This window comes from Coregonus clupeaformis, chromosome 19 (genome assembly GCF_020615455.1).
Source record: "Coregonus clupeaformis isolate EN_2021a chromosome 19, ASM2061545v1, whole genome shotgun sequence".
Lineage (NCBI taxonomy): Eukaryota > Metazoa > Chordata > Actinopteri > Salmoniformes > Salmonidae > Coregonus > Coregonus clupeaformis.
The window spans coordinates 44,355,993-44,427,358 of NC_059210.1; the positions used below are offsets into that span (position 1 = coordinate 44,355,993).

At 44.8% G+C, this 71,366-nt stretch overlaps 4 protein-coding genes across 6 annotated transcripts in view; 2 read left to right on the forward strand and 2 right to left on the reverse strand.

Annotated features, from left to right (window-relative positions):
• Positions 1–2,313: 2,313 nt before the first annotated feature.
• LOC121531354 (proline-rich transmembrane protein 4-like) lies at positions 2,314–9,385 on the forward strand. Its single transcript, XM_041836590.2, has 3 exons — positions 2,314–2,506; positions 4,056–5,088; positions 7,221–9,385. The coding sequence occupies exons 2-3, from the start codon at positions 4,185–4,187 to the stop codon at positions 9,383–9,385; spliced, it is 3,069 nt and encodes a 1,022-aa protein (XP_041692524.2). The 5' UTR covers positions 2,314–2,506; positions 4,056–4,184.
• Positions 9,386–20,768: 11,383 nt separating this feature from the next.
• On the reverse strand, positions 20,769–32,684 carry LOC121531957 (inosine-5'-monophosphate dehydrogenase 1b). Of its 3 annotated transcripts, none has more exons than XM_041837551.1 (16): positions 31,568–32,684; positions 28,671–28,769; positions 25,771–25,819; positions 24,943–25,044; positions 24,620–24,694; positions 24,216–24,422; positions 23,965–24,052; positions 23,665–23,864; positions 23,472–23,562; positions 23,222–23,317; positions 22,910–23,053; positions 22,638–22,782; positions 22,354–22,497; positions 22,158–22,241; positions 21,607–21,623; positions 20,769–21,383 (listed from the first exon to the last, which is right to left on the reverse strand). In XM_041837551.1, exons 1-16 carry the CDS (start codon positions 31,819–31,821, stop codon positions 21,283–21,285), a joined length of 1,896 nt encoding a protein of 631 aa, XP_041693485.1. In that variant the 5' UTR covers positions 31,822–32,684; the 3' UTR covers positions 20,769–21,282. The 3 variants fall into 3 exon arrangements, with proteins under 3 accessions (XP_041693485.1, XP_041693487.1, XP_041693488.1); XM_041837553.1 differs by lacking the exon at positions 21,607–21,623 and adding an exon at positions 25,187–25,276 and having other exon boundaries at positions 21,280–21,383; XM_041837554.1 differs by lacking the exon at positions 21,607–21,623 and having other exon boundaries at positions 21,280–21,383.
• Positions 32,685–37,121: 4,437 nt separating this feature from the next.
• LOC121531355 (glycine cleavage system H protein, mitochondrial) lies at positions 37,122–42,283 on the forward strand. The gene is made up of 5 exons (XM_041836591.1): positions 37,122–37,313; positions 37,530–37,609; positions 38,230–38,293; positions 38,425–38,556; positions 41,065–42,283. Exons 1-5 carry the CDS (start codon positions 37,163–37,165, stop codon positions 41,160–41,162), a joined length of 525 nt encoding a protein of 174 aa, XP_041692525.1. The 5' UTR covers positions 37,122–37,162; the 3' UTR covers positions 41,163–42,283.
• Positions 42,284–59,029: 16,746 nt separating this feature from the next.
• LOC121531958 (zinc finger homeobox protein 4-like) overlaps positions 59,030–71,366 on the reverse strand; it is a 15,485-nt gene continuing 3,148 nt past the window's right edge. Inside the window, exons 2-7 of the mRNA XM_041837555.2 lie at positions 69,623–71,366; positions 68,899–69,476; positions 68,495–68,726; positions 67,327–67,574; positions 62,946–66,374; positions 59,030–62,842 (exon numbers count right to left, since the gene is read on the reverse strand). The exon at positions 69,623–71,366 is cut by the window's right edge and continues 90 nt beyond it. Coding sequence (XP_041693489.2) covers positions 62,012–62,842; positions 62,946–66,374; positions 67,327–67,574; positions 68,495–68,726; positions 68,899–69,476; positions 69,623–71,366 — 7,062 coding nt within the window. The 3' untranslated portion in view covers positions 59,030–62,011. The remainder of the gene's footprint in view (positions 62,843–62,945; positions 66,375–67,326; positions 67,575–68,494; positions 68,727–68,898; positions 69,477–69,622) is intronic.

The window sequence follows — 71,366 nt, forward strand, 5'->3', positions numbered from 1 at the left end:
ACACACACACACACACACACACACACACATTGACACACACACACATTGGGACACAGCCCCGCTGTTTGGACAAGTCATCCCCTGTCAAACCTAACTCAGCAGCCATACAGGCAGACGATGTGTCTGCGTGTGTGTGTGTGTGTGTGTGTATGTGCGTGCGTACGTGGTGTGTGTGTGTAGCTGTGTATGTGAGTGTGTTCCCGAGTGTCTGTGTTCCTGTGCAAGCCTGTGTGTGTATGTCCTCCTGTGTTTAAGTGTGTGTAGGGGGTTTGTATAGCCGGTGTGAGGCGGGGGGTGGTTTGGCCGTGCCCAATGCTGAGATCATGTGTTTGGTCAGTCATTGTTCCTCTCCGGACCCCTTTAGTTCTGGCTGGTTGGTGCCTTCCTGTGCGGTCATCACACTGGGTGTCAGTTGGCTCTGGTGTGGCTCTCCTAAGCCCCTAAAGCACGGTTGGCCACCTGTTGTCGGAAACCGGAAGACTTGTGTTGAGTCTCAGAGCTTAAGCTCAGTGGACTAACAGTTTTAAATGTGGTACAGAACACCCCTGGTTGAACGCCCGGTTAGTATTTTACCCCAGCTGACTATCCTGTACTCTGTGACCCTTCACCCCCAGGCTGACCCACTGTGAGCAGGTCCTGGTGACTGTTATTGGTCCATCATTGATCAATTATTGGTCCTCTCTCTGGTTATGGATCATTGATTCTGCTGATCCACAGGGACTGATAATGCTTCAACCCTGAGACCAAACTCTATCTCATTTTAAACTAGCCTTACAGAAAAACCACATGATTTCACATGTGGAAAATCACATGAAAATCACATGTGAAATCAGGTGAAAACGTGATCACGTTTTCACGTGTCGTTTCATGTTACCACATGTTGCTTTACATGTTGTCACATTAACTTCACATAAGATCACGTGATCACATGAAAACATGTGTTTTTGGAACACTTCACATGTGATCGCATGTGAAATTCATGTGTTTTTTCCATAAGGGGGATGTCTGTCTGCCTGTCTGCCTGTCTGCCTGTCTGCCTGTCTGCCTGTCTGCCTGTCTGCCTGTCTGCCTGTCTGCCTGTCTGCCTGTCTGCCTGTCTGCCTGTCTTATATTTCCCTGGGGTAAGTAGGGGAGGGACAGAGTGCTCTACTGTATCTAATACAGCCAGAGATAAATAAGAGCTTTATTTATCACAAACCTGCCTGACAGTCTGACCAACAGACAGAAGAGGGAGGAGATATTGATGCTGAAGACGATCCATTCATCATTGCTCTAAATCCAATGGATTTTTGGTCAGTACCAATGTATGTTCAAGATATTGGAATACTGTATACCAAAGCATCTTTGTTATTGCTCTATCTATGTATGATACTGAATAGACAGTGGCTAGATGTATTGGTTCATGCCATGTGAATGCACTGCTGTAATCAATTATGCTCACCCATAATCCAACCCTAGTCAGTCGAATACTAGCAGAGCTGATCTATAATATAGATACAGCACAATGGCCCATATGTGGAGTCCTATTCCACTCTGGGCAGTCAGAGTGCAGATTGAAGATGTACACAGATTAACAAGGTACAGTATGTGGATCAGTGTCTATTTTAAAGTATCCAGAGAGGAATGAAATGAGGACAGGAGCCTGGACTATACCCCGCAGGGAGATAAAGTACTATATCTATCAGAGTCTGATGACAACATGTTGAGTAGGAGAGAGATAATGAGAATTGAAGACAGAGCAAGAAGTGGGTATGTATATAAGAGATAGAGAATGAGATGGTGTGATAACAGAAGGAAGATGCCAAACTAACACTATTACAATACAAAATCACCAGTTGTGCATTCTCAGCTCACAAAGAAGTTCCAAATTCCTTGTGATGTTTGTTCTATAATTTGTGATGTACTGGCTTCACTCTCACACTGACTATTGCTTTTATGTTAATCATGACAGAGAGGGCTGGTTTCAACTCCAGCCGCAAATTACATCCAATACACTATATTGATCTGATAGTTAACTCTATGCACAGTACCACCCTCCTGTTAACGATTTGTTCTCACTGGCATATTTATCTGCTGTGTGTGTGTGTGCGCCAACCCTTTTTGTCCCCCTCTGGCTCCCATCCCATAATACGACCAGACCACACTGATTAATTATTTGCCCAGTGAGGTGTATCCACGGGAACCATGCATTCCTGACACACATCATAGAGAGAGAGAGAGAGAGAGAGCGAGAGAGAGAGAGAGACACACACACACACACACCCTTGAACGAGTGAGGGAGGGATAGAGAGAAGGAGCTTACTGAGTGTGTGAGTGATACTGAGAAGAGGAGTGAGGAGAGTGAACCTGTAACTCAGTCTAACACACACACAGACAGACGGAGGGAACTTTACAGCAGCAACGGAAGCAGCAGAAGCGTGGTGTGGGACAGAGGGAGATGTTGTCTGGCTGAGCTGGGACCTGTCCTCTCCTGTCTATCTGATGGAGAGCAGAGGGACGCAGCACAGTGAGTACTACAGCTGTGTGTGTGTGGTGTGTCTCCCCAGAAGCTATAGATTGAGGTAGGGGTTGTGAAGGGCTAAGGAAGAGAGACAATGATCAAGAGGAAGAGATCAAAGTGGTTGGTGTTGCTGTGTGCCCAGCTAGCACATAACGTTCTGAGAACCATATATTTCTTAGCGCTTGGTGAAGGCGGGGTTGTCCTATGGTTATTTTGCATACAACCTTCCCACAATGTTCTGGGAATGGTGCAGGATAGTTGCTTGGCTTTGGAACATTCTCAGGACATTTAAGGAACTTTACAAAATAACGTTATTTTCTTGGTATTTCATTACTTTAACAGAACATTTCCTAAAAGTTCAAACATGGTTACATTTAATAGATTTTTTGGTCATGTTCTAGGATCGTTCTCCTACTGGTTTGACAATGGGAATGTCCTCAAATAGTTCAGAGAACGTTAAAAAACAACGTTCTTCTGTTGGAATTTCAATACCTCAACATAACGTTTCCAACAGGTTTCCTAATGGTTTTATTTTAAGTCATGTTCTCAGATTTTTTCCATAACTTTAAGAAACCATGTTCTTCAGGTTTCCTCATGGTTCAATTTAAAGTCATGTTCTCAGAACATTAAGAAAACGTTCCATAAAAACGACAAGAAAACCTTAGTAACATTCAAATAACTTTTTAATTATTATATTGAAAAACCTATACATTCCGTCCTCTGCGTCAACAAAGCTCTCTCTATCCTATATCTTGTTAGGTGTGTTGGCCGCGCCCACTAATTGGCCACACCTGATCTTAATGAGTGCTTGTTTCCTTTGAAATGGGGTCTGTTTGAATAGACCAAAATGATCAGCTTTGTATGAGTAAAAAAAGACTTGGCATGCTAGCTCCATCTTGGTGGCGCAATGGACTAATTCCATGGATAGAGAACAGAAGATCATAGGTTCAAATCTCACTGACACCGTGCCACAATTAAAACTAAATGTGTTTGCATTATTAATGCCTAAGCAAATGTGTCCTATCTGTGCTTGGAGTTCAAAACAGTTAACCTAAGCTAGCAGTGTTATTAAAAGTCTTATTGAAACATTCAGTGAAAGTTTTAAGGAAGTTATTAAAAAAACTCAAAATAACCTATAATTTCTGTTCTCAGAACATTAACAAAACCTCCCAGGAAAACTTTCAGGAAACCATAGTAAAATGTTATCAGAACCTCCCGGCAACCTAAACATTTACTTTCCTAGAACATGTTTTAAAAACGTTCAGTTTTACCGGTCAGGAAACGTACGACTTCGTTCCCAAAACCAATGGGAAACCAAAGACGCAGGTTCCCACAACTTCCAAGGAACCAAATGTGCTAGCTGGGTGTTTAGGAATATCTATGGTGAGTGGTGTGCTACTTTCTGAGAACATTGGCAGAGAGAGGCATGGAAAAATCAAACGGAGGTATGCGTGCATACATTGAAGGGTATGTTTTTTCTAATGGAGGAGGAGAGGGACACTGCTCCAGTTTTTTGTATGCTGACTTTGAGGTGTGTGTTGTCTGTGTTCTGCAGGTGAGCTGATTCTTAGGTGTATGGGGTCGAGGTGAAAGAGGAGTTTGCTGGGAATCATGTGATTTGGACAGCGATGTTTACCTGCATCATGTGACTTCACAGAGAAGATTATACTATAGGGTCTCCATTATGGCAGTTGTGATGTGTATCTCTCTCTTCCTCTTCCTGCTCCTCCTCTTCCTCTCCCTCACTCCTCTCCTCCATCTGCATGCCTTCTCCCTGGCCACAGAGGGCGCCACAGAGGCACCACTTCACCCACACACAGACACACAGACAGATGTACAGGTTTCACACAGCCCTTTAGGGCCCTCCTGGGCTCCGGTAGGCCTCAACGCTGGAGCCAGAATGACCGACTCTCTCGGTTGGTTTCCAGGGCTGAGGGGCTCCACACTGGAACCTGAGGAAACTGAGAAACATTACTACACAGACGAGTTTCAAGGAATTATCGGTGAATACCCTGATTTGCTGGAAAGCCCTGAGCAGTCACCTAAAACTGTCCCCAAAGAAACAGGGCTGGAGACATTCAGATTCACAGAGGCAGACAGTGTCACTGCATGGATGGAAATCAAACCTCCAACTGGGACCTTATTTAGGGATGGACCACCAGACAGTATCCAGGATGGAGCTCCTGAAAACGAGCTAACAGAGAGCAACATCAGGGGGAAGGCTGGATCCCCACTAACTCCTTCACAGGATGGACGGACTACTCAGATACCTCTGTCACTCCCACAGAATGGAGATAGTATTGGTAGACCAACACCCATCCTTCTCTTTAGCTCCGACTATACAGAGACCTTAGGCTTTAATCCACTCACTACCTTACCAACCCCAGTGACCGCACAGCTAGGCTCCACTACTGACCCGGACCAAGACCAACCCATAGCCCTGGCCACAAACAAAGGGTTGCTAGCTCTGGACCAACCAGCCACCCCACAAAGAGACATGCTGGAGGGAGATACCGTGATGGAGACTGGAGACTTCTCAGAGTTGGAGGACTTCACAGAGAACCTCACAGATACAGGAACAGACACAGGTAAGACCAACTTCTCATATCCAACCCCCATCCCCCGATTCCCGTCTTACAGTTATATGTCCGCTTTTACAACACCCTCAGGATGTTAGTAAGAAGGAATAGGAAGTCTTGCCCTACTATTTATAGGATATTGGTCAGAAAGAATTGTCCTATTTTTCTATTTTGTAAAACACTGGTGGTGAATTAACTGATTTACTGTGGCAGTGTGATGAGTATCCCCTTATATATTTTCCCTTCATGATATCCTACCTCTGATATCAGGAAGTGTGTGGGTTTGGTGTTTGCATGCCCCTGTAGCATCCTACATCTGATATCAGGAAGTATGTATTTGGTGTATACATGCCCCTGTAGCAACCTACCTCTGATATCAGGAAATATGTATTTGGTGTATACATGCCCCTGTAGCATCCTACCTCTGATATCAGGAAGTGTGTATTTGGTGTTTACACGCCCCTATAGCAGTACATAGTAGTAGTAGTAGTAGTAGTAGTAGTAGTAGTATGTTTTCTGTTGAAGTGTGTGTTGGAAAGCGATGGGACTTGTCGGCTCTGTGTGTGTGTTTGTGTGTGTATTCTGCTAGCAAACACAGTTGTTTTATATTCACAGGGCAGTTTACTCCACGCCTCTCCATCTTCTGTCTCATTCTCCCATCTCCTCCTCCTTCTCTCCCACTCATTCAATCCCCCTTCTCTTCTTCCCTCTCTTAATCCCAACTTAATCTCCCATTCATATCTACCACCTCCCTCTCTCTCCTCTGTCACAGACACACTATCTCCCTCCCTTGCTGTCCTGTCTTCTTAAACAGCTAAACTGAGGGAGACTGTGAATGAATTACATGTGAATAACAGTAAATGAGATGTGAATGACAAAACATAGCTGGACTGGTGGTTGTATGTGGGACATTGTAGAAGCTGCTCCCCAGCCAGGGAGGGGTAGAGAGCATAGGTAGAGGGTAGTAAAACTGGGTTAGCTCTGTGTGTCTCACACCTCTCTCTCTCTCTCACACACACACACACACACACACACACACACACACACTAACCTTGCTGTTGAAGTATAGACACCTGAGTTGCCTAACCCATTCACAGGATTGGTTAACTCTTGAGGGTCTCTACCGAGCTAGGTAAATCTGCTTTTAGTTGTTTTAATGCACCGTATTGCTGGAACAAAATTCTAAATACATTTCATATTGATGTTATGGTGCCGTTCGGGCAATTTAAAGTATTGATTAGGCACTTATTTGTGGAGGAATGTAACTGTTTTTCTGGGTGATTTGTGACGTTTTATTTGTGCTTCCCATGACTGTGTTTTTGTATTTTAATGTGTATCTATCTATCTATCTATCTATCTATCTATCTATCTATCTATCTATCTATCTATCTATCTATCTATCTATCTATCTATCTATCTATCTATCTATCTATCTATATATATATATATATAGGTTGGGTATAATGTGTATATTTATGTTGTATTGTACAGGGTGCATTTGTAAAAGAGACCTAAGTCTCAATATGTCTTCCCTGTTAAAATAAAGATAATTTTTTTTAAACAAACAAACACACGTACACATGCATGTGAAGAGGAGGGACCAGAGGTCTTGTCGCAGAGCTCCTATCCCCTAAGATCAGTCATACTGTATTTCTCTATGCAGAGGCAGTAGGCAGGCACATAGTGAATAGAAGTGTCTACATTATTCAGATGTTATGTAATCATAGGGGACAGACATATGGAATGGGTATGTGCACCTACAATAGTATGTTATAAATGATGTAATGTGTGCCAGTTTCTGCGATTTATAAATAGTTACACAAATAAGAACAGCAATGGGGTCAATGCTACCTAATCTGCCCACACAGTCTCTCTCTCCCTCCCTTGCTCTTTCTACCTCCCTCCCCCCCTCCCCCTCACCCTCCCTCCCTCCCTCCCTCCCTCCCTCTCCCTCTCTCTCTCTCTCTCTCTCTCTCTCTCTGACCCAGTTAGAGATTCCCAGTTACAAGCATGTACTTTTGTAATGGATTACTCTCTCGCTCTCGCTGATGTTTCACCCTATGAAACCCCTCAGATCTGGGGATAGGGGCAAGGGGTTGATTAGGGCATCAGTTTCAACCATCTTTGTTTCTGTTTTACAGGTGTATCTCCAGAGGAGGTGTGGCCTAAGTCAGCCACCAATGAGACACCTATCCTCGACTGCAGCCTGGACACCAAGGCCACGCCCTGCAACACAAATCATTCCTGGAGCCCTGTTTACCCTGATGACATCATCTCAAATAAATCCCAGCGCCCCATTCTGTCTCTAACGCCTCCTCTCTTCGTGCCTCTGTATTCTGATTGGAACTCAGCTCTGGCCACCTGGGGCTTTGCCTGGGAGGTCCACATCTATGGTCTGGGATCTGTGTTCGCTGCATTAGGTCTGATATCTGTACTCTGCCTGTTAGGCCTGCCCCTGCGCTGCCCCCCGGGAAGCCCCTACTTCAGCCTGCTGCATCTGTTCCTCCTGGCCACTGGAGGCACTAGAGCATGCACTCTGCTGTATGATGCTTATAGTCACCAGGACCGCCTGTCTGCTCTGGGCTCTCTCCTACTTTCTGAGCTACCCTTACCCTGCCTCACCTCTGCCTTCTCCCTCTGCTTCCTCCTCCTCTCCCTCCGCTCTCGCATGCACCTCTCCCTCCCTTTTTCCCTCTCCAACTCGCTCCCTCTCTTGGCCCTGCCCCGGCCCTGTCTCTTGTTCTCCCTCTCGCTGTTGCACTTCGGGGCCTCCCTGGGCTCCATAGCTCTCTTCCATGTCTTCCCCAGCCTCCCTGTCCTCCTCCTACTCCCCCAGGGAGTGTTCATCCTCCTCTGCCTCCTTCTCCCCTGCTCCTTCCTCCTCTTCTACTGCTTTGTACGACAAGACACCAAGCATGTCCAACGGCTGAGTGATGGTGAAGGAGAGGTAACAGGTTCCCCGGTGTTGGTGAGGCGGCCGTCCCGGTGCCCATTCGCTGAGGCTGGGGAGTGGAGCAGGGCGGCAGGGGCTGGGGTGGGAGGGTCTCTGTGCCTGTTAGGCTGTGGGGGGCTCCAGATGTATGGGATGTTACATGCAATGGGGTTTGGAGGGGTGAGTGCTGGGGCGGGGTTTCAGCCCTGGCCTTGGTGGGGCTACCAGCTGGGCTGCAGGCTCTGTGAGGTGGGGGTGTGTCTGTCCCTCTCAATCATCGGCACTCATCCCCTCCTCTTCTGTTGCTCCAACTCTAACTCCTCCCCCTGGACTAAACCCAACTCCAACCCCCGTCCGGGGTCCTGGGCGCGGCTGCCCTGTGCCTCACCCTCAGGAGGGCCTAGCCACCCCCTTCCCCTCTCCACAGTCCTCCCCCCTCACTACCCCTGGTCACTGGGGCAGGAAGAGAAGCTGGTGGTGTGTGATGTCATTAGTAAGCGCCAGTCCGAAGCGTTCCCCCTTTACACACTAATGGACCCCCCCTCAAACGGACTGAACCTGCATCCTAACCCTAACACCCACCCTGGCCAGACCAGAACCTCCAGACACCCCCACCTCCCTGACCCTCCCAGCCCACCATGGATGCCTCAAGCTGGGGTTGCGTCCCAGGGCTCTTCCCAGGCTAGTCTAGTTCTGGACACTGACTCCACAATGTACCTGCGCCCCCCCTCTCCAATCGACCTGTCCCGGAGCATAGACCAGGCCCTGTACAGCGAAACCCTGTTCCCCCACAGTCTCTTTAGTCCCCCCAGGCTGCTCCATGCCTCCTCCAGCCTCTCCCTGAACTCCCCTGGCTCCCACCTCAGCCAGAGTGCCTCACAACCTGGACACAGCTCAGCCGACAGCTCCCTCTACCGGACCTCTTCCTGTGGAGATGTGGATATGTCTCCTACACGGCCTCCCCAGCCAGGGTGCATCCTCCCAGGCCACGGTGATCCCAGCTCCCCCCCTGAGCGCTGGTGGAGAGGTAGTAACCACAGCTGCCTGTGCCAGGAGTCCCTGAGTGGGTCTTCCCAGGGTCTGTTCTCCAGCCCGGGGGCAGGAGGGGCGCGTTCGCATCCCCACTCCACCAGAGGGCAGCTCCACTCCCAGAGCAGCCTGCCCAGGACGCTCCCCAACCTCTCCCACCACAGACGCTACCGCACCCTCAACTCCGCCTCGCAGGACAGCCAGGGGGAGGGGCAGCTGGAGGGCAGAGAGGACCTGAGTGAAAGCAGGTTGCTGGAACAGGATCTGGCCATACAAGCGGAGTTTGTCAACGTGTGCCGACAGATCGATGCTCTTAGCGTGTGCAGTGACACTATTGACCTGTAGGTACAGTTGAAGTCGGAAGTTTACATACACTTACGTTGGAGTCATTTAAACTAGTTTTTCAACCACTCCACAAATTTCTTATTAACAAATTATAGTTTTGGCAAGTCGGTTAGGACATCTACTTTGTGCATGACACAAGTTATTTTTCCAACAATTGTTTACAGACATTATTTCACTTATAATTCACTGTATCACAATTCCAGTGGGTCAGAAGTTTACATACACTAAGTTGACTGTGCCTTTAAACAGCTTGGGAAATTCTAGAAAATGATGTCATGGCTTTAGAAGCTTCTGATAGGCTAATTTGAGTCAATTGGAGGTGTACCTGTGGAAGTATTTCAAGGCCTACCTTCAAACTCAGTGCCTCTTTGCTTGACATCAAGGGAAAATCAAAAGCAATCAGCCAAGACCTCAGAAAAATAATTGTAGACCTCCACAAGTCTGGTTCATCCTTGGGAGCAATTTCCAAACGCTTGAAGGTACCATGTTCATCTGTACAAACAATAGTACGCAAGTATAAACACCATGGGACCACGCAGCCATCATACCGCTCAGGAAGGAGACGCGTTCTGTCTCCTAGAGATGAACGTACTTTGGTGCGAAAAGTGCAAATCAATCCCAGAACAACAGCAAAGGACCTTGTGAAGATGCTGGAGGAAACAGGTACAAAAGTATCTATATCCACAGTAAAACGAGTCCTATATCGACATAACCTGAAAGGCCACTCAGCAAGGAAGAAGCCACTGCTCCAAAACCGCAATAAAAAATCCAGACTACGGTTTACAACTGCACATGGGGACAAGATCGTACTTTGTGGAGAAATGTCCTCTGGTCTGATGTAACAAAAATAGAACTGTTTGGCCATAATGACCATCGTTATGTTTGGAGGAAAAAGGGGGTTCTTGCAAGTCGAAGAACACCATCCCAACTGTGAAGCACAGAGGTGGCAGCATCATGCTGTGGGGGTGCTTTGCTGCAGGAGGGACTGGTGCACTTCACAAAATAGAGGGCATCATGAGGAAGGAAAATTATGTGGATATATTGAAGCAACATCTCAAGACATCAGTCAGGAAGTTAAAGCTTGGTCGCAAATGGGTCTTCCAAATGGACAATGACCCCAAGCATACTTCTACAGTTGTGGCAAAATGGCTTAAGGACAACAAAGTCAAGGTATTGGAGTGGCCATCACAAATCCCTGACCTCAATCCTATAGAAAATGTGTGGGCAGAACTGAAAAAGCGTGTGCGAGCAAGGAGGCCTACAAACCTGACTAAGTTACACCAACTCTGTCAGGAGGAATGGGCCAAAATTCACCCAACTTATTGTGGGAAGCTTGTGGAAGGCTACCCAAAACGTTTGACCAAAGTTAAACAATTTAAAGGCAATGCTACCAAATGCTAATTGAGTGTATGTAAACTTCTGACCCACTGGGATGAAATAAATAAAAGCTTAAATAAATCATTCTCTCTACTATTATTCTGACATTTCACATTCTTAAAATAAAGTGGTGATCCTAACCGACCTAAGACAGGGAATTTTTACTAGGATTAAATGTCAGGAATTGTGAAAAACTGAGTTTAAATGTATTTGGCTAAGGTGTATGTAAACTTCCGACTTCAACTGTAGATACTACTGGGTTTGAACCATGAGTCATCTATGCACCACAAGACACTGTTAGTCCGCCGAGCTAAACCAAGATATTTATCCGTTATGTAAGGACATAAGGATATGACATGTATAATGCACAGAGGTTATATATTGACCTCTAGGGAGATCTAAGGACTTAACTGATAAGCTACAAATAGTGTTCGAACATTCAGATCAAGCAGCTTTTTCACTGCTACATCAGACGTGTTTTCCGGGATTCTACATGTAGAAAATAGATATAAATGAGACTTATATAGAACTAAATAAAGAGATAGTTATGTTTGATTAGTTATAAACTGTATATACAGTGGCTTGCGAAAGTAAGCCATACAACCTGGAATTAAAATAGATTTTTGGGGGGTTTGTATCATTTGATTTACACAACATGCCTACCACTTTGAAGATGCAAAATATTTTTTATTATGAAACAAACAAGAAATAAGACTAAAAAAACAGAACCCCCCCCACCTTTTGCAGCAATTACAGCTGCAAGTCTCTTGGGGTATGTCTCTATAAACTTGGCACATCTAGCCACTGGGATTTTTTCCCATTCTTCAAGGCAAAACTGCTCCAGCTCCTTCAAGTTGGATGGGTTCCACTGGTGTACAGCAATCTTTAAGTCATACCACAGATTCTTAATTGGATTGAGGTCTGGGCTTTGACTAGGCCATTCCAAGACATTTAAATGTTTCCCCTTAAACCATGCGAGTGTTGCTTTAGCAGTATGCTTAGGGTCATTGTCCTGCTGGAAGGTGAACCTCCGTCCCAGTCTCAAATCTCTGGAAGACTGAAACAGGTTTCCCTCAAGAATTTCCCTGTATTTAGTGCCATCCATCATTCCTTCAATTCTGAGCAGTTTCCCAGTCCCTGCCGATGAAAAACATCCCCACAGCATGATGCTGCCACCACCATGCTTCACGATGGGGATGTTGTTCTCAGGGTGATGAGAGGTGTTGGGTTTGTGCCAGACATAGCGTTTTCCTTGATGGCCAAAAAGCTCAATTTTTGTCTCATCTGACCAGAGTACCTTCTTCCATATGTTTGGGGAGTCTCCCACATGCATTTTGGCGAACACCAAACGTGTTTGCTTATTTTTTTCTTTAAGCAATGGCTTTTTTCTGGCCACTCTTCCGTAAAGCCCAGCTCTGTGGAGTGTACGGCTTAAAGTGGTCCTATGGACAGATAGTCCAATCTATTTGCACCAGATCTTATTTAGGAGATTCATAGCAAAGGGTTGAATACATATACACGCACCACTTTACCATTATTTATTTTTTTGAATCTTTTGAAACAAGTTTTTTTTTTTTTTCACCAATTTGGACTATTTTGTTTATGTCCATTAAAAATCCACTTAAATTACAGGTTGTAATGCAACAAAATAGGGAAAACGCCAAGGGGGATGAATATTTTTCAGTTCAGTTATAGAGTTACAATATGTGCTAAATGAAACAACTTTCTGAACCAACCACTGTAGAATAGATTAGAAGACCTTTGAACACTAATGTCAGTGTAGTGTTGATGATAACCATAGAAATATGCAAGATCACTTCATGCTTTAGTGCCACTTACTGGGGGAGAGTGAACATAGTGTAACAGACACTGTCATACTGTAAATTATAGCTGTTTTATTTAAATAAAACATTTGTTCTTATAAAGCATTTATAACAGAAGCGTATCTGTTTTAAGTCACAACAGCAATATTGTTATGATGTTAGGGCATAGTATTGTGAGGACCGAGGAAGAGTTACGAGATAATTGGTTTGGGGCCATGAAGTCTACATTCCTTATGTCAAGGGAGATTAGTGATGTTTATGGTAGTATGATTGATGGACAGGATATAATGACCTGGGGCAAAGGGTAATAACAACAGAGAAAGGGAGTGCCTATGATGGTTGCCAGATGTATGTGAAAGGAAGGATAACCAAGAGTATAAAAGCTGTGAGATTTGTGTGTGTGGGCAGTTCAACTGACAAAGGGCAGAGCTATGTCCGTTTGTTAGATGAACCCACGAGCTCGTGATCCAATAAATACTTGGTATAAAATCTCCACAGAATGTCTAAGTAAATTCTTGTATCTTGAACTTCTCAATACCAGAAACTCATCATAACAAATATAAACAGGAGTTGTGCTAGAGTGTCCAAGTGCCAAATGTAGCTATCTGTCACGCCCTGACTCAAGGGACTCGTATTTGTTGAGTCAGGGTGTGTATTTTCTGTGTTGTGTTTGGCTATGTTGATTGTCTATGTTAGATCTAGTATGTGTAGATCTATGTTGGCCGGGGTGGTTCCCAATCAGAGGCAGCTGTAGCTCGTTGTCTCTGATTGGGGACAATACTTAGGCAGCCTATTGGCACGAGTTAGTTGTGGGATCTTGTTCCGTGTTTTGGTATGTTAGTGTGCTACCTTGGACTTCACGTTTCGTTTGCTGTTTTTGTCGTGTGATAATTCGTTTAATAAACATGTATGCTTATCACGCTGCGCCTTGGTCTGTCCAGTCTGTTAACGAACATGACACTATCAAATCAATCAGAGAGATCTAAGAACGTTTTTCAGACAGGAATTAATTTAACCTCTACGGGATCGGTGTCCCGTATACGGGACGGTTGAGCTAACGTGCGCTAATGTGATTAGCTTGACTGTTGTAAGTAACAGCAAACTTTCCAGGACATAGACATGTCTTATATGGGCAGAAAGCTTAAATGATTGTTAATCTAACTGCACTGTCCAATTTACAGTAGCTATTACAGTCAAAAAATACCATGCTATTGTTTGAGGAGAGTGCACAACAACAAATAACTTAGCACGGCAACTGGTTTGATACATTCACCTCTGAAGGTAAATAATGTACTTACATTCAGTAATCTTGCTCTGATTTGTCATCCTAAGGGTCCCAGAGATAAAATGTAGCATAGTTTTGTTTGATAAAATCCATTTTTACATTCAAATGTAGAAACTGGGTTCCACAGTTTGAACCCCTGCTGTCTCTGGCTCCACACCGATCCTGCCCGGCCATCTAGATGTGTGAAAGTTAGTGTATAAGCTAACGATCCATCATGTATGACATTCCTGGGAGTGTGTAAACTTACATTTTGTATTACCATATCATTTTTGTATGTTCTCTAGTTATGTACTTGAAAATGTATCAATTGACTAATTCGGCACATTTGGGCAGACTTGAACAAAATAGTCCAGTATTGTGGTCCTCTGTAGCTCAGCTGGTAGAGCAAGGCGCTTGTAACGCCAAGGTAGTGGATTCGATCCCCGGGACCACCCATACACAAAAATGTATGCACGCATGACTGTAAGTCGCTTTGGATAAAAGCGTCTGCTAAATGGCATATTATTATTATTATTATTATTGCAATGCTTCACTGGATCAATCTGAAACTTTGCACACAAACTGCTGCCATCTAGTGGCCTAAATCTAAATTGCACCTAAACTGCAATATTATATTGTGGCCTTTCTCTTGCAATTCAAAGATGATAAAAAATAAAATTAAAACCGCTGTTTTTTGTTTGTATTATCTTTTACCAGATCTAATGTGTTATATTCTCCTACATTAATTTCACATTTCCACAAACTTCAAAGTGTTTCCTTTCAAATGTTATCAAGAATATGCATATTCTTGCTTCAGGTCCTGAGCTACAGGCATTTAGATTTGGGTATGTCATTTTAGGTGAAAATTGAAAAAAAGGGTCTGATCCTTAAGAGGTTAATTGAAAACCAGCTCATCCTCTGATATTCACACTGACTTCAAAACCTTTTTCTACAAAGAGTATATGTCATACTGTACATACATCATTAAAGGCTGTGTAAAATGTTTTATTGTAAATACAATCTACATGGAAAACAGTTCTACTGTATGGCATGTATAATAATAATAATAATAATATGCCATTTAGCAGACGCTTTTATCCAAAGCGACTTACAGTCATGCGTGCATACATTTTTTGTGTATGGGTGGTCCCGGGGATCGAACCCACTACCTTGGCGTTACAAGCGCCGTGCTCTACCAGCTGAGCTACAGAGGACCACATGTATCATAGACAAGGTATGATAAACAACAAATAAAGTTTGATATTTGAAAAAAGAAGTCATTCATTCTAGTGTATGAACACACAGATGCACTATAAGTAATACTGTATACCTTTACGGCTTCTCCGACTCTATACATTGTCATGAGCTACAGGCCCGATCACATGGAGTTGTTTCAGTTGAACTTAGGTGTTGAACGTTCAACATAGTTTTCAGTAGTAAGCAGCAATAGCTGAAAATAGTAATGAATGAAATGTCTGTTCATCTAGCTAGCCACAGATGTAAATCTGTAGTGTAAGCCTTGAGTGTGGTTTATGTTGCTATTAAACAGCTTAGGCTTGGGATAAGACTTTCACATGGAGTGAGAAGAAAAGGGGTGAAATAAGGAGAAAGAAAAAGGGAGCAAGGGGGAAAAGGAACGAGCGAGGGAGCAAGCAAGCAAAACAAAGACCAAATTGTCCTCTATTGGTGTGGGAAAAATATACTATCGCAATGTTAGTGATAATGTTATGGGCAGCAACTGATGTAATGATGTCATGTAATGTCAATCAGCTCATTAATCATGATAATCCTACTCAACATACCATTTTAAGAGTGCAACCACAACATACATACACCAAATAAGGAGAACAGTAGATATGAGTGAACTTCTTCTTTATTCTGGTATATGCACCAGCATGGTACAGCATGAGTGAATTAAAAGCCTGAGATTGAGATCACCAGGAAATAACAAAATAAACAACACTAATAAAACATCTGATCAGCTTTTGTGCAACTTTCAGCACCCAAGGTTCACTTCACACAAAGGTTAACACAACAGACGGAGTGGTTCTGTCATTGCTGGTGGTTCACTAACTCAACTGATAGTGATCTACTGTTATAAACTAGCTGCAGGTCTTCTACAGGAAGAAAATTAAGGAAATGGAAGATGGATAAACATATTTCTTCACTCACTGCCACCAGGTACAGATGTAGGATCTTCATTTGAGCCAGTTTGCTACAGCAGGAATATAATCCTGCAGCAACAGACATTTTGAATTATTAAGTGGATCACTGGAGGTTGGTGGCACCTTAATTGGGGAGAACGGGCTTGTGGTAATGGCTGGAGCGGAATAGGTGTGGAATGGTATCAAATACATCAAACATGGTTTCCATGTGTTTGATGCCATTCCTCCCCTCAGCAGCCTCCACTGATGTGGATTATAATTAATGGACATTTATGTAGGGGTTGATAGATTTTTGGTTGGGGCAAATCAAGTCTGAAATGTTCAACTGGAAATTACAAACTTTAGAAACCTTTTTAAAACTCAAATACAATACAAGTTTGCATTTCCTGCTGTGTAGGAAAATACTCAGCAACAAAAATAGTGATCAAATTAAGATCCTACATCTGTAGTAGCAGTACATTCAGCCTGGTAAACAAGATAATTACATTTACATTTTAGTCATTTAGCAGACGCTCTTATCCAGAGCAACTTACTTTTTTTTTCTTCCATACTGGTCCCCCGTGGGAAACGAACCCACAACCCTGGCGTTGCAAACGCCATGCTCTACCAACTGAGCTACATGGGACTTCTAGAAAGACATCCATTGGTGGTTTCCAGGACACACATTCTCCATTGAGCATGCTTTTAAGTCCATGACTAGGCTTAATCTGTATTCAAGAATCCAGCCCTCAGTATATTACACAGTATTCACAGTATTATATTGTGGCCTACATATATATTCCTTTTCTCAAATACACTCAAGTACTACAGTATATATTTACAAATACATCATATTATTAACAGTCTACAGAATGAAATTATAAACTAAAGACTAGGCCAAAGTCACTGTACAATCATCCTGTCATCAGAAAACACATCACAAAACTTTACACAAAGACAAAACAGGATGTGGTTATCTACTGTTTTGTTTGATTCCAAACTGATGAGAATCCAGTGAGAGCCTGATTACAGCAATATCCACAGTATAGACCAGTGATGTAGTCAAGACACTAAACCTTGAGTCAGAGTCGAGTCCCAAGTGTTCATGTCCTACTACTTTATATTCGAGTCAAGAGTCCCTTGGTAGTGCTAAAAGCTGCGGTCCAACCATTTAAAAATCTAAATTCTGTTACATTGTAAGGATATCTACATAATACAGCACTCTAACATTTGCTGTTGTAGCTAGTATGTTAAATTATGCAACAAAGAGATGTTCTGACAACAAAGTCACTACTGATCGAGTCCAAGTCCGAGTCCAAGTCCGAGTCCCCACTGGTCGAGTCGGAGTCGAGTCATAAGTCATGAAAATCGTGACTTGGGTCCTAGTCAAGTACGAGTCCTGGGGCCTCATTTATCAATATTGTGTAGAAACTATTCTAAAATACTACTTACGAAGGGATTTCAGAATGTTCGTATGGATAGAAAAGTGTGATTTTTCAAACAATCCTACGAGCGTCAAATGCACACCGGTAGGAGATAACCATTGATAAATACCAATTGTTCTCAGCCTCAGTGCTCGTGCACGACCTTGGCTATTTGCATTTAGAAACGTCCCTAATTAACCATATATGTGACCCGTTTCGTATGTCGCACGTCACTACTTTTTTTTTATCAAAATGCGTTTTTTGGCAGAAATGCCTTCTGGAACATGTGAACTTTCATGTGCCTTATTAACAAACTTGTATTCCATTTGTAAATATGAATACATCATTTAAATTACGAGCCTAGTTGGTTTAGCCACAGAAAAAGACAGAAACCTTCGTGCTAGCCATGATTGGCTGAGACAATGGATGGGCTGGACATGCCGAGAGATGAGTTCGGATTGGTCTGCCATGTAGCACGCTTCTGTCTATAACATGAGCTGCTCACTATGTGTAGATAATCCTTGCTAATGCGGCTTTTTTGAAATGTTAGCCATAGAGATCTGTAAAAGTGTTGCTACTGCTCTCAACAACATTGCTGCCCAGAATTTAGCAGGCGCTATCGACAAAGATCAGTGGGAAAAGGTTATGATGGACTACTTTTCTGCACAAGGTCAATGTGAACCGCAGTGACTTGACACAACAACGGGCCAAACGAGCTGTAGCTAGCTACAAACCAAACGGAAAAGACACGCTGCCGTAAAGTGTTCATCCATGTATACGGGTAAGACTCTAGCTACATTTTCAGATATTATACGTTTCTAATTAGTCAGAAAGTCGTTTTCATTGCAAGTTAAAGCGTACTGTTAGCTAGCTGAATTACGTGTATGATCTGTGTAGTAATATTATTAGGATCTCAGAAATCCATTTGCATTGCTAGTTATAGCCTAATGTTAGCTAGCTAGCTAGCATTGAACCTAGTTGGTTAGCTTTAGCTACCTGCAGATTCATACTCTAGCATTTCATGCATAGTGGCAAGCTATGACAATCTGTTTGTACTGTAGCTATGGGTTGGGATTATGGTTAATTGTTTAGCTAGGTAGCTACATGTCTAAACAAAATACTCCACTTCGCAAGAGAATGATTACATGACCCATCAAGTTAGCCAGGTGTGTCTGGGGTTGATTATGGCCATATATTGTATTTCATGAACATGTGTACATGTCTAGACAATAGTGACCCATCCACTTAGCTAGATGTGGTTGGGGGGTGGTTATAGCATTTCTTTCACATGAACCATCAATGTAGACAAGTGTCTGGGTAAGCATCATCTAATAATTATAAAATATTTGTATCTGGACACTTTCAAAGTCAGATTAGGATATAGGCCAAAGACTAGATAAAGTGTATTTTTACCTTTAGGTTTTCCTTATTGTAAAGATGTGGGTGGGGCTAAGGCTTAAGAGGGTGAGAACGATGCGGAACAGGTGTAGACAAAGAGCTCTCCAGTAGGTGTATCATGTACCAAAACATTCAAGGGTAATTTTCTCAAAAGTGGGGTTACAAGTTTATCAACTTTCAAAGCAGAATTACTTTCCCATTGTTCCTCAACTGCAGTGTATGGCTGATATACCATTTTGTAGCTCTGAGTCTCTACTTTAATCCAATGTAAAAAAATAAATAATCAAATGTTTCTACTAAAACCGAATCAAGGTGGTGGGTCACATATGGTCCAAATAATCCCTTTTATGCCTGTGGGGAATATACAACTCTGTACCATGAAATATAGCCTACAACGGGCAAACAAAAAAAGCTACGAAAATAAAATATTTTTCCGAGACTGAAATAGAGTTGCCTTGTGTCAGAGATTGAGTACAATCAAAATGTTTTACTTGACTCGCTCAGCTGTGGTTTTACCTGTAAAAATGTAAACATAGCTACAAAGAGTACCATTAGTACAGTTGAAGTTGCTTTAGCAATGGCAAATATACTTAAAATGAGTAGCTACTCACCAATATGCCATCCATCCTCAACAGCTCCCTCCTGTAGGCGTATAGGCCATTGCTGTTCTGCAGAATGAATGAGTCGTGCTTTCCACATGGCCACCTTGCCACCACATTCAGCAACTTATTTTGCGCATCACTTAACCTATCACCTGCAGATGAGTGGAAGCCTTTTCTGTTCACATGCTGGCTGAGGCTGCATAGTTGAACTCGTTTTGGGATGGTGCTTTTATGGGGATGTGGGTGCCATCTGTTGCTCCGTTCATATTTGGGAACGCTGATGGCAAAGAAACCCCTATTGACTTCAACCTGATGTGTGATGGTGTATGGACTGGTCGTTTAGCTGATGATTGCATCCAAAACATAGGCTCATTGAGGGCTGTGAGATTCCAATCGGCAAGCTCCCACTGAAAAGTTCCCGTTGCCAAAAACACGAGGGTGGATAGCACTTGCATGTGCACCGGAATGGCATGTGTTTGCTTTTCTAAAGTAGGTCTTAAATGAAAATCCAATAAGATTGGTTTTGGGAAACGATATCTGATGAGCCAATCTGTACTTTCTGCAAAAAAGTCCCAACTGTCTCTAAAAACGCACTCTCTACGAAACGCAGCTTGTGCCAAAAGAGCAAGCTCAGCTATCTCTCGTTCGATTTCCCATAATCTCTGACTTTTATAGTATTTCACCCGCGCCTCTAATTTAACAAATTACTGTAGCGTACTTTATATGGATTATTATCATAACAAATGTACTGATATGGTCAAATTATATATAGCCTGTCAATATTTGTTGCATGAATTCACAATGGAAATACAATTAAATCGAAAAATGATTTAATTATTTCTCTCACAATTTCACACATTTTCAACATACAGTATATTTTCCCCATTCTATGCTTGACAAGCAGTTCCCTTATTCCGCCACTTTGCACTGTGCCTATGCATGGTCATGGCTGTGCATAAATGTATGCATACTCTCAAGCAAACGCTCATATTGCTAAATCTCACACTTTGCGTGGAAATGATCCCACACATGGTTTACCCACAGATTTGATAAATGAGGCCCCTGGACTCTAGTACTACAACACTGGTATAGCCTCCATGTGCAGTCTTAAGGCGCTGTGGTTATCCCTGATTTAAAGCTAACGCTTACCTTATAGCTTATCCTAGCTTTGGTCCGCTCTACAGTAGAGCCACACTGACAGACCTCTAGGCTATTGCACACAGTCAAAAACACTACTGTACCTCCAAACCAGTGGAGGCTGCTGAGGGGAGGACTGCTCATAATAATGGCTGGAACAGAGCGAATGGAATGGCATAAAACACATGGATGTGTTTGATGTATTTGATACCATTCCACTCATTCAGCTCCAGCCATTACCACCAGCCCGTCCTCCCCAATTAAGGTGCCAGCAACCTCCTGTGCTCCAAACACATCTGAGACCTAGGACCATGATCAACCAGAACTGGTATAAAGAGTTCCAGGGTACATAAAAAAACAAAATGATTATTATGTTCAAACAGTCTCTCCCAGTACACAGTAGTCACAGTTCTACATGAGCTACGTACCTTATACAGCCCGATGGCTCTGTGCCGTGACCCAGTACATCTGACCATTGAATCTTAGTCCCTAGTCCCTGTGGTTTATGTCATAACATCAATCAAGTCATAGGTCAGAGGTGACTCTTAGGTCTCTCAAAAGCATCTTACACAACACAGAGAAAGAGTAGGTGGGGGAGACGAGTGGAGAGGACTCAGCGGTCTTCCCTTGTATAGCCAAAAGGTTATGTAATGGTTGAATTGAGTAGTAGTTGTAGTTAGGACAGATGTGATAACTTGGGTGGAGGTTGAGTAGTGGTTGTAGGTAGGTCACATGTATCCGTTGTGCCTGGTGGCTGCTGGTGTGGGTACACTGGGTGCTGCTCGTGAGCTCACTCTCCCTCCTCCCTCAGTATAGCCGCTTCTCATAACTACAGGAAGACAACACACAGAGACAACAGTCAGGAATATAAGTCAAGCTTAATTGAAACTCATTTTACACTACATATACTAGATTGAGGGTTTTAAGAAATTGGTAGGGCTTTAAAAAGTGGCCTAGACTTCTGGGTCTTCCTGAAAACCAAAAGGTAACAAACAGAGGAAATTGCAGTAGGAAAAGAGTTGGAGTTGTGAGCACAGGGAGAATGTACTTACATGGCACAAAAGAATATCTATGATGAGAGCATGAGTCAGAGAAAGAGAGAGAAGACAGACATTGTGACGTTTAACTTGCTTCAGTGCTACTATTTTACTCAGGGGTAGGCAATTCTATCCACAAATGGCCAGAGTGGGTGCAGGATTCTGCCCCAGCTAAAGCAGTAACACATCCAAAACAATAAATCAACCAATCATAGTCTTAAGTCAAACCTTAATTACTTGCATCTGCTGTTACTGCTTTGGCTGGAACGAAAGCCTGCCCCCACAATGGACCTTGTATGGTATGCCTGCCAATCCCGGATTAAAGTAGCAACTCCTAAACAACCTATAGTAAAGGAGATACGAACGCCACTGGTGAGAACAAACACACACTCACTCACACACTACCACCCAGTCCAGAGATAAAGGACACTTCAGCCACAGGCACAGAACATGGGACACAACAGGACAGGTTAGTCGATCACAGAGGAGAGGAGCACAGGATCTACAACAAATACCAGAGGACAGGATGTGTAAACGATGCCAGAGCCAGGCAGGGGCAGACTTACGAATGGAGCCCGTGTACTCCCCCCTCAACCTGAGCTGACATGGTCCTCTTCTCAAACTTTAGCTCCCCGGAGTACATCATGGACCTGAAATAACATACAACAGTACAACAATATATCACAACAATGGAACAAAGACACACAGATCATATCAAAGTCGAATACAATATCACAGTCTAACATCTATTCATAGACTTACCGCAGTATGCAGAGGCTCTTGGCTCCGATGTCTTGGCAGCCATGTTGTATGCCAGCGATGAGGTAGGGGGCAAATTTATGGATGGAGCCTTTATCCTGAACCGACCCTGACACACCCTGAGCCACCTTCACCTTGTCCCCCTCACTGTCAAGATAACCACACAATCATAATATCCCTATCACTGCAAATAGACAACACACACACACACACCCTCTCCCCCTCACACCTCTGTCCTTAGCCCTATTACTGCAAATACACAAGACACACCGTCTCTCTCTCTCTACCTGAAGTAGCGTTTCTGGCTGCTGCTGTTCTTCTCCATGGCGTCCAGGGAGCCCATCCCCCGGTACTTCTTCAGCCGCACGCCGTCTGAGAAGAAATACTCCCCCGGGGCCTCCGTGGTTGCCGCGAGCAATGACCCCATCATCACTGAGGGCACAGAGGTCAGAGGTGAAAGGAGGTAAAAGTCAGACCATCAATAGTATGGTGTAGATTTTCCTGTTTGTGGGAAAAGGCTAATAATAATGCTTGGTGGGTTCAACACACAAATACACACCTGTGGATGCCCCAAGAGCGAGAGCTTTTACCACGTGTCCAACGGTCTGGATGCCTCCGTCTGCGATGACGGGCACACCGAAGCGCCTGGCGTACTCTGCCACCTTGTACACTGATGTGCCCTGGGGACGCCCACACGCCATCACTGGCACACAACACAAACATAACACAAAGCAACATGTCAGCAACGTGTCAGCAATTTGCCAACAAATAGTTGTTTTTAACTAAACATTAAGCAAACTCTACACTCTCCTCCGTCCTCATCCTCTCCTCCCCTCTCCTCATTTGCTGTTCCTCCCCTGTCTGTCATTACCTTCCTGGGTGATGCAGATGGAGCCGCAGCCCATCCCCACCCTCAGAGCGTCCACACCCGCATCGATCAGATTCTTAGCCTGGGCTGCAGTCACCACTACAGAGAGAGAGTGAGAGAGATTGTAAATCGAGAATGGGAAAGAAAGAAAGAAAGACAAAGAAAAAGAAAGAAAGACAAAGAAAAAGAAAGTGAAAATGTAAGAGAGATTAACGGGAAAGAGGCATTGCTAGAGAAGGTAGAGGAGACTCACCGTTTCCTCCCACCACCTGTAGTTCAGGATATTTCTGTTTGATGTAGTTGATCATATTGATCTGATAGACAGAGTTCCCTTGGGACGAGTCCTACAGCAGTAAACAGACAGGGTTTAGAGAGGAGCGGAACCCAAAGATAGGACAAGTAACCAAAAATACAATATAACAACCCAACCCCTTCCCCAGACCCACCAGCACCACCACGTCAACCCCAGCCTGCATCAGCAGGTCCAGTCTGTATTTGTCCTCCTCTCTGGTTCCGATGGCCGCTCCACACAGCAGCTGTTTCCTGGAGTCTTTAGAGGCCAGTGGGTAGTCTCGGTTCTTCTTCAGGTCTGTCCTGGCGATGATGGCCACTAGCTCATCACTGTCATTCACTATGGGCAGTTTACCTGAGAGAGACAGAAGTTCCAAACAAAGATTGATCTTTTGTAATGTCCTCTCTGACTAAAGTGTCTCTACAGGAAATGTTGTGTCACTACCATATGGTACCTTTCTTGCTGCGCTGCAGGATGTCGTTGGCCTCTTTCAGTGTGACGCCAGCTGGTGCTACCACTAAATCGTCCCTCTTTGTCATAGCCTGCAAGAATCAGCCATTCAAGTAAACCTCACAGGAATAGTATTCAATACTACAAGAAATAGACTCATCCAGTTTACAATATATGTGTTGACAATATATTGTAAATATATTGGACGTGTACAAACAAACATGTCATCCACACACACCCCACATACACACACACCTCTTCCAGGGGTCTGTCATGGTCTTTCTCTGAAAGGAAGTCGATGTCTCGGGAGGTGACGATGCCCACCAGCTTGCTGCCCATCTTGCCTGTCTCGGTGACGGGGATGCCAGAGAAGCCGTGGCGGACCTTGGCTTCGAACACGTCTCCCACCGTGTGGTGAGGACTCATCACCACTGGGTCTGTGATGAAACCCTGCTCAAATTTCTGACCACAAATAAATAAACAAGAAACATCATTCAGCAAATGTACTTTTGTCTTTATTAAACCAGCAAGTTGAAGTGTATTCATGTACTGTTACATTGTCACAACATCATTTGACATGAGACTATATACTGTTGATGTAACGGTATATCAATATACTGCATATCATCATGTCGTCCAACCGCTAGCCACCATCTTACCTTAACCAAGCGGACCTCGTTGGCCTGGAACTCTGGAGTACAGTTATGGTGCATGATCCCGATCCCGCCCATGAGCTATAACACACAGAGCACTGACCAATCAGGGTTAGCCGAACAAGACATTTGTCCAATCAGACTTCAATATGCATCAACCTGAGTCCATGTATTACAATACATATATTTTCTTTGTATTTATGGCAATACAAAAAAACTCATTACCACAACCAAAAATACCACTAGTAAATTAAGTTTGGTGACAGATTTGTGGTATTGTCTTATTGGTGTTGGCTGGCTGAGTAGGTGAGGAGTGGCTCTATACTCACAGCCATAGCAATGGCCATGGAGGACTCAGTGACTGTATCCATGGGAGATGAGATGATAGGAGTCTTCAGGGTGATCTTCCTGGTCAGAGCTGAGGTCAGGTCCTAGAAACAGGAAGTAGAGGAGGAAATAGACAATTATCACATCACAGTGATTCGAGAAGAAAAACATAATTACATAAATAATGGCACCCTGTCAAACAAATATCTGTGACTGTAAGGCAAGACCAATCAGAACATGCAATACCTCCTCATTGCCATTAGGTGGCACCATGGACGTCAGCTGTCCCTGCTCAGTCCTGTATGTACAGTCATGTACCACAGGAGACATACCCTTCTGCCAGCAGAGAACAAACAAGCTAAAAACACCAGCACCTGTAGCCTACTAAAGCAATTACACAGGGCATGACTCTGACTCTCAGCCATGAGGGACTGGTGTTGCTATTCTCATCAGTGTTGTTGTGGAGTGAAGTGGTCTGGCTGGCTGTGTTACCAGCTGAGTGTGTGTGTGTGTGTGTGTGTGTGTGTGTGTGTGTGTGTGTGTGTGTGTGTGTGTGTGTGTGTGTGTGTGTGTGTGTGTGTGTGTGTGTGTGTGTGTGTGTGTGTGTACACACGTTATTCAACTGAGATAAACATAAAACGCGATGGAGACAGAGAGGACCACAGAAGAGGAGTAGCTGCACACACACACAGGGCTATACTGGGATGGGTATGACATAATATGCCAGACAACAGCAATGGAGTTGACTAAAGCAGTAGCATGGCTATGATACTGTAACTTCTGTTGTTTATTAGCAATGAAAATGTTAACCAAACACACTGGATACTCACCACTTCATCTGAAATAAAGTCTATGAAACCAGGCAGAATCAGGAAATCACTGTAGAGAGAGGGGAAGGAGAGAGGAGAAGAGAGCGAGAGAGAGACAAAAATAAAAATAGAACAGAGAGAGAACATTGTGAGGTCCACTATTACTGACATACAGTGGGGCAAAAAAGTATTTAGTCAGCCACCAATTGTGCAAATTCTCCCACTTAAAAAGATGAGAGAGGCCTGTAATTTTCATCATAGGTACACGTCAACTATGAAAGACAAAATGAGAAAAAAAATCCTGAAAATCACATAGGATTTTTAATGAATTTATTTGCAAATTATGGTGGAAAATAAGTATTTGGTCAATAACAAAAGTTTTGTCAATACTTTGTTGTATACCCTTTGTTGGCAATGACACAGGTCAAACGTTTTCTGTAAGTCTTCACAAGGTTTTCACACACTGTTGCTGGTATTTTGGCCCATTCCTCCATGCAGATCTCCTCTAGAGCAGTGATGTTTTGGGGCTGTCGCTGGGCAACACGGACTTTCAACTCCCTCCAAAGATTTTCTATGGGGTTGAGATCTGGAGACTGGCTAGGTCACTCCAAGACCTTGAAATGCTTCTTACGAAGCCACTCCTTCGTTGCCCGGGCGGTGTGTTTGGGATCATTGTCATGCTGAAAGACCCAGCCACGTTTCATCTTCAATGCCCTTGCTGATGGAAGGAGGTTTTCACTCAAAATCTCACGATACATGGCCCCATTCATTCTTTCCTTTACACGGATCAGTCGTCCTGGTCCCTTTGCAAAAAAACAGCCCCAAAGCATGATGTTTCCACCCCCCATGCTTCACAGTAGGTATGGTGTTCTTTGGATGCAACTCAGCATTCTTTGTCCTCCAAACACGACGAATTGAGTTTTTACCAAAAAGTTATATTTTGGTTTCATCTGACCATATGACATTCTCCCAATCCTCTTCTGGATCATCCAAATGCACTCTAGCAAACTTCAGACGGGCCTGGACATGTACTGGCTTAAGCAGGGGACACGTCTTGCACTGCAGGATTTGAGTCCCTGGCAGCGTAGTGTGTTACTGATGGTAGGCTTTGTTACTTTGGTCCCAGCTCTCTGCAGGTCATTCACTAGGTCCCCCCCGTGTGGTTCTGGGATTTTTGCTCACCGTTCTTGTGATCAATTTGACCCCCACGGGGGTGAGATCTTGCGTGGAGCCCCAGATCGAGGGAGATTATCAGTGGTCTTGTATGTCTTCCATTTCCTAATAATTGCTCCCACAGTTGATTTCTTCAAACCAAGCTGCTTACCTATTGCAGATTCAGTCTTCCCAGCCTGGTGCAGGTCTACAATTGTGTTTCTGGTGTCCTTTGACAGCTCTTTGGTCTTGGCCATAGTGGAGTTTGGAGTGTGACTGTTTGAGGTTGTGGACAGGTGTCTTTTATACTGATAACAAGTTCAAACAAGTGCCATTAATACAGGTAACGAGTGGAGGACAGAGGAGCCTCTTAAAGAAGAAGTTACAGGTCTGTGAGAGCCAGAAATCTTGCTTGTTTGTAGGTGACCAAATACTTATTTTCCACCATAATTTGCAAATAAATTCATTAAAAATCCTACAATGTGATTTTCTGGGATTTTTTTTCTCAATTTGTCTGTCATAGTTGACGTGTACCTATGATGAAAATTACAGGCCTCTCTCATCTTTTTAAGTGGGAGAACTTGCACAATTGGTTTCTGACTAAATACTTTTTTCCCCACTGTATCATGTTGTCTTGAAAGGGTCGATTCTCGGATACACATCATTCTGCCAAACAGTGAGGGAACTGATGTGTGAACACTTCCCACCGCTTGCCTCCCAGCACCAGTCCCCTGACCCCTGGCCAGCACAGAGTCACATCCCTACACCCACAACCACTATGCATATCACACAACCTCACACAGACTGGAAATAAAGCCTCTTTCTAATCCTCCCGCTGTACTGGATGTGAGGATATGATGTACTCTCTGTGTAAACCTCCATTAGGACTGATAACACAAGCCTAATATACTCATTCTAATTTAAAAATAAACAAATTCCTCTTATGTAAGGATGCATAATGATGATTATTCTACTGGTCTGGTTTCACCATATCATCACAGCAGTCAGTGAGTGTTTTTACTCTGTCAGTATCACACTAACACTTATAAGATCTTACTGACTGAAAGGTCACAGTGGGTCTCTGCTGAGAGAGGATTTGTTATATCTATGATACATTAGTGTAGTCATAAAGATAATACACCAGCCATAGCCCCTCATATTCAGCCATCTTTGAGATGTTTCATATTTAGGTGGAGGAGCACCTGTCTGCTAGTATCAGAACTAGGCCTACTAGCTAATACTGACCATCATCGGTTGAATGGAATGCTCAGGGCAACAACATGGCGCCTGGCTCTGAAGTTGGCCAAACTCGATGGTAATAATTCCAGTATCTCAACCACAACAGTCAACCTGGGGGCACGGTCTTATTCCTGCATTTCTGAGCTTTCTGAGTTATCGGGAACTGTGAACAAATCCCGATTGGAAAACTCCTCTAATGGGCGCATAAACAATTCAGCACCATGGGCAGCGCCGCGAGCAGCGCTCACCACCAAGACTGATCGCGGTTTCAGGACCACGGCCGTAGACAGCGCTGCCATAGATAGTGTCATGTACCTATTGCTGGTGTGGCTGCAGGCAGAAGGTGTAACATATCATATCATACTAATTTGAGTGTCGCGGATGTACTGTATGTTTACTATGTTACTTCTATGAGACCAGGCTGAGTGACTCTCTCTGTCATAAACTTTAAATTGCAAAATTATTGGAATTTCAATCAAGATCATTGGAAATGCTGCTCTCTAACTAGAATGTATAAAAAAAAATCTTACTTGTATGTGAGTCCATCCCCGATAGAGAAGAGCTGCTGAGCCGTCAGTCCATCTTCAGGCACGTACCCCGTCCCTCCACTGATCAGGTAGTCAGCCATGCTGGAACACACACACACACACACACACACACACACATATATATATACAGTATAAATACATACATGCATACATACATACATACATACATACAGTTGAAGTTGGAAGTTTACATTCACTTAGGTTGGAGTCATTAAAACTCGTTTTTCAACCACTCCACAAATTTCTTGTTAACAAACTATAGTTTTGGCAAGTCGGTTAGGACATCTACTTTGTGCATGACACAAGTAATTTTTCCAACAATTGTTTACAGACATTATTTCACTTATAATTCACTGTATCACAATTCCAGTGGGTCAGAAGTTGACTGTGCCTTTAAACAGCTTGGAAAATTCCAGAAAATTATGTCCTGGCTTTAGAAGCTTCTGATAGGATAATTTACATCATTTGAGTCAATTGGAGGTGTATCTGCGGATGTATTTCAAGGCCTACCTTCAAACTCAGTGCCTCTTTCCTTGACATCTTGGGAAAATCTAAAGAAATCAGCCAAGACCTCAGAAAAATAATTGTAGACCTCCACAAGTCTGGTTCATCCTTGGGAGCAATTTCCAAATGCCTGAAGGTACCATGTTCATCTGTACAAACAATAGTATGCAAGTATAAACACCATGGGACCACGCAGCTGTCATACCACTCAGGAAGGAGACGCATTCTGTCTCCTAGAGATGAATGTACTTTAGTGCGAAAAGTGCAAATCAATCCCAGAACAACAGCAAAGGAACTTGTGAAGATGCTGGAGGAAACAGGTACAAAAGTATCTATATCCACAGTAAAACATGTCCTATATCGACATAACCTGAAAGGCCGCTCAGCAAGAAAGAAGCCACTGCTCCAAAACCGCCATAAAAAAGCCAGACTACGGTTTGCAACTGCACATGAGGACAAATATCGTACTTTTTGGAGAAATGTCCTCTGGTCTGATGAAACAAAAATAGAACTATTTGGCCATAATGACCATCGTTAAGTTTGGAGGAAAAGGGGGGTCGCTTGCAAGCCGAAGAACACCATCCCAACCGTGAAGCACAAGGGTTGGCAGCATCATGCTGTGGGGGTGCTTTGCTGCAGGAGGGACTGGTGCACTTCACAAAATAGATGGCATCATGAGGAAGGAAAATTATGTGGATATATTGAAGCAACATCACAAAACATCAGTCAGGAAGTTAAAGCTTGGTCGCAATGGGTCTTCCAAATGGACAATGACCCCAAGCATACTTCCAAAGTTGTGGCAAAACAGCTTAAGGACAATAAAGTCAAGGTATTGGAGTGGCCATCACAAAGCCTGACCTCAATCCTATAGAAAATGTGTGGGCAGAACTGAAAAAGCGTGTGCGAGCAAGGAGGCCTACAAACCTGACTCAGTTACACCAGCTCTGTCAGGAGGAATGGGCCAAAATTCACCCAACTTATTGTGGGAAGCTTGTGGAAGGCTAACTGAAATGTTTGACCCAAGTTAAACAATTTAAATGCAAAGCTACCAAATACTAATTGAGTGTATGTAAACTTCTGACCCACTGGGAATGTGATGAAAGAAATAAAAGCTGAAATAAATAATTCTCTCTACTATTATTCTGACATTTCACATTCTTAAAATAAAGTGGTGATCCTAACTGACCTAAGACAGGGAATTTTTACTAGGATTAAATGTCAGAAATTGTGAAAAACTGAGTTTAAATGTATTTGGCTAAGGTGTATGTAAACTATTTCTGACTTCAACTGTAGACAGAACCCAGCTGACCATATATAGGGACGAAGCGCTTCTAGACTCTATTGCAGGATTTGTAGTTTTAACCGTGCAGATTAAGGTGCACTATGCAGAAATCGCTCCGCCATTTCCTGTTTTCTAAAATTCTAAGTTTGCCTAATTTCAGTTTATGTGAAAAAAACAAGCAAGTGTCAAGAGTCATTGTACTATATAAACCGCTGTGAAATATATTTTCCATAACCAAAAATATTGTATTTTCAGCTGTTTGAAGATGGTGTACTAAACTGAAAGTAAAAGATGCAAAATAGAAACTTAACGGGAAGCATAGAAATAGCACACATAGAACAAATATACCACTAATTAGACTTGCTTTCAAAGCTAATGACAGATTTATAACTAACATTTCTATGTGAATTTGGTCGGGTCACCCAAAAGTTACAGATTGCAGCTTGAAATATATAGACAGATTTAATTATGCATAATACTGTATCTCCATGTTTCACCTGCAAGGCTGTCAGTGAAAATTCTAAGACCTCCTGGGTAGAATACATGCTCCTAAGACCATGTTATCCAGAGAGAACGTATTGCTGTAAGCTACAGTTTGTTGTTTTGACGTGATATAAGGGAATATACTGTACGTAGTTGTCTTTCTACAGCACCTAATGATGTAAATGATTTTACCTTCAGTGTGGTTTTTTACCTTTCCATTAGATAAATACCTTGGCTCTGTAGTGTGGAAATGTTGATGAACCTACAGACTCTATAACCCTGTCAATGGAAAGTATTTCAGTCTGTGTGACGGTCAAGCGGCAGGTAAGAGGCTTTAGTTACATCACTGTCTCCCGGTAGCAGCTAACTGGGATTTATAAAGCTCACTGACAACGTCAATGAAAACACCTTGACTGGCAGATGGATGTTTGGTAGTTTGTTCATGTAGATGAAAGCCAGTAATTCACTAGGCCAGCGGGGTCTGGGACCTGGGATTGAGCTAGGGCCTAGTTGTTGACTGATTGTTAGAGCAATTGGAGTTTAGATGATGACAAATGGTATAGGCTGACTAGTTTTGTTTGTCACCTGTGTGTGTGTGTGTCTGGCTCACCTCTCAGGTTCGTATCCAGCTTGGATGCGTGTGGCACTGTATCTCTGCGCAGCCGTCTCGTGCCCATGGCCGTGAGGGTTGGTGTGTGTGTAGGCTCCACGGGGGTTGGAGTTGGGGTGTGTGTGTTCCCCTTCGCGGGGCGAGAGGTGCGGCCTGGCGGGCTCAGTGTCACCAACTATACGGCGGTAGTCGATCTGGTAGGTGTCTCGCTCAAGTTCACCTTCACCAAACCGGTCGTAGCCTTGACCCTCCATCTCTGAGAAATCCAGGGCTAAGGCCTCCACGGCCGTCGTCTCACACACAGACCTGACTGACCCCTTTCACACACACACACACAGACCTGACTGACCCCTTTCACACACACACACACAGACCTGACTGACCCCTTTCACAAACACGCATACAGACCTGACGGACCTCTCTCACACACACACAACCGATGCCTCTGACACACTTGAGGCCTCTATCAAGTCTCACATGCACATTCAATGCCTTACAATTACAATGCCTCACTCACTAACACCTGGCATATCACGGACACCTGCACACCCAACTAGAACAGACTTCCCCAGAGTGTGTAATTTCTCTAACACACTGCTGACACGAGTGGTCTGTGTCCATTCACTGCCACACTCGTTATCAGAAATACACACAGACACGCTGTCTCACAACTGTGTGTCAATTAAATAGCCCTCCTCTAAATCCTCCGGTCTCTGTCTTTGGGGTGTTCTCCTGTCTCTCTGCAGATACAGTCTATGGGAGATAAGGCCTAAGGGTGGGAGCTCCGGTGTTCCTGAGATAGAAGTACAGAAAGATGGAGAACTACCTCTCTCTTCGTTAGACAGAAGTAGGGAGGGTGGGTCACGCTGCAGGCTCAGGAGTCCTCTGAGGAGGATACAGTTGCAGTGAGCTGAAGTCCTAGGTCCTGGGTGAAGCTGAGTGAGTGTCCCCTGGATGTCTCCCGGTCTCAGGCAGGGTGGTGAGTCCCAAAAGGGAGAGGGAGCTGGGAGTGTAGAGCAGCCCCCCTGAGGCCTGGAGAGCTTTGGGAGCTGAGCTAGTGGAAATGTGAGAGATAGAGAGCAGTTTGTTCCTGAGACTACCACCCTATTTTCCCTCCTCTCTCCTCTCCTGGCTTAGCTCTGTTTGTGACAGTAGCAGACGTCAGTCCTACAAAGAGGATTGGAGGAATTAAAGCAGGAGGGGGCAACTGGCTGGAGGGAGAGGTGAGAGAGGGAGTGAGAGTTGAGTGATAGAGAAGGGGCGGAGGGAAGGGTTGGGGGTGGAGAGATGATCCTGTAAAACACACTTTCCCCTCCCAGTATCTCCATGGTGAGGGGTGTGTGTTATCAGTCTCAGACTGCTTTGTGTAGGCAGGTTACCTAAATGTAACTCTGTGCTGTACTGAAACCATTGACTGAGGGGAGGGTGACTGGGTTGCTAGGGACGCTTTCAGGAAAATAATCTGCAGATGACTACTGCTTGTGACAGTTACTGAGGGATTGGACCAGCAAAGCCTCTTTAATACTCACTTACAGTCTCTTTCTCTCCCATTTTCTTTCTTTCTCCAGTATACTCCCCCTCTCTCTCTCTCTCTCTCTCTCTCTCTCTCTGCCCTCTAATGGTAGCCCCTGAAGCCTCTCTCCTCTAAATCAACAAAAAAAAAATTTTTTTTTTTTTTTTTCTCGGGGGATGGATCAGCTTAATATTGCAGATAGATTGTATCTTCTATCAATGTAATTGTCTGCATCACTTCCAATCCCCCATGTTTATTTTTATTTTTTATATATATATTCCCCTTTATTACTTTTCAACCCCACCATCCTTTCCCTACTTGGAGTAAATGAGTGAACAACAACGCCCAGGCCTCTACTTCCGGTCTATACTTACTATCTACACCTTATGGACAGAGTTAATTTTACAATAATTCTATATCTATATATATATATATATATTTTTTTTTTTTTGCTCCTGAACTTCTTCTACTCTCAACCTCTCCGATCATTTTCATGATGTCCATCCGGTTTGCTTCTAAATGCCATATCTTTCTAACTGTGCTCATTCCCAAAAGCTCCCAACATACAACCTATATACTTATTATGGACACAGTATGCTTACATTATTAACTATCTTTGTTATTATTTGTTGTTATTTGTTATTAGTCCCATCCTTCAACTCTATTCAATACCTCCCATCTATCTCTTAACACCATCCATATAGGATTTCTATTTGCCATATATATTTCAACCATACTGTGATGTTTTACAAAAGTTCTGAACCTTTCTATTCTCATTGCTTCTACAGATTGTGAATTAAAAATAAACATTTTTGCTAAAAGTATTATTATATTATTGATTGATTGACTATGACTTTTCAGATCACCCAGTAATGCTATCTGCAAGGTTAGTTCCAGGTAAATATTGCAATCCTTTAGCCATTCCTGGACCTGTGTCCAAAAACAAGCTACAAATGGACAGAACCAAAACAAATGATCTAATGATTCTATCTCTTCACAGCAAAATCTGCAGAGCTGGGAAGATTGTATCCCCATATAAATAACATTCTATTGGTAGCAAGAATTTTATATAATAATTTAAATTGAAAGATTCTAATTTTTGAATCCGGTGTCGTTTTGCGTGTCAGTTCATAAACACTATGCCATGGGATCGTGCGTCAAAGATCTCTTCCCAACTATTTTGCAATCTATATGGGACTGCTGTCAATCCTTTGGTCCTTAAGTGAAACTGATATACTTTTTTATTTATCACAGTTTTCCTTAACCAATTATGTTCTTTAATGCAAGGCCGACAGACACAGACAAGTTCCTTACTTTCTCCCCCTTCAACTTTCCTCTTCCACTTTTGCGGTAAGGCTGCAATTATTTGGTTGTAATTTTGGGTAGAGCAGACATTTCCATATGTTTTTGTTAGCTGCATGTGCGACATAACTCCACCAGTCCTACCGATGATATCATTTACGAAGATTATACCTTTTTTAAACATTCTGTCAAAAAATAAAGGTTTTTTGTCAATTAGTATATTTGAATTTAACCACAATATTTGTTGCATTATTTGTTCTGTCGTTTCTGGAGGATTAAATTGAAATTGCAACCAACTTTCTATGGCTTGTTTTAGAAATAGTGACATTTGGGAGATTATTTCCTTTTCAAATAACTGAAAGTGAGAGGTTGTAATCTGAATAAAGGGAAAAAGGCCTTTCTTGAACAGTGGGTGAGACAATCTTACTAATTTGCTTGAGAACCAGTTCGGATTTAAGTATAACTTTTGGATGACTGAAGATTTTAGTGATAGGTCTAATGCTTTAATATTTAATAATTTCTGTCCTCCGAATTCATATTCATTATATAAATATGCTCTTTTAATTTTGTCTGGCTTGCCGTTCCAAATAAAATTGAATATTTTTTTCTCATATAATTTAAAAAACTGTTTGCTAGGCGTAGGCAAGACCATAAGCAAATAGGTAAACTGGGATAATACTAAAGAGTTAATCAGGGTGATTTTTCCACAAATTGACAGGTATTTTCCTTTCCATGGTAGTAAGATCTTATCTATTTTTGCTAACTTTCTATTAAAATTTATTGAAGTGAGATCATTTATTTCATTTGGGATATGTATTCCGAGTATATCCACATCACCATCAGACCATTTTATTGGTAAACTACATCGTAATGTAACATTTTTATTTTTAAATCAACAACTTGGTTGTTTTTTCTATTTCCATTGACCATATCGAAAAAAGTATTCACATGTTACTCTGTGGATATAGGCCTATCTGTATTCTACACTACCGGTCAAACGTTTTAGAACACCTACTCATTCAAGGGTTTTTCTTTATTTTTACTATTTTCTACAATGTAGAATAATAGTGAAGACATCAAAACTATGAAATAACACATATGGAATCATGTAGTAACCAAAAAAAGTGTTAAACAAATCAAAATATATGTTATATTTGAGATTCTTCAAATAGCCACCCTTTGCCTTGATGACAGCTTTGCACACTCTTGGCATTCTCTCAACCAGCTTCACCTGGAATGCTTTACCAACAGTCTTGAAGGAGTTCCCAGATATACTGAGCACTTGTTGGCTGCTTTTCCTTAACTCTGCGGTCCAACTCATCCCAAACCATCTAAATTTGGTTGAGGTCGGGGGATTGTGGAGGCCAGGTAATCTGATGCAGCACTCCATCACTCTCCTTCTTGGTAAAATAGCCCTTACACAGCTTGGAGGTGTGTTGGGTCATTGTCCTGTTGAAAAACAAATGATAGTCCCACTAAGCCCAAACCAGATGGGATGGCGTATTGCTGCAGAATGCTGTGGTAGCCATGCTGGTTAAGTGTGCCTTGAATTCTAAATAAATCACAGACAGTGTCACCAGCAAAGCACCCCCACACCATAACACCTCCTCCTCCATACTTTACGGTAGGAAATACACATGCAGAGATCATCCGTTCACCCACACCGCATCTCACAAAGACACAGCGGTTGGAACCAAATATCTCCAATTTGGACTCCAGACCAAAGGACACATTTCCACCCGTCTAATGTACATTGCTTGTGTTTCTTGGCCCAAGCAAGTCTCTTCTTTTTGGTGTCCTTTAGTAGTGATTTCTTTGAAGCAATTCGACCATGAAGGCCTGATTCACACGGTCTCCTCTGAACAGTTGATGTTGAGATGTGTCTGTTACTTGAACTCTGTGAAGCATTTATTTGGGTTGCAATTTCTGAGGCTGGTAACTCTAATGAACTTATCCTCTGCAGCAGAGGTAACTCTGGGTCTTCCAGTCCTGTGGCGGTCCTCATGAGAGCCAGTTTCATCATAGCGCTTGATGGTTTTTGCGACTGCACTTGAAGAAACTTTCAAAGTTCTTGAAATGTTCCTTATTGACTGACCTTCATGTCTTAAAATAATGATGGACAGCATTTCTCTTTGCTTATTTGAGCTGTTCTTGCCATAATATGGACTTGGTCTTTTACCAAATAGGGCTGTCTTCTGCATACCCCCCTTACCTTGTCACAACACAACTGATTGGCTCAAACGCACTAAGAAGGAAATAAATGAACTTTTAAGAAGGCACACCTGTTAATTGAAATGCATTCCAGATGACTACCTCATGAAGCTGGTTGAGAGAATGCCAAGAGTGTGCAAAGCTGTCATCAAAGCAAAGGGTGGCTATTTGAATAATTCAAACATAAAATATATTTTGATTTGTTTGCAAAGGGTGGCTATTTGAAGAATTCAAATATAAAATATATTTTGATTTGTTTAACACTTTTTGGTTACTACATGATTCCATGTGTTATTTCATAGTTTTGATTTCTTCACTATTATTCTACAATGTAGAAAATAGAAAATTAAAGAAAAACCCTTGAATGAGTAGGTGTTCTAAAACTTTTGACCGGTAGTGTACATGTAAAAAATGCATGTTTGTATTACATAACACAATGGCATGCCACAAGTATATTTGTATTCGAAGTTCCACAACGTTGTGCCCTGCTGAACGCGCCCCAAGTGGCATCCGTGATGATGACGTCTAAAAAACGTGACAGTCAATGCAGTCGTAAAGACGCGACGAAAATGGCTACATGTGTAATGCTACGTTGCTTGTCTTCCAACTTTACCTCTGCCCTGCCCTTGCTCTACAGTTCGGCACAGCTAACTCCCTCTCGGCTGGTATCCAGGGCATATGTACTACGGACTCTGTCCACTACCACCCGACTCTCATCAGGTAACGTTACTTGTCTTGTGGAGCTCGCAAAACAGGTGGCTAGCTAACACGCTAGCTAGTTCATAACAAGGACGTTCTTGTTTTGCATAACGTATCTAACAGCAGTTAGCTAGCTAAGCGTGTAGATTAGAAGTAGACTGATAACAGTTTTTTAGGTTTGTGTCAACGTCTGTGTAGCTACTCGAACTAATTGCAATTTTCTCCTGAATTCCACAGCTCTTAAATTCACAGACAAACACGAATGGATACGAGTAGAGGGAGAGGTAGGGACGGTTGGCATCAGCAAATTTGCTCAGGTGAGTTGTTCAAGAGGCATGCTACCACTGGTTCTTAAAGACATGCTCTGGTACTTAAGCGACTAAGAAATTATTATTTAAACCTGCTTTGGGCTGAATGTGTAGTTCATGCATGCAAAATTACTGTCTTACCTCAATTAGCCATGAAAGCAACTGTTTTCTTGAAGCTGTGCCATGCCATTTTCACTACATTCCCCTGCACATTGGCCAGCCCCCTAGCAATTAGAGTTCTAGCCAATGAGCTTCAGCCCCTCACATTTGAGTGACAACTAACAAGAGGCCTGCTCAGCGTTATCCAATGAGGTTGCAGGGCGGGCCCAACGGCACAGTGGACACAGCAGCGAGAGGGAGCAATGATGTGGTGCACGTATGTGACCTAGTATGCAATTTTCGTGGACCACATTTGGCTCGTGAGTGCTACTTTCAGAACTACTGGCGAAAAAGTATACAAAGGTACCGGAGAATCTCTTTAAGAGCCCCATTGGGACTTGTGGTCTTCTTACCAACCCGCTGTTAGTTTGTTGTGGCGCTTCCAACACATCATGGATCATTAGTGTTGTTGGGACTGACACTTCTCATTTAATTGGGAAAATCATAATCTAAATCTGTGTGTTCTGCAGGAGGCTCTAGGAGATGTGGTGTACTGTGGACTACCAGAAGTTGGCACACAGCTGGCACAGACTGGTAAGCAGCAGTTACTACCCTACAGACTTGTGTGGACGGTAACACAACGCAGGTCCTCTTGGGTTATACTAGTAACTGTAGCCTTCCTCAAGACCTGTTCATGACCTGACCTATCGCTGTCCTCTTTTTAGATGAATTTGGAGCGTTGGAGAGTGTGAAGGCAGCCAGTGAGCTGTACTCTCCTCTAACCGGGGAAGTCACAGAGGTCAACACACTCCTGGCAGACAACCCTGGCCTCGTCAACAAGTCCTGCTACAAAGACGGTGAGCACACATACACACACACCCGCAGACATACAGTGAGCTCCAGAAGTATTATGACAGTGACACATTTGTTTTGGCTCTGTACTCCAGCACTTTGGATTTGAAATGATACAATGACTGAGGTTAGAGTGCAGACTGTCAGCTTTAATTTGAGGGTATTTTCATCCATATCGGGTGAACCATTTAGAAATTACAGCATTTGTTACAGATGCAGAAATATAGAAGATATTTGTGCGTCTGTAGCTTTCTCATTCATCATTATTCACGATTCATTCAGGATTATCCTTAATCATGGTAGCATCCACATTAATGTAGAAGTGTTTAGTAACATTCTATTCTTATTTACAATAAGAGTGACTCCAAAATGACACTATGTTATTTACCATTCATTTCTATTGACGCTGACAGTCTGCACTTTAAAATCAAATCAAATTGTATTTGCCACATGCGCCGAATACAACAGGTGTAGACATTACCGTGAAATGCGTACTTACAGCCCTTAACCAACAATGCATTAATTTTTTTATAAAAAAGTACAATAAAACAACAACAACCAAGTTTTGAGAAAAAAATATCAGAAGTAAAATAAAATTACAGTAGGGAGGCTATATACAGGGTGGGTACCGGTGCAGAGTCAATGTGCGGGGGCACCGGCTAGTTGAGGTAATATGTACATGTGGGTAGAGCTAAAGTGACTATGCATAAATAATGAACAGAGTAGCAGCAGCGTAAAAAGATGGGGTGGGGGTGGGGGGGCAGTGCAAGTAGTCCGGGTAGCCATGATTAGCTGTTCAGGAGTCTTATGGCTTGGGGGTAGAAGCTGTTGAGAAGCCTTTTGGACCTAGACTTGGCGCTCCTGTACCGCTTGCTGGGTGGCTGGAGTCTTTGACAATTTTGAGGGCCTTCCTCTGACACCGCCTGGTATAGAGGTCCTGGATGGCAGGAAGCTTGGCCCCAGTGATGTACTGGGCCGTACGCACTACCCTCTGTAGTGCCTTGCGGTCGGAGGCCGAGCAGTTGCCTTACCAGGCGGTGATTCAACCAGTCAGGATGCTCTCGATGGTGCAGCTGTAGAACTTTTTGAGGATCTGAGGACCCATGCCAAATCTTTTCAGTCTCCTGAGGGGGAATAGGCTTTGTCGTGCCTTCTTCACGACTGTCTTGGTGTGTTTGGACCATGATAGTTTGTTGGTGATGTGGACACCAAGGAACTTGAAGCTCTCAACCTGTTCCACTACAGCCCCTTCGATGAGAATGGGGGCGTGCTCAGTCCTCTTTTTTTTTTTTCCTGTAGTCCACAATCATCTCCTTTGTCTTGGTCACGTTGAGGGAGAGGTTGTTATCCTGGCACCACACGGCCAGGTCTCTGACCACCTCTCTATAGTGTCTCATCGTTGTCGGTGATCAGGCCTACCACTGTTGTGTCGTCGGCAAACTTAATGATGGTGTTGGAGTCGTGCCTGGCCATGCAGTCATGGGTGAACAGAGAGTACAGGAGGGGACTGAGCACGCACCCCTGAGGGGCCCCTGTGTTGAGGATCAGCGTGGCAGATGTTGTTACCTACCCTTACCACCTGGGGGCAGCCCGTCAGGAAGTCCAGGATCCAGTTGCAGAGGGAGGTGTTTAGTCCCAGGATCCTTAGCTTAGTAATGAGCATTGAGGGCACTATGGTGTTGAACGCTGAGCTGTAGTCAATTAATAGCATTCTCACGTAGGTGTTCCTCTTGTCCAGGTGGGAAAGAGCAGTGTGGAGTGCAATAGAGATTGCATCATCTGTGGATCTGTTGGGGCGGTATGCAAATTGGAGTGGGTCTAGGGTTTCTGGGATAATGGTGTTGATGTGAGCCATGACCAGCCTTTCAAAGCACTTCATGGCTACAGACGTCAGTGCTACGGGTCGGTAGTCATTTAGGCAGGTTATCTTAGAGTCCTTGGGCACGGGGACTATGGTGGTCTGCTTGAAACATGTTGGTATTACAGACTCAGTCAGGGACATGTTGAAAATGTCAGTGAAGACACTTGTCAGTTGGTCAGCACATGCTCGGAGTACACGTCCTGGTAATCCGTCTGGCCCTGCGGCTTTGTGAATGTTGACCTGCTTAAAAGTCTTACTCACATCGGCTACGGAGAGCGTGGTCACATAGTCATCCGGAACAGCTGGTGCTCTCATGCATGCTTCAGTGTTGCTTGCATGGAAGCGAGCATAGAAGTGGTTTATCTCGTCTGGTAGGCTTGTGTCACTGGGCAGCTCGTGGCTGTGCTTCCCTTTGTATTCTGTAATAGTTTAAAAAGCCCTGCCACATCCGACGAGCGTCAGAGCCTCATAGTTATTGTACAGAGCCAAAACAACAACAAAATTGTCAACGTCCCAATACTTTTGGAGCTCACTGTACATGCATACTGTAGTCTACACGCACACAAACGCATGTATCAGCGATTATTTTAGAAATAATATTCAAACAAGGCCTGTGACTAGGCTAACCTCTGACTAACCCCTGCTGGGACAGGTTGGCTGATGAAGATGACCATTGCCAACCCTAAGGAGCTGGATGCTCTGATGGATGAGAAGGCTTATGAGAGATACATCAGATCCATAGAAGACTAGCACCGCTTAGCCGCAACCCTTAGCACCCCCACCCCCTCGCCTGCCTATCAATCGCTACTAGAGAGAAAGTGCACCAGTTGTGCCGGGAGTCAGATGTGACACTACACCGTGAAACCACCAGAAACGCCAGAGGAGCAGCCGAGCGCATCGATATTGATTTACCAGTGTTATTGTGGTCTGAATGTTAGGAGCCTTTAGTGTACTGGTAATGAATGTGACCTAATGGGGATGCTGGGGGCAAATGTCTTACACACGTAGCATGACTGATATGGCTGATGTGGAGTGATACTGTACGAGTCCTGATGCAGTCTCTGGATGAATCTCAAGTCTTACCCTTGAGTCCTTGTGTCCTCTCTCCGCCTCCTTAAAACATTAGAGGGTTTTGTTCTGATGTTTTGAGGAGTTGAGGACACAAATAATTGAGGAAAAGGCTTAAGATTCATCCTCAATCTTCCACTCAAAGCCTGCCCCAAGCACAGGGGATGAGGAACTTATGCTGCATTCATAATTAAGTGGGAAGGTGTTAATTATACCAGTTGTGAAATAATGAATACCAGTTGGATGTATTCACATGCTTTTAACTCGTTGAGAAGTGCTGGTTGGCTAATGGCCAACAAGCTGTGTCAAACAAACTAAAAGACAAGCTATCATGCTTGTAAACAAATGAGTGTTCAAAAACATATTAATAGATTTGCTTTTTATAAATTAATGTTTTGTTACATTTAATTGCCGAAAATGCTGTTTGAGGTCATTTCCTTAGTGGGTGACTCCAGAGGTCAGCAGAAGTCGGAGCTCAGGGATGATAGACGAGTTTCCCACTAGTAATTACGAGTTGTAGGGGGGTTCAAGTGGATTTTTCCCAGTCGTACGTGGTAAATACCACCTTCCCACTTGGTTATGAATGTAGCATCAAGACTGAACACTACTGGGAAAAATTGTCCTCAGAATGTCACTCTATCAAATACAGCTGTCAGGATCAGTCCATCTGGAGGGGAAGGGACTAACAATAAAGCACTTTGGATCTGGAGCAGGCTGGTTTCTACTATATGTTGTGCCTCTGTATGCACATCATGTACTGGCACTATGGAGATGAGACATAGAAATAAAACTCTTGACTTGCACTTCCTTGTGTGTGTTTACTCTGTCCTGTCCACTTCATCCCCCCTGAGTACTTTCACTGAGATGTCTTTGTAGTCTGATACTAGTTTGGAAAGACAGCACTTATATTTTATACAATATCTTCGAGGAAAATCTAAATCTTTCATTAATATTTATTATATTTGCATGAGTTCATTGGTACAAATATTGCACTTTTTAACACAATGACACCTAGGAGCAGTGCTTGCGGTTGATTCTGCCTGAATGATCTTATTATAAATGGCTTTGGTAAAGGACTGAAATGTAAACCAATTAATGTAAACAGCAGTTTGTCCTTGTTACACAGACTAACCCTTAACCTCTATCCCATTATGTGGTACCCAGTTTTGTAACAGTTCTACCAGTGTAGTCTTTCGCTGACCTTTAACCCCTGCCCTCTTGGTCATCTGTGAGATGTAGCCACTCCCCAGGCACAGAGGAGAACCTGGCCTTGGCAGCAGAGACCTCCTAACCCTTCCCCGGGCCACATGGGGGCGTGGCAGTCTATCCTCCTCCGCTCCCTCGTTCATCACGCTGGCCATGAAGTCTGTCTGGTTCAGGAAGGCGATGGTCTCATCCCACCTGCGGCTCACATAACTCTTCAGAACAGTGTTGTAGGGGTTAGAGGCAGCGTCCGCGTTTGGATCGTCTAATTGGTGTTGAACTCCATGCGGGTGATGACAGGCAGGAGGAACAGCCTATCTATGTTGACCAGACCTCCCTGACAGAGAGAAAGAGAGAGAAGTTATGTCACTCACTTAATTTAGCAAAATTCACAGTGTGACATTTGTACATAAAATACACCACTAGAAAATGGCTCAAGGCATTAAAAAAGAAATGAAACAGGAAAAACGGTACTGAGGACCACTCATGAGACACGATACAGTAGAAGCATTGCGTTGACGTACACCCAGGGCCTCCGAGACCAGGCGGGAGGGGCAGGGGGACCAGGTCCACGTACTCCCCAAAACGCCTCCTCATCAACGCAACGTCCTGCAGAGACTGGCTTCTCCTTTCCTCTAGATCTGTCACCACACGCTCTGGGTAAGACTGGCATAGGACTACACCTAGAGGGAGAGGCTGAGCTTTAGCTAAAGTGTAGAGTAATAAGGGAAGTGTAACACTCACAATTCTATACAGAGAAACACATGAGAGTTGGGTTAACTTAGGGGCAAGGCTATAGTATGGTAGGGTTATGGTAACTACAGTAAGGTTAGGTTAAGGCTATGGTAAGGTTATTACAATGAGGTTAGGGTAAATCGGGCAAGATAAGGGTAACTATGGTAACGGTATAGGTTAGGATAAGGCTGGTGCTGTTGTCTCTCACCGGCATAGTGCAGCATGGAAGTTGGGCACTTCCAGGGTTTGTGTAAGAGGTCATCAGGCAGCTCAGGGCACCACGTCCTGACGTAATTTCCGTTAGGGTCACAGGTCATGGTCGCGTCAACAGGATGCATGACAAAGTTCCAGTGGTCTAGACCACACATGCCTCCATTCTGCCACATCATGGCATCGATGGCCCCGTCAGCATCCACCAGGGTATCCTACACACACAGTAAAATGTGAATGAATTAAACAGACAAAGCTCTGCAGCTCTATACTCTGGTGTGTGTGTGTGTGTGTTTCACCTGGAACCAGCGGGATCCTTCCTGCCATGATAGATGGAGGTAAACTATGAGGAAAGAAGCAACTACGTGTCTCGTATAGTTGTTCATCCATCCAGTCAGCCACAGCTGTCTACTAGAGCAGTGTTTCCCAACTCCAGTCGTCGAGGACCCCCAACAGCACATATTTTAGTTGTTGCCCCAAACAGACCTGATTCAACAATTTGAATGTGCTTGTCCGAGGCTACAACAAAAATGTGTGCTGTTGGGGGTACTACAGGACTGGAGTTAGGAAACACTGTACTAGAGGATAACTTGTCCTGCCTCTGCCGTGCCTTGAGATGACCCCGCTCACTGCTCCACCGAAGGACCTGATTGGACAGAAACCAGGAAGCGAGTGAGTGTTCTGCTTTCATTGGATACAAACCAGGAAGAGGATCAGTGTTAACCCTGCCCTTACCTTGTATGGAGGTCTCAATGGTTCCCAAGGCAGGTCTGGGAACAGTGTTAGCTGCCAGTAGGCCAGGTCTCTCCAGGCCAGTTTTTGTATGAATTTGGGGGGTTGGCAGCATGCCCCTTTTGCGTCCCACAGCAACCAGCGAGCACTCAGCCGGCCAAAGTGCAGGTAAGGAGACAGACAGCTGGTGTTGGGGGCATCTGCTTGCCCTGACTCCTTCTCATACATGTACACACCTGGAATACACACACACAAGTCACAATCTATTCTGTATGGCTGTTTCGTTCCAGGATACACATAGAAATAGGGAGATGTGTTTATCTCACCATCGTTTAGAAAGGCCTCTAGAAGTGACTTTTTTTTTATTTTTTTTATTTCACCTTTATTTAACCAGGTAAGCCAGTTGAGAACAGGTTCTCATTTACAACTGCGACCTGGCCAAGATAAAGCAAAGTAGTGCAATAAAAACAACACAGAGTTACATATGGGGTAAAAAACATAAAGTCAGAAATACAACAGAAAATATATATACAGTGTGTGCAAATGTAGCAAGTTATGGAGGTAAGGCAATAAATAGGCTATAGTGCAGAATAATTACAATAGTATTAACACTGGAATGCTAGATGTGCAAGAGATTATGTGCAAATAGAGATACTGGGGTGCAAAAGAGCAAAATAAATAACAATATAGGGATGAGGTAGTTGGGTGGGCTAATTTCAGATGGGCTGTGTACAGGTGCAGTGATCGGTAAGGTGCTCTGACAACTGATGCTTAAAGTTATTGAGGGAGATAAGAGTCTCCAGCTTCAGAGATTTTTGCAATTCGTTCCAGTCATTGGCAGCAGAGAACTGGAAGGAATGGCGGCCAAAGGAGGTGTTGGCTTTGGGAATGACCAGTGAGATATACCTGCTGGAGCGCAGACTACGGGTGGGTGCTGCTATGGTGACCAATGAGCTAAGATAAGGCGGGGATTTGCCTAGCAGTGATTTATAGATGGCCTGGAGCCAGTGGGTTTGACGACGAACATGTAGTGAGGACCAGCCAACAAGAGCGTACAGGTCACAGTGGTGGGTAGTGTATGGGGCTTTGGAGACAAAACGGATGGCACTGTGATAGACTACATCCAATTTGCTGAGTAGAGTGTTGGAGGCTATTTTGTAAATTACATCGCCGAAGTCAAGGATCGGTAGGATAGTCAGTTTTACGAGGGCATGTTTGGCAGCATGAGTGAAGGAGGCTTTATTGCGAAATAGGAAGCCGATTCTAGATTTAACTTTGGATTGGAGATTCTTTATGTGAGTCTGGAAGTTGAGTTTACAGTCTAACCAGACACCTAGGTATTTGTAGTTGTCCACATACTCTAGGTCAGACCCGTCGAGAGTGGTGATTCTAGTCGGGTGGGCGGGTGCCAGCAGCGTTCGATTGAAAAGCATGCATTTAGTTTTACTAGTGTTTAAGAGCAGTTGGAGGCTACTGAAGGACTGGGCCCCCTCCTCACTGAAGTCCCAGGAACTCCTGATGTTAGCCGCCCAGTCAACCTGGAACAGACACACAAACACACACATAAACATATACCCCAACAACAATATCCCAGACCAATCTGTCTGTACGTTGAGGGGTTACTGACCGTGGTTCCATCCTTCCTTTGGGGCATGAGTGCCAGTCCCAGACCCTTCAGAGGGCAGCCCCCGGGCCACACGGAGGGGGAGGAGAGCAATATTGGGGGGTCCAAGAGAACCCCTAACCCCGGAGCAGGGTTCTGCTGACAGCAACTCATGAAGTGGGATACAGAACCAATACCTAGTGGAGGTAGAGTGCATGTAAGAGAGAGTTACTGCTGTGTCATATTACACATTAATAGTAGTAGTGATAGTAAAAGTATTACCATACCTCTGAGTCCCACCCCCTCAGTAGTAACAGTGTACAGTGAGGGGAAAAAAGTATTTGATACCCTGCTTATTTTGTACGTTTGCCCACTGACAAAGAAATGATCAGTCTATAATTTTAATGGTAGGTTTATTTGAACAGTGAGAGACAGAATAACAACAACAAAATCCAGAAAAACGCATGTCAAAATTTTTATAAATTGATTTGCATTTTAATGAGGGAAAAAAGTATTTGACCCCCTCTCAATCAGAAAGATTTCTGGCTCCCAGGTGTCTTTTATACAGGTAACGAGCTGAGATTAGGAGCACACTCAGTGCTCCTAATCTCAGCTTGTTACCTGTATAAAAGACACCTGTCCACAGAAGCAATCAATCAGATTCCAAACTCTCCACCATGGCCAATGAGCTCTCCAAGGATGTCAGGGACAAGATTGTAGACCTACACAAGGCTGGAATGGGCTACACGACCATCGCCAAGCAGCTTGGTGAGAAGGTGACAACAGTTGGTGCGATTATTCGCAAATGGAAGAAACACAAAATAACTGTCAATCTCCCTCGGCCTGGGGCTCCATGCAAGATCTCACCACGTGGAGTTGCAATGATCATGAGAACGATGAGGAATCAGCCCAGAACTACACAGGAGGATCTTGTCAATGATCTCAAGGCAGCTGGGACCATAGTCACCAAGAAAACAATTGGTAACACACTACGCCGTGAAGGACTGAAATCCTGCAGCGCCCGCAAGGTCCCCCTGCTCAAGAAAGCACATATACATGCCCGTCTGAAGTTTGACAATGAACATCAGAATGATTCAGAGGAGAACTGGGTGAAAGTGTTGTGGTCAGATGAGACCAAAATTGAGTTCTTTGGCATCAACTCAACTCGCCGTGTTTGGAGGAGGAGGAATGCTGCCTATGACCCCAAGAACACCATCCCCACTGTCAAACATGGAGGTGGAAATATTATGCTTTGGGGGTGTTTTTCTGCTAAGGAGACAGGACAACTTCACCGCATCAAAGGGACAATGGACGGGGCCATGTACCGTCAAATCTTGGGTGAGAACCTCCTTCCCTCAGCCAGGGCATTGACAATGGGTCGTGGATGGGTATTCCAGCATGACAATGACCCAAAACACACGGCCAAGGCAACAAAGGAGTGGCTCAAGAAGAAGCACATTAAGGTCCTGGAGTGGCCTAGCCAGTCTCCAGACCTTAATCCCATAGAAAATCTGTGGAGGGAGCTGAAGGTTTGAGTTGCCAAACGTCAGCCTCGAAACCTTAATGACTTGGAGAAGATATGCAAAGAGGAGTGGAGGGGCAACGAGGCACACCCACCACCTGCTGACCACACCCCTTCCACTGTTGACGCCGGTTCTTTAGCGCTTTGGCTTCTCCAATTGGTCCACGTCGCACTCCACTGTGACTTCATCTTTGGCTTGGTTGAGATTGGATGTCAAAGTGGCAATAGAGGTACACACATCCTGAATGGGGTTAGACCCTTTTATGTCTGTCTCTGTATGGTTCTTGGTTGGGTGTCTGTGTCTGAGGTGAGCTGCCATGTCCAGAGGATCCTCTGGGTGATGTGGAGTCTTGGTACTGAGCCTGAGTCTGTCTCCTCCCTCCTGCTGCTGCTAGCTGGGCGTAGCTCACACCCTGGAGCAGAGGAGCTGGCTGAGGCTGGCTGGAGATACCATTATGTGATAATGACTGACTCTGAACGGAGCTATTCTGGGGTCTGCAGGTTGCCATAGCCTGGGTGTCTGTAGGACCCTGGGGTTTAGGGTCTGGGAAGAGGGGCTTGGTATTGGTCTGATGTTGCCCTTTGACCTCTAGTAGGGACAGAGCCAGACCCACCGCCAGCTCATCATCCTCATCCTGTAACAGGCAGACAATTATGCTCATATATACAGCTTCACAATGTTAGAGGTTCAAAACAGTCTCTGTCTCTGCTCTACAAATACAATACATTACAACAAACAAAACACAACTATCAAACTAACAAATCTAATTGTGTTGAGAGTATCTATGATACCTTTCTGGATTATCAAAATACACACACACACACAGTCCTACCTTGGAGAAGTACTCCAGATAGATGGAGCTGAGGGTGGTGTGCAGGCTGTTGTTGTGAGCTGTGGCTAGAGGCTGGATGAGCGTCAGGTCAGGAACTGTGTCCGGGTATCGTTGTGTCCCAGTACGGACAGAAGAAGCCTTCGGCGTCCTCTCTCCCCACCAGCAGTGGTGGAAAAAGTACCCAATTTTCATACTTGAGTAAAAGTAAAGATACCTTAATAGAAAGTAAGTAAAAGTGAAAGTCACCCAGTAAAATACTACTTGAGTAAAAGTCTAAGATTATTTGCTTTTAAATATACTTAAGTATCAAAAGTAAATATAATTGCTAAAATATACTTAAGTATCAACTGTAAAATTAAAAGCATAAATCATTTCAAATTCCTTATACTAAGCAAACCAGATGCCACCATTTTCGTGTTTTATTAATGTACGGATAGGCAGGGGCACACTCCAGCACATAATTTACAAACCAATAATTTGTGTTTAGTGAGTCCGCCAGATTAGAGGCAGTAGGGATGACCAGGGATGTTATCTTGATAAGTGTGTGAATTGGACCATTTTCCTGTCCTGATAAGCATTCAAAATGTAATGAGTACTTTTGGGTGTCAGGGAATATGTATGGAGTAAGAAGTACATTATTTTATTTAGGAATGTAGTGAAGTAAAAGTAAAAGTTGTCCAAAATATAAATAGTAAAGTAAAGTACAGATAACCCAAAAAACGACTTAAGTAGTCCTTATTTTGACTTTGTGGCTATGCTATCTAGTGGAACATTAACGATTTATTAAACAGCTGATCACTAGTTAAACAAACACAGTCCAACTCTTGTTTTGTAATCTGATGTGATGCAATGCAACATTCTGACCAGTAGAGGGCACACAAGTCTAAAATATGAAAGCCATTAGTCATTTCCTACGCTCATGGTGCTCCGGAGTACCCCTCAGCTCCCCTCTCCACACTAAAGACAACTCAAATCATCATGATTATCATCATCATCATCCAGTGTAGCCATCCTATAACCTCTCCCACCAACTTTCATAACTTTAATTTATTCTCTTGATCCTCATACTATACAGAAGGGATGCGAGAGAGGGAGAGAGAGATCAATAGTGTTTAGACAGGGTATGTAGTCTCTAAGTGTGTGATCAATAGAGAACAGGGGGAGATTAGCTGGCTTCTCTCTCAGTTTCTCACTAACAGACAGATCAGTGAATGGACCAATCTGCCCTCAGGCTAAACACATTGACCTGCTGTTTCCCTCTGCTGTCTTGTGCTATCAATAAAGATCTGTTTTGAATGCATACCTAAGAGATCAAAGAGAGAGAGAGAGAGAGGTGAAAGGAGAAGAGAGGAGCGCAGGAGAGAGAGGGGAGAGAGATAAAGAGTAAATGAGCAGACAATAGTGTTGCTCTGTACCTCCAAGTCTTTGTCCTCGGCTCTGTCTCCTTAACACACAGGTACACACATACACACGTGCACGCCCCTATAAAACCCATCATAACATCTCCAGGAGAATTAATGGAAAGACAGATTAAAAACTAAGTGAGGAGAAACGGGCCACTGGAATAGCTATTTGCAACTCATAAATCATTCTGACACACAGGCACGCACGCGCTTGCACACGCACACACGCACACACACACACACACACACACACACACACACACACACACACACACACACACACACAGTAATTAACCACTGGCTATGTACTCTCTCTTGGTGTAAATCAGACATGCAGACACAGTTATTATATTAGGGAGATCTGCCATGTAGAAACATGAGGGGGAGGGGAGGGGACCAAACACACAGAGATACACACGATTGCATCCTCCTCCCACAGCAGGAGGAATATTTTTTATTTCTTCACCATAACCATGGTTACGGTTCATAAATACATAACCTTAACCATACATCCCAATTCGGCACTTGGTCCATGATAGCAAAGACTTTCCCATTCACCTATTCTCTCTCTTGTTCTCTCTCACCTTTTCTCCTCTCTCTTTACTTCTCCCTCTCTCTATCGCTCCGTCTCTCCTCTGTTTTCCCACAGTGGTCGATAGCTCTTTAGAAGCATTGAGTGAATCAGCTGGTGGAGCGCAGGAGGACAGAGAGAGGCTGAGGGGTTAATGGAGGTGAGGAGAAACATAGAGAACACCACTTCATTGGCAGGTATCAGAGCTGAAGTCTGGCTATAAAACAGAAAGAACACTTATCTTCATTGCCAGGTATCAGAGCTGAAGTCTGGCTATAAAACAGAGAGAACACTTATCTTCATTGCCAGGTATCAGAGCTGAAGTCTGGCTATAAAACAGAGAGAACACTTATCTTCATTGCCAGGTATCAGAGCTGAAGTCTGGCTATAAAACAGAGACATTTTACATTTTAGTCATTTAGCAGACGCTCTTATCCAGAGCGACTTACAGTTAGTGCATACATTATTTTTTATTGAACCCACAACCCTGGCGTTGCAAACGCCATGCTCTACCAACTGAGCTACATCCCCTGCCGGCCAAATCCCTCCCCTACCCTGGACGACGCTGGGCCAATTGTGCGCGCCGCCCCATGGGTCTCCCGGTCGCGGCCGGCTACGACAGAGCCTGGATTCGAACCAGGATCTCTAGTGGCACAGTTTAGCACTGCGATGCAGTGCCTTAGACCACTGCGCCACTCGGGAGTACAGAGAGAACACTTATCTTCATTGCCAGGTATCAGAGAAGAAGTCTAGCTGTGATGTGTGCTCGACGGGACCACCTAGCCCTATAGCAACCGCCATAGCAACACACTCTGCCATCTACGTGAACAGCATAATAAGATTACAGGAATACACACACACCGTTAGAAGCAGAAACATTAACATACACACACAGGAACACACACACAGTGGAGGTTGGGTATATAATTCAGTGTTCATATTCCAGAGCCTGATCAAACACTCAGCTGTTGGTTTTGTGGATCACTGTAGGGATGTTTAGAGAGCAGAAATAGAGAGAGGAAGAGAGGAGGGAGGAAATGAAAATAGAGGAGAGGAGAACAGAGGTTGGATATGAGAGACCATCCACTTCTGGATGCTTTGAGAGAAGGGTGGAGGGGACCTGAAGAAAAAGAGGATAGTAGAGAAATAGAGAATGAAGGAAGATAGTCATAGCTGCAGGAAGATTTTTAGGGGGGCTGAAGAGTATTTTGTCCGCTCAAACAGGAGTAATAAAGCCCTAGTTCACACAAGACTCATCTTTTTTTTTCATTAGTATTATTATTTTTGATTTATTCTCAGGGGGAGCTGCAGCACCCTCAGCACCCCTACTTCCCGTGGCTATGGAGATAGTATAGAGGCTTGAGAAAAGGAGAATGGGAAAGGAGGTGTGTGTGATAAAATGGAGGGTAGAGAAAATAAGATAGAGTAGAAGAGAGAGGATGGAGGATGAAGGAAATGAGAGAGAGAATGGAGGTGTGTAATAATGTAGGATAGAACAGAAGATAGGAGGAATCCTCCCCCTCCAGCCTTGCATAAATTACATACTTTATTTGCATATTCACTACATGACTACATACATGACATTCATTAGCATAATAACCATCTATTATAGTATGTTTTGTTTGACGATAAAGGAGAGTTTAAAGGAAAAACAATAGGAGGAAGGGAACAATAGGAGGAAGAATAGGAAGGAGAGAAGTGAACACCATTTAAAAACGAGCAAAATGACCTCTCATTAATCTTACAGTGGTCTTATCTAGTAATGGCCAGTGTGTGTGTGTGTGTGTGTGCGTGTGTGTTTGTGTGTGTTTGTGTGTGTGGGGGATCTGGGATTCCTTTCCTGGATTCCTGGTGCATGTGTTTATTGTGTGCTGTGTGTTATATATACCCCAGAGGGAGGGGGTAATCAAACTACCTTCAGGGCTTCACCTGAAAACACACCGGGAGCTGGGGAGAGAGAGACATAGAGACAGACAGAGACAGGGACAGACAGAGACATAAAAACAGAGAAACAAAGGCAGATAGAGAGACAGACAGACATAGAGATATATAGCAGGAGAGACAGAGAAAGAGGCAGGGAGATATAGAGGGAGGGAGAGAGACGGGGAAAGAGGGCGGTGGATAGAGGAGCTGCGAATGAGGTTGGCACGGTGCCATCCACTCAGGGCTGGTTCCCACACACTGGCATGGGGAGGGTGGTGGAGAGAGAGAGGGGCCAGGAAAAGGAACAGAGAGAGTCTTTCACATTGCTACACCAGTACCCACAGACAGACAAGATACACCGATTCTAGGTCAGAATTGCAATTTTTTTTCTTTTCGTAATTGACATACTGGGGTAAATGAAGGTTAAAAAAATATAAAGAGTAGATGCAGAGGATGGAGGAAGACAGAAGGAAGAGCCCTTGAGACCCCTGGAGGGTAGCTGAGACAGGACAACTAGATCCAGGAGGATGAGGAGAGGAAGTAGAGAATTTAGGGTGAGGATGGAGGGATGGAAATGAGGACGATGAAGAACATGGACTCTGCTGGGCGATTTGAGAGGCACATCAATGGCAGCTGGCGTTCAGAGGACAGGCACCATACCACTCCCTCCATCCTCCTCTCTTCTTCTGCTACCATTGCTCTCTCCTCCCTGTGCCAGCTAGTGGACGCCATTCCAGCCAGCTGCCGTGGCACGCTTGAAAACAACAGCGCTAGCAGCAGAGAAATGTCTTGATCGGAGAGAGGAGATTCACTAGAGAGGATTCATCGCTAATCAATGTTTGTTGGATTGTTTGGACAAATCCGGCGAGGAGTGCCAGGGCAACGGTTGCCAGTTTACCAGCAATGGCATCTTTCGGGGGGGGGGGGACAGACCAAGAGTTGGCACTACACCAGGGGAGAAAGACAGAGAGTTGGCACTACACCAGGGGAGAAAGACAGAGAGTTGGCACTGCACCAGGGGAGAAAGACAGAGAGTTGGCACTGCACCAAACACGACACAACACAACAGATGCTTACGGCCGCTAACAGGCTGGTTAAATACTTAAGAAAGCAGTCACACATGCTTATGTGACAGACCGGTTCGAACCTGGGGATTGAAACGTCTTAGTCCGCTAAGTCAATGCAACTCTTCAGATGGGATCGAAATGTCAACAACAACCAACAACCAGTGAGTGGCAAAGGCATGGGGGGGCACAATAGCCTCATGAACCCAGGAGTACAGCAAGAAGGAGAGGGATGAGACTGCTACTTCCTCTCTACCAGTACCTCCTTCTCCTCTCTCATTATCTGCACCGCTAAGCAGCAAACACTGAACCCCTGTGTTGGCAATGGCATCTCATACACTCTTAGAATAAAGGGTTCCAAAAGGGTTCTTCGGCTGTCCCCATAGGAGAACCCTTTTTGGTTCCAGGTAGAACCCTTTTTGGTTCCAGGTAGAACCCTTTTGGGTTTCATGTACAACCCTCTGTAGAAAGGGTTCTACATGGAACCAAAAGGGTTACACCCGCAACCAAAAGGGTTCTACCTGGAACCAAAAAGGTTCTTCAAAGGGTTCTCCTATGGGGACAGCCAAATAACCCTTTTAGGTTCTAGGTTTCCTTTTAGGTTCTAAGAGTGTATGATGTATCAGACTGAGGGAACATTTACAGCAGAAGAAGAATGAGACAGTCTTACATATGGTGGCCTGTTAAGGATTTCAAGTTCACAGAGAAAACAAGGATGGAGGAATCAATGAGAAGATGGATTTTAAACTTTTGGGATTCACCATGTGTGTTCTTTCCCTGCCAGTCAGATTGCTGCAGTCCAAAGGCCAGACCACAGACACAAGCAGAACCAGGCAGTAGGCGCTGCTGTCTGTGTGTCTGGTTATCTCCTCTGTTGATAATGAAAAGTGATGGACTAATTTCAACAGCCAATCATAATTAGTGATTTAATCGCGCTGCAACATTTTCCTCACCCTGCTCCCCACCACCCCATCCCACCTCACACCCCTAAACCGTGCCACATGGTTGGACGTGACTGGATATGCTCATGTCTGGAGACTAATCTCCGATGTGCAGATTCTGCGTGTAGACCGAGAGAATCTGCCAGGACTGAAAGGGATATGTGACAGTGTTAGATCACGCAGCAGTAGTTCGGTTTTTTTGTTTTTCGTCACTGGTTATTTGGATTTATCATGATTGGTCGAAGACAGGCTTAAACAGCTTCGCCTCGGCTGGTTTGTGGGTGTGCCCACGTTGACTGACGGACGGGACGGGCGGGGGGTGGCTTTGGCTGAGAGTTTTCTTTTGAGAGGGTGGAGACTTCATTTTTGCCAGATCTCAATTTCTAACATGTATGAACGCAGAAGTTAATCAAATTGCAGCTGACCGAATTACGCAATATTTTATTTATGGGTGCACAGAGATTATCTGAAGACTAACGAGCAGTGGATCAACCTCTTCCCTCTCTTCATCCCCTCCCTCCTTCCATGCCCTCCCTACCCCTCATTTTACTCCCACCATCTCTCCCTCCCTCCAGACTGCTGTGGGATCTTAATTAATCGCAGCCTTCATTATGCAAATACAGTGCAATAAACGACAGGAGAGGAGGAGCTGGACACAGTCTGTAATGGAGGGAGAGGTGGGGGAGGGAGAGATGGAGAGGGAATGTAAATCTGGTTTTACCTACAGTTTGATCTCACCAATACCATTGAACATGTTCTGATAAAGGATTGTTACATGTTTATGGCAGAACACAAGACAATAGTGTCATCTCTCCATCAAGCACCTGCTCTCCCCAGACTGGTGGTGTATTCTGCTTCAAGCACACAATGAATATATATATATATATATATATAATACTTGAAGATGCTCAGCAGCCAACGCCATTTTAGTTTAATCATCAGACTGGATCATAGGGTTCATGCGAATTTCATTTGCATATCATTAAACGGTGAGACTCATTTGGTGCGGCCAGCAGAAAAGGGATTGGATGAAGAAAAAAAAGAAAAAAATAATCTCGTTATTAAACAGCAATGTTTTATAGTCCCCCAGCCAATCCATTTCATTCGGCCATAATTAAAATGTGTCAGAGACAATCAATCATTCTAACAAGGATATTACCAGCATCTCAATCTGGAAGAACACTTGATACTGAAAAGGAACCTGTGTATGGAGTTTAAAAGTATATTCCCCCATAACACATCCAGTATACTGTGTGGCACAGGAGGTTGGTGGTACCTTAATTGGGGAGAACAGGCTCGTATTAATGACTGGAGCAGAATAGGTGGAATGGCCATTCCATTTGCGCCGTTCCATCCATTATTATGAGCCATTCTCCCCTCAGCAGCCTCCTGTGGTACACTCTAAAAAGAAAAGGTTCCTGGAGTATCCTATAGGGGTTCTTCAAATTGAAACTCTGGGGGAACCCCTATAAGTTCTTTGAAGAGCACCTTTCAATGGATCCTCTAATAACCTTTTGGGGTAGATGTTTTAACTACCCCCCCCCCCTCCCCGATTATTATGATTAATAATAATAATAATAATAATATGCATAACAATAACAACAATAACACAATATTTTAGTTGTCAGTGTTTATTATGATTTTAGTGGCAAAGCAAAATAAAAAAAATCTAAATATGAGGGAAACTCCCAACAGAGCCCCAAGTCCAATGGGTATATCCTCTGGCGTGTTGATGTTAATGTGTTGATTTTCTCCGTATCCATAGCTAGAATGATTTTACAGTACATGGTGATCGAACAGGTTTCCTGTTATATTCATCAGAGGTGTAGGGAGGGTGAAGTCTGTGTATCCAAAAAACAGTAATTATACAGATGATTAACAAAACATGCACACAACAGTATTCATACCTTGGTTTGATAATGGTTTTCATTGTCCATAATGTGGAGGCCTATGGAATATTCATTGAAGAGGTAAGGGAGGAGGATGGTAAATGTGATCTGCATAACATACCAATACCAATTGACATACCTTGGTATGCCTCCTCGTCTGTATACCTGCAGACACAGACACAAAAGTCAGCAGTTCAGTCATCTGCACCCAATACAGCTAGCCTTCAACATATTCTTATAGCATACATATTCTTACCTCTTTATTGATTGATATCCATTGAATTGTATCCATTTTCTGTTTTAGAAAGATTTGCACAAATATGGAAAGATAGATGGCATCATCATGAAACAATATCAATTTAGATCATACAAGGGACAAACCTTACCTTCAATTGAGGAGATCTTAAAATTGTTCAGTGCCTGCACCTGCTGTCCTTTCAAATCCAAATGTTTTAGTTGGGCAGTTACAGTGGCTTGTGAAAGTATTCACCCCCTTGGCATTTTTCCTTTTTAGATTTTTTGGGGATTTGTATCATTTATTGTTAAACAAACAAGAAATAAGACAAAAAAAACAGAAAACTTGAGCGTGCATAACTATTCACTTCATTTGGAGATCTCCTTGGTCTTCATGGTGCAGCTTGCTTGGTGGTGCCCATTGCTTAGTGGTGTTGCAGACTCTGGGGCCTTAACAGGTGTATATATACTGAGATCATGTGACAGATCATGTGACACTTAGATTGCACACAGGTGGACTTTATTTAACTAATTATGTGACTTCTGAAGGTAATTGGTTCCACCAGATCTTATTTAGGGGCTTCATAGCAAAGGGGGTGAATACATATGCACGCACCATTTTTCTGTAATTTATTTTTTCGAATTTTTTGAAACAAGTAATTTTTTTCATTTCACTTCACCAATTTGGACTATTTTGTGTATGTCCATTACATGAAATCCAAATAAAAACAATTTAAATTACAGGTTGTAATGCAACAAAATAGGAAAAACGCCAAGGGGGATGAATACTTTTGCAAGGCACTGTAGGTTCCTGCAAGAACCCCCACCAACTAAGGAGGTTCCTCGATGAACCACACCTCCTATGGAGTTCTTGGAAGAACATTTTGGGGGCAATTTTCAGTGCTAAGAACCTTAAGGTTTGAGCATATTAGAAGAACCCTTGTTGAACCCCTAATTTTTTGAGTGTATGTGGTTTACATTAGCATTGCAATTCCAGTTTCCCTTCTCTGAACTCTGTGTTACTGTGGAAAGAAGTGAAACACACATAAACAGTCAGATTGTCATATCTCAATGATGCCACAATGACCTTAGCACTGTGTGTGTGTGTGTGTGTGTGTGTGTGTGTGTGTGTGTGTGTGTGTGTGTGCGCGTGTTTGTGTGCGTGAGTGTGTGCGTGTATGTTTATGCGTAAAACACTATTTACCATAAGCGATGTAATTAGACTGCTGATCTTTTTGCATGCAGATCAGTTTGACAGCATGACAATTGCTCAAACCTGACATACACACCCCCATGACCCACCCCCTATCATGGGGAGCATGTGGTGTTGTCTGTGTGCAGAATGTATAAGGATTAGCATAATGCGGGGTGAGTGTGTGTAACAGCCACAGTGACGCGTGCTGAACTCACTGTCCTGCTGTTGAGCATTCAAATCTCATAATGGATGTAAAGTAGCTAGCTACCCAGGAGAGGGGTATGTGTGTTGGGGGGGTGGGGCATAAACATGAAAAAAAGGCATAGATAGATCAAATGTAGACATAAGAAAAAAGTATAAAATAACAAAATGACATATTTGTTTGAACTATTTGAGTGAACTACCCCATTTAAGGTGCTTCTAAAAAGCAGACAATTCTGGCACTCTTACATTATAGAACCTTCAGATACTGTGGAGAATGTGTTCCAGAACATTCTGGCACTCTTACAATATAGAGCCTTCAGATACTGTGGAGAGAATGTGTTCCAGAACATTCGCATTGTAAATAGACTGTTACCAGGCTATCTCTCCCATTTGATTGATTACAACCGCCTGGCGACCATTATAAAATCATTAAGAAGATGGATAGAGAGCACATCTTCTAATAAAAACCACTCTATACCTGATGAAGCGCTGAACAAACTCTCCCTCAATGACATTCACTGATTACTGCCCTACAGTGTGTGTGTGTACTATTAATACTGTACACCATTAGTGATATGGCTATTGCAGTATAGTATTCCACCAGTCAGTTTACCATCAGGACTGTGTCTGTACTGGGATTTCTAGTGGTGAATAAAAACGTGATACATTGATAATGTGAAAAACACACACACACACACTGAGATAAATCATGGAAAAGCATCTGCTAGGGCAGGGGTTGAGGCTGGGGTGGGGGTGTTATCAGTGAAAACAGAGTCCTGTCTCTTTAACTGGCTGAGCCGAGGGACTCATGAATAAACATGAACTGGCCTTTCTCCTCTGCTCACACAGAACCAATCTAAATCTAAATGAGCCTACATACACACCAACACCAATGACATTATAACCCTTCTGGTCTCCCCCCCCCCCCAGTATCATTGATGCTCCAGTGTATGACATTACACCCCACTATCCCTCCTTAAAGTAACCTCCTCCCTGTACCCTTATCCCCCCAACAGCATCAAAAATGCGTACACGAGTAAGCAATAACATTATATCCCCTACACACACACACCCTCCCCTCCCTTCAACCCCCCTTCCCAGCCCCACTTCCAGCATCATCAACAGCAGCAGCAGTTTAATTCATGCGAGGTCATTAATATTCATCATATCATTTTGTCACAAAGGAAAGTAATCTGGCTGGATGTCACTGACGTAATTAATGAACTGACCTCTGGGTCCAGGGATCTACCCACAACACACACACACACGAGACATGGGGCAAATGTGTCCACCAAACCAGACTTTATTTACCTCAGTGGCTATGGAAGGAGAAGGGGGAGAAAACACACATCCATACGAGAACTGGGGAGAAGGAACAAACTTAACCACTGGAGCAAGAGACTGGACAGGTGCACAACACAGGTATCTTTTGGTTATCACTACGGCAACAGCTTCCAGGAACAACACAATTATTACATCTTACAGTTATTCAGAAAATAAGGAAAAGGAATAAAAAAAACAATATGTACATAACTGCCAAGTGGTACAGTATTTGGAATTTCAGTACAGAAGAAAGATCATTGGTATTGTGGTAAACATTGGTCAGATATAGAGCTAAAGGTAAAACAGAGTTAGTCAGCATCCTTTGGAAGGTTAGCCTGGGTGACAGACTGTTTCTGTGTTCAGTATCACTGCATGGCTACATAGCTACATGGCTAAAATCTGTGTGGCTACATGACTACATGGCTACCCAGGTACATGGGATACGTGTCTATGTCCCTACATGGCTACATTGTTGCCTGGCCTATAGCAGAGACAAACATGGCTACATAGCTGCGTTGCTAAGTGGCTACATGGCTACATTGTTGGCTTAAAGCGGAGACAAACATGGCTAAACAAGCCAGCGACACAAGAGCAGAAACATACTGGTACACAGACCTGTGTAGGGTTTGGGGCTAGATACAATCCAACCTGCCATAGCATAGTTATGCAGGATCTTAAGTATAGAAGTATCTTATCTTTGTAGTATCATTGTAACTTCTTTGTATCTTTGTTTAGAAACCACTGTCCACATAGTAATACATTACTGAGTAAATACTGGAGCCCCAAGTATCTCTTTGTTAACATCAGAATATAAGGTCATGTTATAAACAGCATCATGGGTGTTATAACAGTTTGTTGTTATTAAAGTATTACAAAATACGTTAGCAGCCAACTGGACGTTCTCAAAGACTGAGATGGAAGAATCTATCTGGTTATAAAGACATTGACATTGAGGAGGAAAACATTTCAACCACTCTACACACTGCAATGGCTCTGAAGTAGTTCCCTACTGAGTACTGTACACTAGGGGCTGGGGTTTGGTTCCCTACTGAGTACACTCCTACTAAGTGCACTAGGGGCTGGGGTTTAGTTCCCTACTGAGTGCACTAGGGCCTGGAGGGTTTGGCTTTGAGAAGTGCTCCTCCATCCTAGTATAATAGTAGGTTTTGGTTTTCATGGAGGTTTCAGTATACAGTCACCAGTAGCCTGGTGAAGAGGCAGATACAGCATTTCTGATACAGTCACTCTTTCTTCCCAACAATCAATGTTACATTATCAAGTAAACTTTTCAAGTTGTTTTTGTGGGATTTATGCATCGATGTTACAGTGTTATTATGTCTTTGGGTTGTGTTTTAAAGCATTCGATATTATCATAGTTATTACTGTTTTTGTTATCATTATTACTACAGTAATAGTATTACAGTTAGAGAACAAAAAGACTGTGGATAGAAGGAGGAGAGAGAGAGAGAGAGAGAGAGAGAGAGAGAGAGAGAGAGAGAGAGAGAGAGAGAGAGAGAGAGAGAGAGAGAGAGACTGTTAGAGTGTGTGAGAGAGAGTTAAGTGCACACAACATCCAAAGTTTTCATCAGTATAACGTCAGTAACTATCAGTGAGTATGGTCCGTCAGAACAGAGGCAGTCTCAGGGGAGACTGAGTCGACCATATAAAAGCTACATACTGTACATTAATGTACTCCTCACACCATTTAACATTGTAATAATGGAACTATCAATTATTGGTCAGAAAGCTCAGATCTCTCAAATCCAGAGAGGTTTCTTTAGAACTAGCATTATAGGAACTCCATATGAACAATCAATATTTACATCATAAGGTTTCAAAACAGACTTTGTGTCTGGCATAAGGAACAGAAGAGAAACTAGTACAATACTACGACCAAATTAAAAACAGTTCAGTTGGCCTGAGTATAGTAGACATTACATTACACAACGTATTGGTATTTACTAGAATAAGAAGAAAAGGCAACATCTTACCTAAACTTCACATCATAAAGCCTACATTATGTTCTCATACACCACAAAATAACACTTGTCTTATCAAAGCATACAATGACCGTCAATCCATAATATTCATATTCATTAACATTTACTAAACACAGACAGGGTTGTGTGGTGTTTGGTTAAAGTTGTTGTGACATATATTGGTCGAACGTTATCAAAATAGCTTCTTATATGACCTCTCACATAAAGGACAAAGTGGACTTAGCTCAGTGCTATTTGGCCTACTATCCACATAAGGAGCGGTCAGTAGATGTGCAGTAGAGTCATCATTGGCTTGAGAAGGTTGAGGTCTGCTTCAGCACCACGTAGACCAGTCAGTCTATTGATACACACCAGTCTCAGTTCTACTCTTCACTGTATGGTCTGTACTGTGGTTTGGAAACGAAAACCACCATGTTGACAACACAATCCACGACATGTAAGGTTTTGGTTACGAGCTTTGGAATCCAAGCCAGTCTTTGCAGAAGCTCTTTGTAAAGAATATTTTTTATTTTTGTTTTCCGTAGCTGCTTTAGTTTCTTTCAGTTTTCTTTTACTTTGAAAGAACGTTCTATACACTAAAACGTCTAACAGTTTGATACTTGCACTAGTAAAGTCTTTAAACAGAAGTGGGAGGGGCACATACTGTTTCCTGGTTCTCCAGATTCTATTGTCAGAACAGGGACATCTGTTGGCATGGAGGGGTTAACTCCTGAGGTATCGGCTGGAGGAGAGGAGGGGAGAGGAGAGAGGGAGGAACAGAGGAGTGGTGTCTTAAAGCTCTAGAGGAGGTCTGCCCTGTGATGTTTTCGGGCTGAGTAGGGGGTGAGGTACACTGGTAGAATGCTCTTTGGCTTCTGTGGCATCCGGTTGGTTCATTGTTGTGAGTGACAAGCACTTGGTTCATGGCTGTGTGCGTTCTCTCCCCTGTCCTCTTCTGCCTTTCCCTCTATCCTGTTGTGGGGTCGACTCTGAGGCTCCTTGCCCTCTTCTCCTTGGCCCGGCCATTCTGAAACCACACCTGCACTACCCTGCGTGGGAGCCCCAGCTGCTGTCCCAGGCCCTCGCACTGCAGGGGGCTGGGGGTGGGGTGCTCCCTGTAGCAGGCTCTGAGCTTGGCCACCTGCTGGGGGGTCATCTGTGTACGCTGCCTCTGCTGCTGTTGCTGTCTCGGTCCATGCCTATCCACACTCTCAGACAGACTTGGACTGGTGTTCTGGTCACAGTCTTGAATGTTGAAGCTCGCCATCCCATAATTGTATCCCAGAGACAACAGATTGCTATGGTTACCCTCATGAGCTTGGTCAGACGAAGGGAATATTTTTACTGACAGACCTTCTTCCTCCTCCTTTTCCATGTCGGGTTCGTTCAGGTTAAAGGTCAAATCTGTTTTCCCAGAAATGTATTTTCTCTCAGTGGGGACGACCCCGGGGCTTGGGGAGGGATGGAGGGAGGGAGAGAGAGAAGGATGGTGGGAGAGAGAGGGAGAATGCTGGAGGGAGAGTGAGGGACCCTCCCTGTCTCTGTAGGATCCATGGTTGTGAGAAAAGCTGAAGTCATCAGCAGAACCTATCTGATGAGACAGGCCATAGGCAGGTCTGTCAGTCTGGGACCAGTGGCGGGCCCTAACATGGGAGTCCAGGGCACTTTGAGCCTTGAACAAAGCCCTACAGAACGGACAGCGCCTGTGGTTGTCACCCAGACCCACACCTAAACCTCCTCTCCCCAGGGTCTGGAGCTGGCCCTTCCTCTGACGAGCCCTAGTGTTCTGGAACCATACCTGAGGAAGAACAGACAAACACAGCATTATTACATGTTATTACACAAAACATGATTCAGCATTACAAAATTATATAAATGTTACTATGAGAATGATAAAGTACCTGCACCACACGTTTCTTCAGGCCTGTGTCACTGGTGATGCCCTCCAGTACAGAGCGGGTTGGGTTGGCGTTCAGACTGTAGCGCTGGTACAGAACCTCTAGCTGCTCTGCACTGATGGTGGTCCTCTGGCGCCTATCCCTCCTCTGCTCATCCCCCTCTCCCTCCCTCTCTCCCCCTTCCTCTCCATCACCGGCCAACACATCACTCATAGGCCTAACCTCTGTCCCTTCCTCCAGCCTACACTTCAGAGAGGGCAGGGCTGGACGGGGAGCAGAATGTGTGTTTGTGTATAGGGGTAGAGCTGAGCTAGGAGCAGAGTGTGTGTTGGTGTATGGGGGTAGGGCTGAGCTAGGAGCAGAGTGTGTGTTGGTGTATGGGGGTAGAGCTGGGCTAGGAGCAGAGTGTGTGTTAGTGCATAGGGATAAGTGTGGTTGGTGGCCGGATGATAACAGGGACTGGTACTGAAGCATAGACTGGAGGGCTAAGGGCTGCATTAGACCAAGGGGGAGGAGAGAGGGGTCTATGGGGAAGGGAAGAGGGGGGAGGTTGGATAAAGGAAGCAGGGGCAGGGGGACTTGGGGTAAGGGGAGAGGGGGCATGGAGAGTTTGGGCTGGTGTATGATAGTTTGAGAGGGGTCAGGGCAAGGGGTGGTTGTCGTTGTGGTACTGTCCTGCTCTGAAAGTGGTTGTGGTTGGGGGGGGTGTGGAGGAGGAGAGGGTGTTGTTGAGGCTAGGGCTCTGGCTTGGGCTGGGAAGAGGGAATTAACTGGGGCTTGGTCTGGGGACAGGGTTACAGATACGGATGCTGGAGGTGGGGGCACAGCTGGGTCTGGGTCTACGGCTGTTGCAGCTGGGGTAAGGGCTGGGACTGAGGTTTGGGAGACAGAGAGGGATTGGGCTTGGTCGAGGGTTGAATCTGAGGCTGGTGCTGGGGGTAAAGGTGCAAGTGCAGGTGCTGAAGCTGGGGTTAGGGGTGCAACAACAGTAGTCTCAGTGTCCCCCGGGGTGAAAGGTGAGAGGGGGTAGAGGCGGTCATACTGCAGCCTGTAGTGTCTGGAGAACCTCTCCAACACTACAGGAGGGATCATCTGGCGGTGAACAAACTCCTGGTGGCTCTTCAGGATCAGAGAGTCAGAGAACAGCTTCCCACATTCTCCACACTGCTTCTCCTCCTTCTCCAGGCATCCCTCCATCTCTCTGTTCTGCTGTCTCTGTCTGCTCTGAGTGCTTTGTAGGGCCAGCTCCCAGCCGTATCTCTCCAGCAGAACTCTGAGGGCCTTCTCTGCTCTTTCCTTCTTCTCGCTCTCCTGCATCTCTCTGTCCCTCTCTCCATCTCCCTCAGGAGGAGAGGATGGGTTGTACTCTTTCTCTGTCTGGTGGAGGGGGGAGTCACTGTCAGCGGTCTCAGCCTGGGTCTCACATTTTGGGGCCTGGGCTGGAGACTGGATGCTATTTGTCTCTGTCAGTGGAGAGGGAGGTTCAAGCCTCTCTATCTGGGGGTGTTGGTCCGAGGTGGTCTGAGGGGAGACAGCTGAGGTGGTCTGGTTCATAAGGGTTGTGTTGGGGTTGAGATGCAGCCCTCCAGCGAGGTAGAAGGACAGGAGCATCTGCTGCTGTAGAGAGAACAGGCTGTCTGGGGATAATGGGAGGGGAGGGAAGAGGTTCCCCTGTTGGAGACTCTCTGCTACTGAAGGGAGGTGCTGCTTTAGGAGGTTCTGCTGCAGTAAGGGGAGGTGTGGGAGCAGTATTGGACTAAACAGCTGGGGCTGGAGGAGGGCTGTTTGTTGCTGTATCTGGGCCTGGGCTAACTGCTGTTGCTGCTGTAGTATCTGGGCCTGGGCTAATTGCTGTTGGAGTAACATCAGGTCCTGCTGTCCTGCGGATGTGGTCAGGTCCTCTACTCTCCTCCTCTTAGCCTGTTGACCCTCAGCCTGCCCAGAGACACCCACACTCTGCTGTGCTTCACTCAGGGAGGAACAGGGACTTGGGGAGGCAGGGGCTGGTCTGGTGGCAGCTGGGGGGGTTCCCCTGGTAGATGCCTCTCCTCCTCCAGGCGAAGGGCTGGAGGCAGGGGTCTGGGCTTGGACTAAGGATGGGACTGGGGTGTGGGGAGCCTGGGTTGAGGCTGAGGCTGGAGCTGGAGTTTGCTGGGAGTGGGGGTTCAGTGCTAGCTGGGTCCGAGCTGCACGGGCTCGTGTCTGGTGCAGTACAGAACGGAGGTGGATGTCCAGGGTGGAGCTCTGGCTGTAGGCCACCCCACACATTCTGCAGCGGTAGGGCCTGGGGTCAGGGGCCAGGCTGCAGCGGTAGGGGCTTGGTTCCAGGCCCTGGGGGGTGTCAGCAGGACTGGGGCTGGAGTCCTGCAGGGCCCGTCTGGCTTTGGCTCGGTGGAGGTGGGACACAGAGTTATAGTGGACCAGCAGGATGGTTCTCTGCGTGAAGGACTCACAGCAGACTGAACACTTGTAGGGCCGAGCCGGGTCCAGGAACCGCTCCAGAGTCGGGTTTGAGCCCTTGATGAAGGGGCTGGGTTCTGACCCTGTCTCCTCCTCCTCCTCCTGCTGCCCTGAACCCATGTCACTATTACTAACCCCTGGACTGGGCCTCTCCTCCTCATCTGGGTCTTCCTTTTCATCCTCCTCTCCTTCATTTCCTTTTCCTTGCTCTCCCTCCCCCTCCTCCTCATCTTCCTCCTCCTTATCTGTATCTTCTTCACTCATACTCTCCCCGTCCTCTTCCTCCCCCTCCAGGCTGGTTGGTCGTTGGACGTGTGCTCCACTCTGGTCAGGGTGTGTACCCTGTAGGTGTAGGTCCTGTAGGTGTGTGTTGAGCAGGTGTCTCTGCAGGGCCTCTTGGCTGCGGCAGCGTCTGGGGCAGAGGTGGCACTCTGTTGCCGCCCTCATGGCATGGTACTGCCAGTGCAGCTTCAGCTTCTCCTGCGTCCGGAATGCTAGACTGCACCTGCCACAGCGGAACCTGTAACTATGACGATCAGATGGGGGAGGGGCATCACTAGGAGGAGAGGGGGGTAAGGCGGATGAAGGGAGGTGGCTGAGGGAGGGAGAGGGAGGAGTGGGGGGGGGGGGAGGAGAGCTGGGGGACTCTGGGAGGTGAGAGATGTTGTCCTCTGCTGGATGCTGGTCCTCACAGGGAGCGTTGGGCAGGGCAGGGACATCTTTGGCTGGGATCACTTCTTCTTTATTTATATGGGAGTCGTTTGTTTGAGACTCATTTTTGAGGGACTCCTTTGCATTAGAGTCGTTTGTTTTAGAATCGTTTGTTTGAGATTCATTTTTGAGGGACTCCTTTGCATTAGAGTCGTTTGTTTTAGAATCGTTTGTTTGAGATTCGTTTGTGTTGGAGTCATTTGAATGGGACTCCATCTGCAGTGACTCTTTCTGCAGAATCTCTGGCAGCTCCACTGCCACCTGGAAAATAATCCAACAACAAAGGTTTTGAACGTCAGTCTGAACCTATCCAGATGACTGATTGCCTTTATAGTCAGTCAAAACAGTGTCTTTCCTGCTTGATAGTGCAGATGGAATAATAATAGTGATGCTCCTTTATTGTCTACATCACCTCATTCTCCCATTACACGCTTTACTTTAGAATTAATAATAATATGAGATGGAGGGAAATAGAATCAAGAGTGTTTTTAAATCAACCACACACACAGAAAGAAAACACACACACACTTGGCATGGCAGAGACAGAAGAGACGCATGCACATATGCGGGTGCAGCAGTGAGAGAGTGAAGGTCAGGCTTAATCTTGAGAGAGTAATTGGAAAGCGAGGAACATAATGGCCATCATCACCCCAGACTGAATTAATGAACCTACACTACTATCAGAGAGAGAGGGAGAGGGGTGGAGAATGGGGGGCTGTGGGGGCAGAGAGATGGAGAAAGAGAGGATGGGTGGAGAGGGGGTGAGAGAGAGAAAGAGGAGGCGCAGAGAGAAAGATGGAGAGAGAGAGGGGGTGGAGAGGGGGGAAGAGAGAGAGAACAAGGGGTGCAGAGAGAAAGATGGAGAGAGAGAGGAGGGGTGGAGAGAAGAAAGAGAGAAAGAGAGAAGATTGAGAGATATGAAAAGGGAGTGAGAGAAAAAAGGGAGAGAGGAGAGGGTAAGAGAGTTGAGAGGAGAGGAGAGGGAGGGGTGAGAGAGGGATGAGGGGAAAACAGGAAGACTAAAAGGAAGAAGGCAGTCAAGTGAAGTCAGAGAGGGAGACAAAGAGCACTTAGCATGCTGGGTAAAGTAATGGAGGTTGGTGATGTGGAGAGATGAGCACTCTTTGTTTGCTCGAGACACTAAAAGCAAGCTCCTTCAGCTTGATTGCACTTCTGCTAATAAAAGGTAGCTAGAACACACACACACACTTACCGTGCTCATGAGCTTGTCCACACAGTCCTGGGCCACACTGTGAGTGAGTGTGAGGTGACGTCTCAGCTGTGTGTGTACCAGTGTGTCCTGGCACAGTGGGCACTTGGCAGTAGCCTGTTGGTCAGTGGTGTGCTTGTCGGTTCTGGGGCGTTTGGGAGAGAGGGGGCTCTGTGTCTCCTCCAGCCCAGAGAATGATCGCTTGCCTGGGGATAAGGAATCTCTCCTCTCCCCCTCCTCACTGCTTCCATCTAGAAAGATAACACATATGTTAATACACAGCAACATACACAGCAACACACACACACACACACTGATTGATCCAGTATTGATTTTCTATTTAAGAGCCTCCTGGGATTCAGACTAGTTCATTCAGACCGAATACCTGCTATTGACTGTTTAATACAGAGTAGTAGACAGAGTTAGACCAGATTTAGACCAGACAGAGATAGAACAGAGGAAAGGAGGAGTCATTTGAATGGTACTCGGAAGTCTAGTTTCGCTGACCCTCATTAAGCCTAGTCATGGACTAAAAAGCATGGTCAATGGAGAATCTCTATTGACAGTGTCTGGGTAACTGGCCCTGAAAGTTATATTCTGGAATATTACAGACATTTTAGTCATTTAACAGATGCTTTTATTCAGAGTGACTTACAGGAGCAATTAGGGTTAAGTGCATTGCTCAAGGGCACAACGGCAGATTTTTTCACCTAGTCAGTTCTGGGATTCGAACCAGCAACTTTTCGGTTACTGGTCCAAAGCACTTAACCGCTAGGCTACCTGCCACCCTACAGTTCAAAAGCAGTGAGTCGGTAGGTGCTCGTTAGCGTTGTCGGGGTGATAGGGGATGTAACGAGCCTGTGTATTGACAAATCAATTAACCCAATTGACCCCTGACCATAATCAATCATTCCTTCTCTCTCAATCACTCTCGCTTCACACTGCGCCATCTCTCCAAGTTTCTTCTAATTTCTTCTCTCCATTGACTTATCCTAGGCCTGCAGTTAATTTTCTCTATCCTATTTAGAAATTTGGTCTGGACTGATGTACAAAATATGGTCGAAATTCCCTCTCGCCAATGTCTACAATAATCCCATACTTGTTCAGGAGGACTGAACAAGTGCACACTTCAGAGAGAAGGGAATTGGAAAATAGCAGCTGAGTTTCTTACCTATCTCAGGATTGGGACACTTCCTGATGCTGAAGATCGCAGCTAGCTCCTCTCCTTTATTCAGGCTCCTCCTTCTCATAAGCTGCAAGTGGTGAAGCTCCTCCCTCTTATGATGACCTGTGGAGTGGGTGTGACTCAGTAGGTGGAGTTTAGAGCGGGAGGAGTAATTACACAAGACACAGTGGAACGACCAGGAGCCTCCATCTACTTCACTGTCATACTGCTCTAAGAACTAGAGATAGAGGGAGAGAGAGAGAGGGGTGAGGTGGGGTTATACAAGATGTGATAGAAAGAAAGATGTACATAATAAATCTGGTCTCTGTGTTTGATTTGCTGTCTATATCCCAGATATTTTCTACATAATCGTATGGTTCAAGAACAGCAATTATTGTGTTTGTACTGACCCTGTAGACTCTGAGGCTGGCCTGGTGTTGGGAGTTGACGCTGTGTATTTTCAGTTTCTCCAAGCTGGTGGTCTGGAAGTCACACACGTTACACTTCAGCTGGACCAGGTTGCCTGTAGCAACCAATTTCCCAACTTCCTCCCAGTCCACGACCTCCCCCTTCTCCCCTCTCTCCCAGAGGTGGGCAGCCAGCTGGTAGCGGGCCCTGTGTCTGTCTGTCTGGCAGTGCAAGGTGAAGTTAGCTGTGAGGGGGGTGCTGTAGCCACACAGCCTGCAATAGCAGCCTCCGGCCACCAGACAGCGCCACTCAGACTGGGGAAGGGAGCGGGGGGCACTCAGGTGAGACCCAAGAGACTCCAGACTGTCAGAGGAGAAACTGAAACACACCAGGCACCGGAACACACCATGGGACAGTGGAGAAGAGGGAGAGAGAGACAGGGGAGGAGGGGGAGAGGCGGATGGAGAAGGGGATGGTGAGGAGGAGGGAGGAGGAGGAGAGGGGGAGGGGGTCAGGGTTGAATCCGGGGCAACTGGCTCCTCTGCTGTTAGTTGATGCATATCCAAAGACTGCTCCCCATCTAGAACACACACACAAACAGGCCGTGAAAAAACACGCATATAAGCATGGATATAATCAAGTATCGACCTAACTTGATGTGCCAGTGAACAGAGCCCAACAGAACAGTTACTGAGTATGTGTCCGTGTGTGTGTGTAGTCTCTCACCTATGCTGTGTAGCAGTGTGAGTTGAGGAGGTAGACTCCTGCAGTGGGCCAGGTAGTAGCTTCTCTGCAGCTGCAGTACGTTGTGTGTGTGTTTCAGGCGCAGCACATTGTGTGTGTGTTTCTCGCTGGTGGTGTGTATCCGCAGGTTTCGCGCAATGCTGGTCTCATAATCACACACCTCACACCGCCACCTCTTACCCTGGGAGGGGGGCTGGCTGGGGTAGAGCGGTGTGTTTGCAGGGGGCTGCGTGACTTCGGGGTGTGTGTGTCCGTACACCTGATCGCCTGCCGTGTCTCTGACAGTGGAGCTCCCGCTGTGTGTGGAGTGTGTGTGTGTGCTGTGCGCAGGTTGTGTTTGTCCCGCTGCCTGTACATTGCTGAGGTGTTTGTCTGACTGCATGTGTATGCTGAGGTTTCCTTTAGAGGAGGTCGCGTAATCACACACACCACAGCGGTAGGGCTTGTACCCACAGACATAGCTCTCCCCCCGGGACAGACGAGGGTGGGCCTTCCCTGTGCTACAGTACAGACACACACCCCTTGACCCTCCACAAACACAATTCTCTCCCAAGCCCCCACACACACATGAGCCCCCAGACTCTGGGTGTTTTTCTCTGAGGTGGACTTGCAGTGTCTGCTGGGACTTGTAGTGCCAGTTACATTTGGGGCATTTAAGTGTCTTGCAGGAGTTCCGGGAGTGCATCAATGCCATGTGACTGTTCAGTGAGCCGGGAGAGGAGGGTGAGGAAGAAGAGGAGGGAGAGGGGTGGAGGTATTTAGATACAGTCTCTATGTTCTCATCTCCCTCTCTTTCTCGCTCTCCATCTCCCTCATCATCTCTTTCTATTTCCATCTCTCCATCTCCCTCTCTTTCTCCATCTCTCTCTTCTGGATTGTTGTTTGGTTTTAGAACTTTGGCAGTGTCTCCATTGGCAATAAGGGAAGTGTGAGTGGCATCTGCCCTACCATCATCCTTAGCGTGTGTGCTGGTGGACGCAGACAGGGCAGACTGTTGGAGTTTAAAGCTCAGAGGAAAACTAGGACTATTGCCCTGCACTCCTCCTGTGTCTCTCACCTCTGTCTCGTTCTGAGGATAAGGAGAGGAGGGGGAAAAAATGGAGCGCTTTGGAGAGGTGGAAGGAGAGGTAGAGTGCTTTGGAGAATTGGAAGGTGATAATGAGAGCTTTGGAGAGGTAGAGTGCTTTGGAGAATAGGAAGGAGTGATATGGGTGTTACTGTTCAATGTGCCACTGGCTATAACAGTGCTGTAAGCAGAGCTGTGCTGGCACTGTCGAGGTAATAGACTACATTTGGATTTGGTTTGGCTTTGGTTTGAGATGGCCTCTTCCCTTTCCTCCTCCTCTTCCTCTTCCTCTTCCTTCTCTTTTTCCTCTTCTCCTCTGTCTTTGCTGATGAGGGCTGGTATAAGGTTTTTTCTTCCCACTGTTTCCTCTCTGTCATCCACTAGTAACAATCGGTCTTTCTCCTTTAGCTTCTCTTCCTTCTCTTCCTCTTCTTCCAGTGTCACTCCATCCTCCTGTGAGTATACACCCCCCTCCCCTTCTGGGGTCTCCTCTCTGCCTGCGGTCCCCTCTGCACCCCCCTGCTCTGTCTGGGTCAGGTTGGAGGGCTCTTTGGCAGGGGCCGGGGCTGAGGTACGAGAGGGCAACCCATTACAGGGAATCACTTCCGGGGTCAGGAAAGGATGAGATAATGGCTTGGTGCTGATGTCAGGTTCACTATT

Bases quoted from the DNA above. Each gene is read 5' to 3' on its own strand.
- LOC121531354 (XM_041836590.2), top strand. From the start codon at position 4,185: ATGGCAGTTGTGATGTGTATCTCTCTCTTCCTCTTCCTGCTCCTCCTC. The intron at 5,089-7,220 runs GTAAGACCAACT...TCTGTTTTACAG, and splicing joins AGATACAGGAACAGACACAG to GTGTATCTCCAGAGGAGGTG.
- LOC121531957 (XM_041837551.1), bottom strand. From the start codon at position 31,821: ATGGAGGGTCAAGGCTACGACCGGTTTGGTGAAGGTGAACTTGAGCGA. The intron at 25,045-25,770 runs GTGAGTATCCAG...TCCTGTTTCTAG, and splicing joins ACTTTATTTCAGATGAAGTG to GACCTGACCTCAGCTCTGAC. The intron at 24,053-24,215 runs GTGTGTGTGTAT...TGATTCTTGCAG, and splicing joins ATGACAGACCCCTGGAAGAG to GCTATGACAAAGAGGGACGA.
- LOC121531355 (XM_041836591.1), top strand. From the start codon at position 37,163: ATGGCTACATGTGTAATGCTACGTTGCTTGTCTTCCAACTTTACCTCT. The intron at 37,314-37,529 runs GTAACGTTACTT...TGAATTCCACAG, and splicing joins TACCACCCGACTCTCATCAG to CTCTTAAATTCACAGACAAA. The intron at 37,610-38,229 runs GTGAGTTGTTCA...TGTGTTCTGCAG, and splicing joins GCATCAGCAAATTTGCTCAG to GAGGCTCTAGGAGATGTGGT.